The sequence below is a fragment of the Tamandua tetradactyla genome, chromosome X (assembly GCF_023851605.1).
Source record: "Tamandua tetradactyla isolate mTamTet1 chromosome X, mTamTet1.pri, whole genome shotgun sequence".
Classification (NCBI taxonomy): Eukaryota; Metazoa; Chordata; class Mammalia; order Pilosa; family Myrmecophagidae; genus Tamandua; species Tamandua tetradactyla.
Genome location: NC_135353.1, coordinates 128,374,554 through 128,446,642, shown reverse-complemented (window position 1 = coordinate 128,446,642; position 72,089 = coordinate 128,374,554). Strand labels below are relative to the sequence as shown.

At 37.1% G+C, this 72,089-nt stretch overlaps 1 pseudogene; it reads right to left on the bottom strand.

The window, feature by feature from the left end:
- Positions 1-45,756: 45,756 nt before the first annotated feature.
- Positions 45,757-46,797, bottom strand: LOC143672083 (macrophage scavenger receptor types I and II pseudogene; annotated as a pseudogene).
- Between the last annotated feature and the right edge of the window lie 25,292 nt (positions 46,798-72,089).

Sequence of the window (72,089 nt, the reverse complement as noted above, 5' to 3'; positions counted from 1 at the left end):
CGTTATTTTTTCCCAGTGAGAGACGTCCTTTTTATATCCTCTCCCTGAGAAGCAATGTATCTTTGCTAAGCCCAGCATACAGGAGGATTTCCTGCCATCCCCAGGGGCTTAAGGCTTTATTTAATTACAAGAGAATAATGGTCTAGGAACTGGGTGGTGTTCAATGACTGTGCTCTCAGGACTCTTGCTCTAAACCTAGGCTTTCTCACGAGTACCTGGAAGAAGACCACAATAAAGAGCTTGAAGGTTATTGTACACTTCCTTGTGCCTGGGGTTCTAAGGCATTCTGTGTTGTCACACTAGCCTGCAAGTTGTCTTTAAGAATTTGTTAAAATTTCTAGCTCTCTTCTTCTTACTTGCTTTTATGTAGTACAACTGTATCTCCTGTGCTCCACCAGAGCAAAATATTTTGCATGTACCTCTTTTCTTGTAGGGTTTTTTATTTTGCCCCTTGGTATTCAGTTTACATTATTTCCTTGAGACTTTCACTTGTATCAAGATCTCAAGGAAAGTTATGATTTTATATATTATCTGTTTTATTTTATTATGGTGGAAGAGATATTCACTTTAAGCTTTCTACATCCTTAGCAATGTGATGGGATTTTTAAAAGAGGATACAAAATTATAAGGTTAGTACTTTTCTATTCACTGTTTACCCTAAAATATTTTTCAGTACTCTTTCTGAATGGGGGTTATGCATTGCAGTTAATACATAGAATTAGAGTATTACTAATATATATATATATGTCTTGAGAATAGAATATATTGGTAGGAATTAGACAATTTTTCATCTTGAAGAAAGCATAACTCTGGGCATATGGTACTTAAGAATAGTAAAATTTGTAGGGAATTGGACAGTCACTAGTATACTGGTCATTAAATATGGATGAGATTTATAAAAGATGGAGAAAAGAGGAACATTTGTCATCCTGCTCATGCTCTCCTTTGTTCCCTAACCTCTGTGACCCTCTCAAGGATAAAAACAACTTGAAGGAAGCACATACATTCATTTCACTCTTGCCAGAAAATATTCTTATGGCCATAGAGGAGTGTAGGAAATCAGAATTCACTTCCAGAACTGAGGCTCCCTGTCAACAGAAAGTTGTGCTCCAAGCCCTTAGATGTGTGGGGTATAGAGATTTTGTATTTTCCAAATTGTGGGATACTTATTATTTTCTGGCATCAAATTTCCTCGCAGAACAGATGATTCTTTTTGTATATTGAAAGTTGTTTGTAAAGAAGCCCTGTCCTAGCACTTGAACTATCTTTCTGATGCGTCAACTGAGAAGCATAGTGATTGGGAATTGTAGGTGCCTCAGAAAAACATTCTTAAACTTAATTCATTCCTATAAGTATGAACCCACTTTAAGTGAACCTTTTGATGAAGTTTCTTCAGGTAAGGTGTGGCCCATCCCAATCAGGATGGATCTTAATCTTATTATCAGAATCCTTTATAAGCAGAGTGAAATTCAGGCATAGAGAGAGAAAGCCACAGGCAGCAAGAGCTGGAGGTCAATGGAACTTGGAAGAGAAGGGAGAGGCCAGGAGAAGCTGCCATGTGCATTGCTATATGACAAAGGAGCCCAGGACCAAGACTGGCTGCTAGCCAGCCTCAGAATGCCTGTCTTTAGGAAGAAAGCATTAACTTGATGATGCCTTGATTTGGACCTTTTCTAGACTTAAAACCACGAGCTAATAAATTTGCATTGATTAGGCCAGCCTATTGCATGGTATTTACTTGGGCAGTCTAAGAAACTAAAACAAGGAAGCCACAAAACAAGAATAGTTCCAAGGAGTTAGTAGACTATAAGAGAACAGTGAAAGGAAAGATTTTAATGATACAAGTTTTGGTAAACTAAACAATTTTTTCACTTTAAAAATACTAGAAAGAAGACAAAAACTGGAAAAATATAAGCAAACAAAAAGTATCATCTGAGAAGCAGAAAAACACTTCCAAAGCAATAAGAGATATTTGACCAAAATTAACAAGAATATTAAATTCAGAGTGGTGAGCTTGATTTGTGACCCAGGCATATACCCTACATAAAGTTGTGCATATGCGCATCAGAACACATGGACAGGAGAGTGAATAGATGTGCCATTTATAATTGCCCAAAACTGGAAACAACCCCATTATACATCAAGAAATAAATGAATAAATAAACTGTGGTATAGTTATATAAGGATATAAATTACAACGATTGAAATGATTTAACTACAGATAAACAACTAGTGTGCTGGTAAGTATTTAACAACTAGCTCTCTGAATGTAAAAAGCTCTGATTTGTTGCATTTGCCAATTTCCATAGTGAAAATATTCCAACCATGGCCAATTTTAAGCTATCAAAGTAACATCACTGAACATAGTTTTAGGAAGAGATGTGAAAAATCAACTTTTCTGGCTGGTATGCATCAGCTCCTGGACACTATTGCTTAAATACAACAATAAGGATGGATTTGAAAAATGTTAATATTGAGCATAAAAATACCATCCAGTATAATTCTACTAAGATAAAATTTCAAAAACAGGTAAAAAATAGGGGGCAAAATTATTAAAAGAAAGAGAATAGTATGTAAGAGGCAAACTTTAAAGGAAATGAATAAAATGAACACCGTAAGAAACAGGATATTGGTGTACCTGGGGAGTGGCTTATGCTTTGGAAGCAGCACAAAGGAAACTTCTGGGAAATTTCTATTTCTTGACCTGTGAAGGGTTTACATAGGGTTTGTTTCACAGCTAGTTGTCAAGCTGTATATTTAAGTTTTATGTAATTTTCTCTGTGTTGTATTGCACAATATTTTGAAATAATGAAAGAAGGAGCTTTTTTCTAAACACTACCAGGAGAGCTAAGAAGTCACTGTCATAATTTAAGTCACTTAACGGGCTTTCTCAACTAAATTTCCTTAAATTCCCAGGAGGTGCATGAAAGCTGCCAGAGTTCATGGCAAACATTCTATAAAACAAAAATAAAACAGAAAGCAAAAATCAAAACATCAAATTTATTTTCAAGATTGATAAGTTAACCTGGGGATATTTTAACTTTATATTTTCATCTCAACTAAGGGGAAAAACACCTTTTCTATCATCATTCAAAGCATGTTTTGCTATTCTATTTTATAATTAAATATAAAATTTCTAAACAAAGCAAAACAATTTGAATTATAAAAAATATTCTAAAAACAAACATTGAAATGCACCCCCTCAGGACACAACCTGTCACTTTCTACCCTATTATTTTATTTTATGCTTTTTAAGGAACTTATTACTATTTAAAATGATCTTATTTGTGTCTCTGTTTAGTATTTATATTATCCATTAGAATGTAAATGCCTTGAACATTGGGCCTTGGCTTGCTTATTCACCACTGCATACTTAGTGTTTGGAATAGTGTTGGTTCACAGTGGATCCTCAGTAAATCCTTGTGTCAAGAATGCAGGAAGGAATGAGAAATTCATCTTGGGGATTATTCCATATTACCACATGCATACCTAACTCTATTATTAATAGCTGTTATGTATTCTAGTGTGGGGGGTCATCAAGGTTATTTTCATACTTTTCCTTTTAGAATTGTTGCTGAAATGAAGTGCTTGGGACATTTCTGAGATTTTCTGTAGGGTAAACTGGGTGCTGGAATTGTTGAATCAAGGGTGAGTGTAATTAAAATATTGGTAAACATTGTTAAATTGCCTTACAAGAAGTGCTCTAATTTACACTACACCAACAATTGATAAGAGTGAATCTTTCCCAACACTTCAAAAGTTTAAGAAAAATCCATTGTTGGCAATGTAATAAATGAAATTATTCTTTTTTAATTTTGATTTTTCAATTAAATTTTTTAAAATTTTCCTTTATGAGAGATAAAACATCCTTTCATATATTCATTGATCATTAATATTCCCTTCAGTGTCAGAGACCTTTTTTATATTTTTTCCATTTTTCAATAGAACTGTTCATATTTTTCTCACTGTCAGAACTTCTAATGTGTTGATTAAGTTAGGTCTTCTATATATTATATATTCTAAAACTCCTCCCCACTTTTTATTTGGCTTTTGATTCTGTTTTTCTAAACTAAAATATTAATTTTGACGTAGTCAAATTTATCCATCTTTTACTTTGTCTTCTGTTTTATTTGTCATACTTAGAAAAATATCCCCCAAATCATATGTATTTCCTTTTAGTCCTTTTATTTTTTAAATTTTATTCATATAAAATGTGACTGGACATTAATTTTTTCTAAGGCCTTAGATAAGGATTCAACTTTATGCTTTTTGAAATGGATTGCCAAATATAACACCATGACTTATTACATAATATAACTTTTCCTCACAGAGTAGAAATTCCACCTTTCTCAGCTACTAATACTCATATTTATTTAGGTTAATTTCTAAGTTCTTCTGTTTTTTAAGTTGTTTTTCTACTTCTTTTAGAAGTTATAATTATGGTGTCTTTACATTATGTTTTAACATTTGGTACATCTTCCTGTTATTCCTTTTTATCCCTATTTTCTTTACTGATATCGCTTGCTTATATTTCAAGACTATGAAGAGTTTTATTTTATCACATTCTTCCAAATATAATGCTAGAATTGGAATTGGGATGTTATTTAATCTATAGATTAATTTTCTTTCCAGTCAAGAGCAATGTAGGTCTTTCCATCTAAACTTAGAGAAATGTTTCTTTAAGGGCTTCTTCAGAATGTCTAAATTTTCTTTGTACAGGTTGTGCCAGTTTGAAGATATACTGTACCCTAGAAAAGCCATGTTTTAATCTTGATTCAATCTTGTCAGGGCAACCATTTCTTTTCATCTTAATTCAATATTGTAGGGCAGAAAATCTGATTAAATTATCTCTATGGGGATAAGACATGCCCAATTGTGACTGTCACCTTTTTATAGATGGAGATGTGACTTAACCCATTCCAGGAGGGTTTTGATTAGTTTACTGGAATTCTTTAAAAGATGAAACCTTTTGGAGAGAGACAGAAATGACAGAAGCCTCAGAGCTGACAGAGAGCAGATATAGATGCTTGGAGAACAGTTGCTTCAGAGAGCAGAGACAGGGATGTTTGGAGATGCTTGGAGCCCAGCAGATGCTGTCATGAGATGTTAAGCAAGCCAGAACCTGGAGAAAGCCAAGGGAAGCCAAGAAATGAAAGCCAGCCCCAGAGAAGCCAAGTGAGGAACCTCCACAGGAACAGAGGCTGAAAGCAATGGAGCCCGGGAGCAAGGGACCAGCAGATGCCAGCCATGTGACTACCCAGCTGACAGGTGTTGCAGACCCATCAGCCTCCCTTGAATTATGGTGCCCCTCCATGGATGCCTTAGTTTGCGCACTTTATAGTCATATTTGTAAACTTGTAACTTATTAAATTTTGTTGTTAAAAGCCATTCCATTTCTGGTATACTGCATTCTGGCAGCTTGCAAACTATCACACTGGTCTTATCCAGTTTTGATTTGGCTTATTCTTGGCTACCAGAGCTATCACTTCATTGTTATATAAAGATCTTTCGTTTGATTATATATTTTATTTTTGTATTTAGCAATACCATTATTGTTTTCTAATTACTTTTCATAATTAATGCAGAAGTCTGAAGTAGAAGAAATGAACAACTGGATGCATTCAAATGTTTTCTAGAAACTAGATCCTATAGATAAATTGCAAAATATTAACAAGTCACTCTATTTAAAATAGTGAAGGGAGCACTACCATATTGAATCGTAAAGACTATTTCAGGTAAAATGTTTGCCCTTCAATTTGAGGATGGTGATTAAGTTATAACTTTAAAAACAGACAAACAAATACAGAGTTGGTAAGACACTCTAGAAATGATCTAACTGCACCTGCTACCTATTGAAGGGATCCTGTCAACTTTATGCCTAACAGTTTGAATTTCTTGCCACATCCATGAAATCCTAATTTATTCCAACTGGCGGAGAAATTTTCCCAACATTATCTCTATTCAAGCTAAAACAGTGTTTTTTTTAGTCTCAGGCAACTGCAAAAAGCTATATTTCCATATTAATTCTGAATCTTAAAGGCTCCAATAACCTCTAATTTTGTAGTGAATATTCATGAACATTTACACTGTGTTCAGTATAATGCAATGAGATTTTAAAATTCATTTTTACTCTCCTTTGGGAATCAGCTCCAGAAATTTAGGCACTATTCCACCAGAGTGGACACAATTTATGAGTAACAGTCCTAAATTACTTGGATGTTTGTCATGACAAAGTTGAAAAATGCAAATGAATGTGTTGCCAGTTCCATAAATCTGATACAGGAATATTTTATATTTACATTGATAAAAGCATCTTATACTATTTTATAAATAATTTGGCACAGAATGAGACTAGATATCTTCTCTAGGAGAAAACAAAGAAACAATAAACCCCTCAATTTACTACTTTTCTTATGTTATTGTTGGTAATTAGATATTGAAAGTGAATAGGTATTACTGCTAATCTTCAAAAAGACCAAAGCAAAATGATTATTCTTTGGGGAGAAATGTGTACCTTTAAATAAAATCTATGAACTCACTGAGATATTATTACCAGCCTAAAAGTATTTACTGCACAGTTATTATGCAACAAACTCTAAGGTATGACAAATCTTATACACATTCCAAAGGAATTATGAAGTGATATTTTTGAATTATTTTCTCTAGAAAAATGTTAGTCAAAACATACAAACTGATGTGCTGGCTTCTATGTCAAGAAAAAAAAACAAAATCCAAATTCAATATTGGCAAGGAATGATGTTCAAACTGTTTTTTAGGTCATGAATATATGATGAAGAAGTAACTGCTCTCATCTCTTCATACTTTCAAATAGTTTTCATTGGTAGTAAGGCATGAACCAAACTGATCCAAAATGTAAGAATTACTCATTCTTTATTGAACAGCAGAAATAGATCCAATCTTTTCTATGGGAATATTAAATGAAATAATCTGCATATTCACCTTCCTTCAGGATGTTTCTGTGAGTAACTACCAAACTGACTGAAACAGATTACAGACTCTGTGAACAATCTGGTGATACATGTGCCATTTTAATCTAAAACAAAACATTAGAACAACATATTTTAGCTATATCTTTGTGGCTGCTGAATACAAATAATAACATTTTGCTTTTTAACAGTTCTTTATGATTTGCCATTTATTTTCACTTGTATTAAGATGGAAGCATAGCAAGTAATGATGAGCATTGCTGGTGTAAATCAGATGAGGAAGGGACATATTCTGGTAGGACAAGGGTCTTACTTTGGTTCATGAACTTTAATTCTCTTCCCTGTCTCCCAGTTTCAAGAATGGGGCTCCTTCACTGATTTTATTCCAGCAATATGTTTAGGACACCAATACTCTTTTGAGCCAAGACCCTGTCTTAAAATTTGCAGTTCATCTTCTCTAGGTAGAGAGATCTCAAAACTTAACGTGGAAGACTCTGGATCCCAATTCAGAATGGATGGACCACTCTGTTGCTATCTGTCAACTTGATTTTCTGCCTGGATTTACAACGACTACCAAGACTGCTTGACATGTTGCACTTTCTGCTTTCTGGATCATGCATCCTCAGTACAGCCTTCCACCCAGGCTGCAATATCTTATACCCACCATTGCCAACTGTATGCTGAAAACAGAGATCACTACTGCCCTTGGATATTGTTCTGGTTTGAAATGCTTATGTCTCCTAGAAAAGACATATCTTAATCCTGATCCAATCTTGTGGGAGCAACTGTTTTTTTAATCCTTATTAATCACTATAAATTGCAAGCTTGAATAGATTATCTCCACAGAGATGTGACTCGCCCAATTGTGGGTATTATCCTTGGATTAGAGGGAGACGTAACTCCACCCATTACATGTGGATCTTCATTAGTTAACTGGAATCCTTTAAAGAATGAAGCATTTTGGAGAAAGCTTCAGAATGGTGAGAACCATAAGAGCACATGAAGCCAGAGACCTTTGGAGATGAAGAAAGAAAATGTCCCTGGGGTAGCTTCATGAAACAAGAAACCTGGAGAAAAAGCTTGCGGATGTTGCCATGTTTACCACTTGCCTTTTCAATTAAGAGAGAAACCCTGAACTTCATTGACCTTTCTAGAGTGAAGGTAACCTCTAATTGGTGCCTTAATTTGGAGATTTTTATGGGTTTGCTTTAATTGGGACATTTTCTTGCCCTTAGAAGTGTAAACTTGCAACTTATTAAATTCCCCTTTTTAAAAGCCATCCCATTTCTGGTATATTGCAGTCCAACAGCTAGTAAATTAGAACAGATACCGTATTTGCTAATATATCTGAACCTCTAATATCAATTCCTACCCCTACCTAGGGTAAACTTTGAGGAGTAATCAACAATGTTCTTAGAGAATACCAACAGCATACATGAATTTTCCTTTGTAAATGGCTACCATTTTGCTTCACCAGAGTTCTTATTTCTTCAGGCAAAAAAACCCAAAGCAATCTTTACCTATGAGGGATGGGAAATTGTGGATAAATTCACCACCCTCCCCCTCCTCTTGGTACATCAATTCTGAGGCATACTTCACACAGTTCCTCTTGGGGGTCCCCAGTGGAATAGAATCTCCAGTTTCCCACAACAGTAATTCCCTCAATAAAGCTCTCTTATTCATTTACTTCCATGGATTAATTCTTAAATAAACTACCTGCATCCAATTTCTTGTCACAGGATGTTTGAAGGAATCAAAACTAAGACACCCATAAAATTCTGTCAAACCAAAATTATCTTCTTTCCTTTCAGTTAAGATAACTTGTCTGAAGAGATATTTCTGAGGACAAAGTTTTGGGCAAAGCAGAAACAAACTGTCTTTCTGGGTAACTGGTAATACTCATATTTCAATATATCCTGTACCATCCAGATTCTTCATTACAAAAAATGGACTCATTTTATTTTAATGATTAGCATAAAATGCATTTATTGAGTATTAGGAAATTACATAACTGCCAAGAAGATTGAACAACCAGGCTCAGCCAATTCAAAGGATATTAATATCATGTCATAGAAATGTTCTACTTAGATTTTTACCTAGACATTTGTAACTAGACATATGTATCCATAACAGTGGATGGGCTCACTAGAGGAATTAACTGAGATGAAGTTTGTGGTGCAAGATATTCATTAGAGATCAAAACTTGTGAGGGTAAGAGAAAGGAAGAAGGATTGGGAAGAGGAAACATTATAATGTAGACCCAATAAAGCCTCTGTGTACTGGTTTGGAACTATTCTGTACTATGTATTATATATTATGTATTTTCTGAGGAAAAGCCATGTTTTAGTCCTGACGCAATCTTGTGGGGCCAGACCTATTGTTTAGGGTGGAAACCTTTGATTAGTTTGTTCCCCATGGAGATTGACCCACTCAATCGTGGATTTGACCTTTTGGTTAAATTACTTCCATGGGGATGTGGCATACCCAATTGTGAGTGGGCCTTTTCATTAAATGGAAATGTGCTTCCACCCATTCAAGGTAGGTCTTGATTAGTTTACTAGAGATCTTTAAAAGAGGAGATATTTTGGAGAAACCTCTGATGCAGATGGAGACAGATGTTTGGATATAGGGGTTAGCAAATATTGCCATATGCTTTCCTGTAAGATGCTAATCAAGCCAGAACTCAGAGTTTTGTCTTGGAAGAGTTAAGTGAAGGCCCACAGATGCTTAGAGAGGAAACCACTGGCAGGAGAAGCTGGAAACAACAGAACCAGAACAAGGACTAGTAGACACCAGCTATGTACCTTCTCTTGTGACAGACATCAGCCTTCCTTGACTCAAGGGATTATGATGCCTTAGGTTAGACATTTCTATGGCCTTAGAACTGTAAACTTGTAGCTTAGTAAACAGATTTTGGCACCAAAGAAATAAGCTACTACTGTTTATAAATACCAAACATATTGGAATGTTTTTTAATGAATAAGGGGAAGATTCTGAAGGAGTTGTAAGGAGCTTGATAGAGAAGGCCTAGAATACTTTGAAGTTACTGTTGGTAGAAATGTGGACTCTAAAGATACTTTTGATATGGGCTTTAGACAGAAATGATGAATGTATTATTGCATACTGGAAGGAAAATGACCCTTGTTTTAAAGTGGTAGAGAATTTAGCAAAATTGACTACCAGTGTTAGATGGAAGGCAGAATTTAAAAGTGGCAAGCAGGGGTATTTAGCTGAAGAGGTTTCCAAACTAAATGTGGAAAATGCAGGTTGTCTTCTCCTTACAACTTATAATAAAATGTGACAGAAAAGAGATAAGCTGAGAATTGAACTCTTGGGTACAAAGAAACAGGCAATTCCTCTCTTCTCCAGCATGAAAAACACCTTACTATTTTCTTCAGATTAAGCACACTGTTGAGATTAAGCACACAATGTCCAAAGAACCATAATAATTAGAAGAAAAGGCTTAAGTTTATCTGTTACTGAAAAAAAATCTTCCTCTCAACCTCCATGTGGAAAGAAAGAAAAAATTTCACAGTAACGCTGGAAACTTTTGTACATTTCAAAAATGCTTCCTTTTAGTACACTGCACGTATTAAGAAAGTGACCAATTTCAGAGACACTGACCCAATCATTAGTAAATTTGAAAGTCAGTATTGTACTTTCTGATAAGGAATGTCATGTCTTGGAAATTCAGTGTTCACAGATTTTAACTGAGGCATGAAACTTCCCAGAACTTCCCATAGCTGTGTGCTCCATCATCAACTGTGTGGTACAAAAGGCAGGAATTACACTGCACAATTCCTTACACGTTAGGAAAAATATACAATAGACACAGAAGAAGGGTTACTTAAAACATACACATATAAATGTATAAATACTGATATTCCAGTTTAAGAAGAAGAATTAGGTATTGCCAACTCCATTTCCAGGTTAAGAATTTAAGACATTAATTAGGGACATTATATGGTATCAAGGGAAAACAATAAGGTTGTCTTGGAAGGAGGAAATGTTTAAATGGCTCTTGCTCCTGATAACATCTCAGGATTGTCAGGGGTTCTCAGTTGATGGGCCTGTTCTTTTGTTCTCAAATTTCTGAAATATTGGTCTTGAGTCTCCTCAGCAGCATCTGCCTTCTACCACCTCTCTTCACATTTTGATCTTGCAAATATACAAGGAGTTTAAATGATGTTTTAGGATTCATTAAGTTCTGATTTTGCTGATTTTCTTCTCTTGTTTGTATATCTCTTCCCATGCTAGTGTTTTAATTTCTTTTTCTAACTTATCTCTCTTCACTGTTTTCCCTAGTCTGATTAACTTAATTCAATATCATAATATTTTCCTCCTCAAAATAATTACCTCTTCAGTTTTCATAATTTATTACATTATGTTGTAAATATCTTTAAAGTATTTCAAAATCACCACCTCTCTTGTAATTTATTTTGTTTGTTAAGATGTGTTGGACTCATAATAATTCTATGTGCTTTCCTTTAAAATTTGTAAGCATTTTATTGACATCTTGCTAGTATTGGAGTTTCTGTCAGCAAACAACAAAACACAAAATAGACAATGTAATGTATTCTATGAATTATTTATAGAATATACAACATGCATCCAGGAAAAGCTTATGTTATCCATAGTTCCAGTAAATGTCTAGGAAACAAAAGAGAATATGAAAGGGAGGGCTGGGTTAAGAACATCAGAGGCTGAGTTTTGGTTTTGACAGCTAGAGGTCAAAGTGAAGGAGGGCCAAACCACAATTTTAGGTCCCTTAGCCTACCTCTGAAGTAGATTCATCAATTGTGCTTCAAACATAATGAAACAGAAAACCCAAGGGATAAACACACACACACACATACATACAAACACACATGCATGCATAAATACACAAAAAGGGTATGCAGCTATGAATGTGATTCTTTTAAATTTTTAAATATTTTTATTAAGCTTTTTTTAAAAATATAACAACAAACAAAGCATTCTTAGCATATGATCATTCTGTTCTACATATATAATCAGTAATTCACAATATCGTCACCTAGTTTCATATTCATTATCATGGTCATTTCTTAGAACATTTGCATCAATTCAGAAACAGAAATAAAAAGACAACAGAAAAAAATTCATACATACCATACCCCTGACTCCTCCCTTTCATTGATCACTAACATTTCCAACTAAATTTATTTTAACATTTGTTCCCTCTACTATCTCTTTTGATTCCATATGTTCTAGTCATCTGTTGACAAGGTAGATGAAAGGGGCTTTGGACACAAGGTTTTCACAATCACCCAGTCACATTGTGAAAGCTATATCATTATACAATCATCTTCAAGAAACATGGCTACTGGAACATAGCTCTACATTTCCAGGCAATTCCCTCCAGCCTCTCCATTACATCCTGACTAACAAGGTGGCATCTATTTAATGCATAAGAATAACCACCAGGATAACCTCTCGACTCTGTTTGGAGTCTCTCAGCCATTGACACTTTATTTTGTTTCATTTCACTCTTCCCCTTTTTGATCAATAAGGGTTTCTTAATCCCTTGATGCTGAGTCTCAGCTCATTCTAGAATTTCTGTCCCACATTGCCAGGAAGATCCACACCCCTGGGAGTCATGCCCCACATAGACAGGGGGAAGGTGGTGAGTTTGCTTGTTGTGTTGGCTGGAGAGAGAGGCCACATCTGAGCAACAAAAGAGTTCTCTTGGGGGTGACTCTTAAGCCTAATTCTAAGTAGGCTTGAGCTAATATTTGTGGGGTTAAGTTTCATATGAACAAACCCCAAGGTTGGGGGCTCAGCCTATTGCTTTGTTTGTCCCCACTGCTTGTGAGAATAACAAGAATTCTCCACTTGGAGAAGTTGAATTTTCCCCCTTTCTCACCATTCTCCCAAGGGGACTTTGCAAATACTTTTTTACTCACTCTTCAAAACTCTCTGGAATTTATTGGGTTATCACTCGACAAACATGCAAAATCTTATACCCTACTCAAAGTTCCATGTACTTATGATGTTCAATTAAGATGTCCACATAAGTTATATTAGGAACACTAGCCAAAATATAAATTTTGTACCAAGTTAATGCTTTTTGCTTTTGTCTCATACATAAGTTAAAATTTTAAAATATTAATTACCATCTATTTTCAACACCCTGCAGTAATGATATTCCTTTGTTCTTCCTCATGCAAAAACATTTTTAAGTTTGTACATTTTGTCACTACCATTATACACTCTAGGCATTCCTAGATTATACCATCTCAGTCTTTATTGTCTTTTCTTTCTGATTTCATTTGTGCCCCTAGTCATCCTCCCTCTATCATTCTCACATTCAACTTTATTCAGTGTTCTAACATAATTGTATTGCAGTTAGGTACTATTGTGCTATCCATTTCCAAGTTTTTACAATCAGTCCCTTTGTACAATCTGTATCCCTTCAGCTCTAATTACCCAATATCTTACCCTATTTCTATCTCCTGATGCTCTCTTTTACCAATGAAATTCTACAAGTTTATTCACTAATATCAGTTCATATCAGTGAGACTATACAGTATTTGTTCTTTTATTTTCTGACTAATCTCACTCGGCATAATGTCCTTAAGGTCCATCCATGTTGTTACATAGTTCATAACTTTATTCTCTCTTACAGCTGCATAACATTCCATTTTATGTATATACCACAGCTTGTTTAGCCACTCATCTGTTGATGGACATTTGGGTTGTTTTCATCTCTTTGCAATTGTAAATAATGCTGCTATAACATTGGTATGCAAATGTTCATTTGTGTCCTTGTCCTCATGTCCTCTGAGTAGATATCTAGCAATGGTATAGCAGTTATATGGCAATTCTATACTTAGCTTCCTGAGGAACCACCAAACTGCCTTCCACAGATGTTGTACCATTTGGCATTCCCACCAACAGTGGATAAGTGTGCCTCTTTCTCCACATCCTCTCCAGCACTTGTCATTTTCTGTTTTATTGATAATGGCCATTCTGGTGGGTGTGAGATAATATCTCATTGTGATTTTGATTTGCATTTCCCTAATAGCCAGGGATCATCTTTTCATGTGCCTTTTGGTCATTTGTATTTCCTTTTCTGAGAAGTGTCTGCTCATGTCTTTTGCCTAATTTGTAATTGGGTTGTCTGTTTTTTTGTTGTTGTTGAGTTGAAAAATCATTTTATATGCTCTGGATACTAGACCTTTATCTGATATATTGTTTCCAAATATTGTCTCCCATTGTGCAAGCTGTCTTTTTACTTTCTTGATGAAGTTCTTTGATGCACAAAAGTGTTTAGTTTTCAGGAGTTCCCATTTATTTATTTCTTTCTTAAATGCTTGTGCTTTGGGTGTAAGGTCTAGGAAGCCACCTCCTATTATAAAATTTATAAGATATTTCCCTACATTTTCTTCTAACAGTTTAATGGTCTTAGATCTAATGTTTAGGTCTTCAATCCATTTTGATTTAATTTTTGTAGAGTGTGAGATATGGATCCTTTTTCATTCTTTTGCATATGGATATCCAGTTCTCTAGGCACCATTTATTAAAGAGACTGTTATGCCCCAAGTGAGTTGGCTTGACTGCCTTATCAAAGATCAATTGTCCATAGATAAGAGGGTCTATATCTGAACACTCTATTCTATTCCATTGGTCAGTATGTCTATCTCTATGCCAGCACCATGCTGTTTTGACCACTGTAGCTTCATAACATGCCTTAAAGTCAGGTAACATGAGACCTCCAACTTCATTTTTCTTGCTAAGGATACTTTTAGCTATTCGGGGCACCCTGCCCATCCAGATAAATTTGGTTATTTGTTTTTCTATTTCTGAACAGTAAGTTTTTGGGATTTTAATTAGTATTGCATTGAATCTGTAAATCAATTTAGGTAGAATTGACATCTTAACTTTTTTTAAAGAGAGTTTTGCTCTTCTTCCTAAGTAACAGTACAAGGATTACAGATACAATTGACTTCCCCCACCCCACACCATTTTCCTGTGATTTCTATATGTGGTTTATTATTTCTATATTTTCTTTGGCCTTACCAAACTTCTATTGACATTGAAGGGTGATCCATAGTCGTTCAGAGGGAACAAAGAAGGCACAGACCCAAAGAGTTGAGAACAGCCCGCAGGTCTTTTTCTCCAGTCTTATTAGGTCCTTGTCCCTAATTTATTATACTTTATTTCTCTTCAGTTTCTCTCAGGAAGTAACCTTTCCAGTTCCTCCCTTACACAGACTATTTGTGCTTCAGATTACTTTACCTATACATATCAACTTCTATTTTCCCCCAGTTGAATTTAATTTTATTTTCTGCCTTGACTTTAACTTTTCTAAGTTCAGCAAAATGATTTCTAAGTCCTAGCTGGTCAAAGCACCTTCCAATTTAGTATCTTCTGTGCACTTAATTATCTCTCTGTTTACCCTGCAAGATTTCTCCAATTTAATTAGCTACTGTTTGCTATTCCCTTTTTGTTAGCACTTTTTTTCTGTGCTTTACATTCACTTTAGTCTCTATAACATGATTTAATTAATTTTCACAGACTATTTCTTGATGCAGTATCCATAACTGTGATTAGCAGAGAGCTGAACTGGGATGGCACTTTTCAAAGTTACAGACTCACAACAAATTCTGCTTTACTTTGACAGTTTTGACCATCACTGATTGATAATAAGATTGCTTATGCAAAACCTTGACATTCTAGAATAATAAGTGGAAAATCTTTATGAAAGAAAGTAAGGACACACAGTGCAAATTAAACCACAATATCTAATTGGCATCATAATCTCAAAATGAATTTGATACAAAATACTGTTCCCACCTTAAACTAAAATGGAACTAAACATCCATAAATAACAATGATAATTATAATAGTAATAAAAATGGTAGGGCATATTAAGTGAATGTAAATCTCAACAGAGCCTGCTGGTTTTCAAGGGTATTTTAGTGTCCATTTAAAAAAAAAACTTTCATGGAAGCAAAGTTTCAGTGTAGAAAGACACACATGTCATAAGTATACTAGTCAATGAATTTTCCAAATTAAATCTACCAGTGTAATCAGCACCAAGAACAAGAAACATAACCTACCAGCACATGATATCTTCTGTCCATTCCCCTACCAAAGGGTAACAACTATGCTGATTGCTGACTTCTAATAATACAGATTAACTTTGCCTGTCTTTGGATTTCATATAAATGCAGTTATACAATATACCTTTTGCATTTGGTTTCTTTGAATCAGCATTATATTAGTGAGTGTTTTGGTTTGCTAAAGTTGATGAAATGCAATGTACCAGAAATGGACTGAATTTTAACTAAGGGGGATTTATTATCTTAGAAGTTACCAACCTAAAACCATAGACATGTCCAAATTAAGGCATCAACAAGATGACATCTTCCTGAAGAAAGGTTCCTGGCAATTTGGACATGTTTGTCACATGGCCAGGCACACAGTGACATCTGCTGGTTCTTCTCTCCCGGGTTTTGTTGTTTCAGCATTTAGTTTCAGTGGCTTCCTCTCTCAGTTTCTGTGCTGTGTCCTTGTGCTGGTTTGAAAGGATGTATGTCCCCTAGAAAAGCCATGTTTTAATCAAAATCCCATTTCATAAAGGCAGAATAATCCCTGTTCAATATTGTATGTTTGAAACTGTAATCAGATCATCTCTCTGGAGATGTGATTTAGTCAAGAGTGATTGTTAAGCTGGATTAGGTGATGACATGTCTCCGCCCATTTGGGTGGGTCTTCATAAGCTTCTGGAGTCCTATAAAAGAGGAAACATTTTGGAGAAGGGAGGAGGTTCAGAGAGAGCCAGAGAAGAATGATATAGCCATGAGATGCAGAGAGCCCACTAGCCACCAACCTTTGGATATGAAGAAGTAAAATGCCTCCTGGGGAGCTTCATGAAACTGTAAGCCAGGTGAGAAAGCTAGCAGATGACACTGTACTCACCATGTGCCCTTCCAGCTGAGAGAGAAGCCCTGAATGTGTTCACCATGTGCCTTCTCACTTGAAAGAGAGACCCTGAACTTCACCAGCCTTCTTGAACCAAGGTGTCTTTCCCTGGATGGATGCCTTTGATTGGACATTTCTATAGACTTGTTTTAATTGGGACATTTTCTTGGCCTTAGAACTGTAAACTAGCAACTTATTAAATTCTCCTTTTTAAAAGCCATTCTGTTTCTGGTATATTGCAGAATATACTGGCAGCTAGCAAACTAGAACAGTCCTTGTCTCTTGGCTTCTCTGGGGCTTTTTCTGTGAGCGCCTCTTAATTTTATCTCTTAGCCTTTGTATATGTTTTATCCTCTTATTAAGGACTCCAGTAAGAAGATTAAGACACATCTTGAATGAAATAGCTTACATCTCAATTGAAATAACCTAATCAAAGCATCCCACCTGCAATAGGTCTGCACTCACAGAAATGGATTAAAAGAACAAGGCCTTTTCTAGGTATATAACAGCTTCTAATTACCACAGTGAGATTAACCTATGTTGATGCATAAAGTTGTAAATTGTTCATTCCACTGCTGCATAAAATTAATCCAATTGTGTGAATATACCACCGTTCATTACACTATTGATGGGCATTTGGATAGTTCCCATTTTTCTGCCTATTCTGAATAGTGCTGCTATGAACATCCTGGGATAAGTCTTTTGACAAACATATGTGTGCTTCTCTGTTGGATAAAAAACTAAGAGTTTGACTGCTGTTTATAGGATGTACATATGTTTAGATTTGCTAGATATAGCTGGACAATGTTCCAAAGTGGTTGCATTAACTTATACTTGCACCATCATGTAGTATTTTGTTTATATATCTTTTTTAAAACCCTTGTCACCATACCAATGTTTTTGGCTTTTTGTTTTGTCTTGTTTGTTTTTAAGAAGGCATGACATTTAATTCTGTTCTTTAATCAGTTGTTCCAATGAAAGTCGTACATATCAGATGTATGCTAGTGTGTATATAATTATCTTCCTTCCACTGCTCAAGGGAATATGGGAGTCTGCTTTTTAGATCAAAACTCATGTGTGAGAAAGCTTCTTATACAATAGGTGCACAGAAATATTTGTCAAGTCAATGAAGTCAGAAGGAAAGAATCAGGCAGATTATTCATTTTTTCACTCAATTTTTAAAGTTTATTTTAATATACAGATTGAGTTAATAAGCAAACAGAAAAGAAGTGCAGTATACATTTGCATGTGTTTTTAATGGCCAATCATTTGGGGGAAGAAGGTTTTAATGCTGGCATAGACTTGCTAATGATGTTAGATTAAAACAGTCTTGAGTAATGATGACTAAAATAATGTTCTTATTATTATTGATAATAAAATAAGAGTGTTACAAATAGCTTTTCTTGTTTGTTTATTTATTTATTTTTGCGTGGGCAGGCACTGGGGAATCGAACCCAGGTCTCCAGCATGGCAGACAGCAACTTTGCCTGCTGAGCCACCGTGGCCCACCCACAAATAGTTTTTAAAGATGACCAGTGGGTAAATGTGAATATTAGCAAGACAGGGTCTAAACCATGTTCAAGATTTTATCTTTAGTGTTCAACACAATAGTAGAAACAATGTGATTATTTGTGAAATAAATAACTGAAAACAAAACAAAATAAACAGGCAGGAAACTCTCAGCAGTCTGTTGCGTCTAATTAGATCCTTTATTTAAACCACCAAAGCTGACTCTCATGGGAATGAATAGCCAGTTTAGAGAATAAACAAGAGATAAAGAGAAAATAGATGATTATATGATGAGAAGAAAATCTGTTCATGGGCTTTGCATCAAGTAATATTTTCCCTTTACCTCTTCCAGTCCTGCCATTCCCAAGTTGGTTTCCTAAACATGAACAATTAAACTAAATGGGGTATTTTTATTCCTAACCATTTGTTCTCTGAGGAATTATGAACTTTTACACATACAGGCACAGAATCTTATTTATAAATTTTAAAGAGGTGTTATTTCTTCTGCAAAGGGTTCCTAAGGTCTGGATTAAGTTAAGCTAAATTATGCCTTAAACATTCTATGCCCAGGGCATTTTGTAAAATTCTCATCTCAGAGTACGGATCCATTCTCTATTTTTTCTGATGATACCCAAAACCCAGTGGCCTCTAAAAAATAGACTATCCTTGGTGGTTATATAATGTTTAAACATATAAATAATGTTACAAAGTATATACTGACTAATGTTTAATGTTTTAAACTCAATCTCTCAGGTAGCTTAATAGCTGTACAATATTTATTTATTTATTTATTTATTTTTATTTATTTTTATTTTTTTCAATTTTTTTTATTAATCAAAAAAAAGAAAAGAAATTAACACAACATTTAGAAATCATTCCATTCTACAAATGCACTCAGTAATTCTTAGTATCATCACATAGATGTATGATCATCATTTCTTAGTACATTTGCATCGATTTAGGAAAAGAACTAGCAAAATAGCAGAAAAAGATATAGAATGTTAATATAGAGAAGAGAATTAAAATAATAATACTAATAATATATATATATATAAAGGAAAAAGAAAAAAAAAACAAAAGATACAAACACACAAACAAACAAAAAACCATATTTCAGGTGCAGCTTCATTCAGTGTTCCAACCTAGTTACATTACACTTAGGTATTATTGTGCTGTCCATTTTTGAGTTTTTGTATCTAGTCCTGTTGCACAGTCTGTATCCCTTCATCTCCAATTACCCATTATCTTACCCTGTTTCTAACTCCTGCTGGTCTCTGTTACCAATGATATATTCCAAGCTGATTCTCGAATGTCGGTTCACATCAGTGGGACCTTACAGTATTTGTCCTTTAGTTTTGGGCTAGACTCACTCAGCATAATGTTCTCTAGGCCCATCCATGTTATTACATGCTTCATAAGTTTAGTCTGTCTTAAAGCTGCATAATATTCCATCTCTTTGCAATTGTAGATAATGCTGCTATAAACACTGGTGTGCAAATGTCCGTCTGTGTCTTTGCCCTTAAGTCCTTTGAGTAGATACCTAGCAGTGGTATTGCTGGGTCGTAATCCATTCTGCCATTCTATGTCTTTTGATTGGGAAATTCAGTCCATTAACTTTTAGTATTATTACTGTTTGGATAATATTTTCCTCTACCATTTTGGCTTTTGTATTATATATATCATATCTGATTTTCCTTCTTTCTACACTTTACTCCATACCTCTCTCTTCTGTCTTTTCGTATCTGACTCTAGTGCTCCCTTTAGTATTTCTTGCAGAGCTGGTCTCTTGGTCACAAATTCTCTCAGTGACTTTTTGTCTATAAATGTTTTAATTTCTCCTTCATTTTTGAAGGACAATTTTGCTGGATATAGGAGTCTTGGTTGGCAGTTTTTCTCTTTTAGTAATTTAAATATATCATCCCACTGTCTTCTAGCTTCCATGGTTTCTGCTGAGAAATCTACACATAGTCTTATTGGGTTTCCCTTGTATGTGACAGATTGTTTTTCTCTTGCTGCTTTCAAGATCCTCTCTTTCTCTTTGACCTCTGACATTCTAACTAGTAAGTGTCTTGGAGAACGCCTATTTGGGTCTATTCTCTTTGGGGTGCGCTGCACTTCTTGGATCTGCAAATTTAGGTCTTTCATAAGAGTTGGGAAATTTTCAGTGATAATTTCTTCCATTAGTTTTTCTCCTCCTTTTCCCTTCTCTTCTCCTTCTGGGACACCCACAACACGTATATTTGTGCGCTTCATATTGTCATTCAGTTCCCTGATCCCCCGCTCAAGTTTTTCCATTCGTTTCCCTATAGTTTCTGTTTCTTTTTGGAATTCAGATGTTCCATCCTCCAGTTCACTAATTGTAGCTTCTGTCTCTTTAGATCTACCATTGTAGGTATCCATTGTTTTTTCCATTTTTTCTTCTTTGTCCTTCACTCCCATAAGTTCTGTGATTTGTTTTTTCAGATTTTCTATTTCTTCTTTTTGTTCAGCCCATGTCTTCTTCATGTCCTCCCTCAATTTATTGATTTGGTTTTTGAAGAGTTTTTCCATTTCTGTTCATATATTCAGCATTAGTTGTCTCAGCTCCTGTATCTCATTTGAACTATTGGTTTGTTCCTTTGACTGGGCCATATCTTCAATTTTCCGAGCGTCATCCATTATTTTCTGCTGGTGTCTGGGCATTTGATCAGATTTCCCTGGCTGTGGGACCCGGCTGGTTGAAAGCTTTTTCTGTGAAATCTCTGGGCTCTGTTTTTCTTTTCCTGCCCAGTAGGTGGCGCTCGTGGGGTGCTCGTCTGTCTGCACGGCAGTCGGCCCGGGAAACCGCGTGTGGAGGAGGGGGTCGCTGGCCGCCGCGGCTTGGGAGAGTGCCGGTCCTAATTGCCCAGCTGGCCCGAAACACCAAGCGTGACGGGAGGGCCCCGCTATCCAATGTTCCCAGTCAGACCGGGGGGCCACGTGTGTGGAGGGGACCCCAGTCACCAGCCGCCCCGGCCCGGAAAATGCGCGCCCCTCGGGTATCTCACCGCAGCAGATTCTCCCTGCCCGTTCAGCTGTTCCAGAATGGGGTACGCTGTCTTTTTGGTCTCTGTCGTGACTCCGGGAGCTGTTTCGTATTGTTTCTGTTTCTTTAGTTGCTTTTCTGGAGGAGGAACTAAGACCCACGCATCTTACTAAGCCGCCATCTTCTCCAGAAGTCACTGTACAATATTTAGATACACTGCACAAAATGTGATAGTATACAAGACAAAAAAATAAATTCCAAGATTTACTCACTCTCTGATTTATTTCTCATGCATCCAAAGCAGAAAAGGACATTTTTATATCTGAAGAATTCCAAAGTACTGCTTTAGAAACTATGCTGTATACTACTTGCTTGACTGTCAAGAAAATATAGGTGTTAGTTTTTGGTGGGATTTTTCCATCCTGAATTAAGAACACACCTAAACTTTTCTGGATGTCTAATATGCTGACAAGCCATGAACCAGCAAGAGGAGGAACTGCAATTTAATGAGGAGAGACCACATTTGAATTCAGCTCCAAAAATGTGATTGCTTTTCCCAAAGGGAAATAATTTTGTGAGACCAATTTCTAATTATGCAAGAACTCAAGAACTAGCCAGTAGAATGACCAGAGCACTTTAATTATTTTCATCCCCCTGATTCCTAATGTGGGGACATTTCTTTATTCATTTTCAGTTCCAGAAGGTATGAAGGAAAAGAGAAGGAAGGTGCAACTCTAATGATTAAACCGTTACTTAGGTAAAATTACTTATATCAGGTTAAGAAGGTGTTCTAGCTTGCTAGCTGCTGGAATGCAATATACCAGAAACGAAATGACTTTCAAAAGGGGAATTTAATAGGTTGCTAGTTTACACTTCTAAGGCCAAGGAAATGTCCCAATTAAAACAAGTCTACAGATACATCCAATCAAAGGTATCCAGGGATACCTCGGTTCAAATAGGCTGATGAAGTTCAGGGTCTCTCTCTCTCATTCAAGAAGGCACATGGTGAACACAGTCATGGTTTCTCTCTTGGCAAGAAAGGCACATGGTGAATGCAGCATCATCTGCTAGCTTTCTCTCCTGCCTTTCTGTTTCATGAAGCTCCCTGGGAGGCATTTTCCTTCTTCATCTCCAAGGGTCACTGGCTTGTGGGTTCTCGTGGCTATGTCATTATTCTCTGGCTCTCTCTGAATTGCTCTCATTCTCCCAAATGTTTCCTCTTTTATAGGAATCCAGAAACTTCTCAAGACCCACCCAACTTTTGTTCATATGAAACTTAACCCCACAAAGGATAGGTCAAGTCTACTTAAAATTAGGCCTAAGAGTCACCCCCAAGAGAGCTTCTTTTGTTGCCCAGATGTGGCCTCTCTCTCCAGCCAACACAACAAGAAAACTCGCCACCTTACCCCTGTCTATGTGGGACATGACTCCCAGGGGTGTGGACCTTCCTGGCAACATGGGGCAGAAATCCTGGAATGAGCTGAGACTCAGCATCAAGGGATTGAGAAAAACTTCTCGACCAGAAGGGGGAAGAGTGAAATGATACAAAGTGTCAATGGCTGAGAGTTCCAAACAGAGTTGAGAGGTTATCCTGGAGGTTATTCTTATGCATTAAATAGATATCACCTTGTTATTCAAGATATAATGGAGAGGCTGGAGGGAACTCCCTGAAGGAGTAGGGCTGTGTTCCAGTAGCCATGTTTCTTGATGATGATTGCATAATGATATAGCTTTCACATTGTGACTGTGTGATTGTGAAAACCTTGTGTCTGATGCTCCTTTTATCTACCTTGTCAACAGACAAGTAGAACATATGGAATAAAAATAAATAATAGGGAGAACAAATGTTAAAATAAATTTAGTTTGAAATGCTAGTGATCAATGAAAGGGAGGGGTAAGGAGCATGGTATGTATGAATTTTTTTTCTCTTTTCATTTTGTTTCTTTTTCTGAATATATGCAAATGTTCCAAGAAATGATCGTGATGATGAATATACAACTACATGATGATATTGTGAATTACTGATCATATATGTAGAATGGAATGATCAAAATAGGAATGTTTGTTTGTTATGTTTTTTTGGTATTTAAAAAAATAAAAACAAACAAACAAACAAAAAAAGACACACCCAACTGGATGGAGACATGTCATCATCTAATCCAGCTTAACAACCACTATTGATTAAATCACATATCCAGGGAGATGATCTGATTACAGTTTCAAACATACAGTACTGAATAGGGATTATTCTTCCTTTATGAAATGGGGTTTAGATTAAAACATGGCTTTTCTAGGAGACCTACATCATTTCAAACCAGCACAGAAGGGTAAGAAATGTGAGAGAGGAAAAAGACTGATGACATTAATAATATTTCATATTATCTGTGGATTTTAAATATTCTTAGCTGAACAAGGTAAAAAAGGTGTGAGAGAATAACTCAGATTTTGGAAATATTTCAAAGTTAAACCATTCTGTGAATGTGTTATTGGAGACTTAAGCAAGAGAACAAATTGATTGGTTTAGAGATTGGGGCTTTTTATTGACAGAAATGGATGCTTCTACCCACAGCCGTCTTGGGAAGATGATAATTAAGCTGTGCTGAGGAACAGTACTTTCATGGCTCAGTGGTGAGGATTAAGATATTAGGGTAAGCAGAGATTAGACTGTAAACCCGAGCTAGAATGAATAGAAATGGTAAGGAGTTAAAACTAGAAAGATAGAAGTGAATAAGAAACATGACAGAGGTTATTCAGAGCTTAGGGTTCCCAGGAATTAGGTTTCAGGATCTTTTTCCCAACTTCTTGCTTCTGAGTAAACACCATAGGGTTGGATCATGTGTTTTTACCCATTTTGCCAATGTCTAACATTTGAAGGGTAAAATTAATTGTGCTGGTTTGAAAGGATTATGTGCCCCAGAAAAGCCATGTTCTAACCCTGATCCAATCTTGTAGGAGCAGCTATCTCTTTTAGTCCTGATTCAATACTATAGGTTGAAATCTTTTGATTAAATTTTCTCCACAAAGATATAACACACCCAGTTGTGGATGTGACCCTTGATTAGATGGAGATGTGACTCCAACCATTTGTAGGTGGGTCTTGATTAGTTTACTGGAATCCTTTAAAAGAGAAAGCATTTTGGAGAGAGTCAGAAAGACAGAGCTGACAGAAACTTCAGAGGAGAGCTGACAGGCAGAGAACAGAGACACAGATGTTTGGAGATGCTTGGAGCCCAGCAGACATTGCTATGAGATGTTAAGCAAGCCAGAACCTAGAGAGAGCCAAAGGAAGCCAAGAGATGAAAGTCAGCCCCGGAGAAGCAAAGTGAGGAACCCCCACAGCAACACCAGCTGAAAGCATGGGGCCCAGTAGCAAGGGATTAGCAGATGCCAGCCACTTGGCTTCCAAGCCATCAAAGGTGTTCTAGATACAATAGCCTTTTTCATGTGAAGGTAACCACTTGTTGATGCCTTGCCTTGGACAACTTTATAGGCTTAGAACTGTAAACTTGTAACTTATTAAATTCCCCCTTTTAAATGACATTCCAGTTCTGGTATATTGCATTTTAGCAGCTTGCAAACTAATACATTAATCTATCTACACTTAAAGTGATTAATGACAATGAGGGTTTATTCTGTCATTCTGCTATTTGTTTTCTATGTAACATGTCTTTTTTACATCTCTATTCCTCCAATACTGCTGTCTTCTGTCTTTGACTTTTTTCTTGTGTACCATTTTGGTTCCCACTTCACTTTTTTTCTGAATATATTTCAGGTTATTTTCTTAGTTGCTACCATGAAGATTACAATTAACATTCTAAGTTTAAAACAATCTTGAATTGAGATCAACTTCGTTTCAATAGCATATATTAACTATTTTCCTATCAAGCTCATTCCTCCACCTTCTATGTTACTATTGTCACAAACTACATCTTTATACATTATGTGTCTTTATATAAATTTAGATTTATAGTTATTATTTTACAATTTGTCTTTTAAATAATATGTGAAATTAATGAAGATGTTGCAAGCCCCCCAAAATAATATTGGTTGTATATTTATCTCTGTAATTACCTTTACCAGAAATCTTTATTTCTTTACATGGCTTGGAATTACCATCTAGTATCCTTTCAATTCATCTTGAAGAACTCCCTTAAGCATTTCTTATAGGGTCAGTCAAACTCCTTTAGCTATTGTTTATCTGACAATGTAGTAATTACATCTTTCTTTTTGAAGGATAGCTCTGCCAGATATAGAATACATTTTTGACTTTATATTTTGAAAAGCTTTCAAACTATCAAGACAGTTACAAAAGTAATACAAACCCAATACAGAGAACTACAAAAAACCCTATCCCCCTAGATACCAAGATCCACCAATTTTGACATTTGTTACATTTGTTGTGTCATTTTTCTACTTATATATATATATATATATATCAACCCATATTCTGAAAATTTGAGTATAGTTTGTACACATCATGTTCCTGGAAAAATTAGTACTGCCATGTGCATTCCCTTAGAACAAGATATTCATTTATGTAAGGTGATTTTCATCAATTGTTTCTTCAAATATTTTTCTGCCCCATTCTCTCTACTTCTTCAGAGACCTCCATACTGCATATATTGTTATTATAAATGGTGTCCCATAAGCTCATTAGTATCTGTTCATTTTTCTTCATATTTTTTTATGCTCCTTAGACTAGGTAATTTTAATTTCCCTATCTTTAAGTTCACTGATTCTTTCTTCTGCCTGCAAAAATCTGCTGTTGAACAACCATACAGAATTAATGTATTTAAGCTATTGTACTTTTCAGCTTCAAAATTTCTACTTTATTCTTTGTTTTGCATGGGCAGGCACTGGGAATTGAACCTGGGTCTGCACAGTATGACAGGTGAGAACTCTGCCTATTGAGCCACCATGGCCCACCCTACTTCATTCTTTTTTATACTTTCTACTTCTTTCTTTAAATTCTTACTTGTTAATATATTGTTATCTTAATTCCCTTTGGTTCTTTGTCAATTGTCACCTCTAACTCTTTCAGCATTTTATAAGACACTAAATTTAAAATCTGCATCTAACATGCAATATCTGGGTTTCATTACAGATGGTTCTGTCAATTTGTATTTTGTCCTGTTAATGGTCTATATTTTCATATTTCTTTGTATGCTTTGCAATTTTTTGAGAACTAAATGTTTTCAATACTATAATGTAGTAATTCTGGAAATGAGATTCTCCTTGCTCCTCAAATATTGCTATTTTTGCCTGTTCAGGATTGCATTCATTCATTTATTTAGTGGCCTTTCCAAACTATTTTTGAAAAAAAGCTATATTCATTTTATGTGTTTTATAATTCATCTCTGTTACATTATATCTACAATGGCCATAGATTTAGCAAAGATTTCCTTAACTGCCTGAATCCAATGAGAAGAGGAAACAAAAGGATATTAAAAGAAAGTAAAGGAAAAGAAGGGAAGGAAGGGAAGGAGAGGGAAGGGGAAGGAAGGGGAGAGGAGGGGAGAGGAGGGGAGGGAAGAGAAGAGAAAGGTATTGTTTCTTTAAATTCTTTTAGCAGATGCCACCTAAGAAGCTATTTCAGACTGAAGAGATGGAAAAAATGGCCAACCTCTGTGTTCATCCTTCAACCAATTTTCCAAACATATAAAACAAACAGCCTGGATCTTTGGAGAACAAAGTCTTTATTTTCCACCATAGCACCAGTGAGTCACACCAGGAACATAAGCTGCTACCCACATCACCACCTGCATAAGTCTCATGGATGGGAATTAGTAACTGCTACATGAAACACTAAAATTCACCAAAATTTACCAGCCTCTTTCTCATTAAGTGTTACCCTGAATGTTGCAAATGTTCAAATAGACTCCAGAGTTCCACAATAGTTGATTCTAATGGTTCTTGCCAGCCCAATAGTTGTTTCAGTGGAGAGACTGATTTCTGGAGCTTCCTACTCCATTATGTTTTGTGATGTGCATCCTGCCCTTCATTCTTGAAGATAATTAGGTAGCATATCACAGCATCCAGTACACATGGGGGGACAAAAACATGGGATGAAGTAGTGATCAGCAAAATTTCCATTCTGTTTCCTTTTTGGGGATAAGGAGAGAATTATACACATTACACTTTGAAACTAAAAATGGATATATTTTTAAAACAGTACAATAAATGATCTATAATTCATAAACCACTAATCAGGAGTTAGTGCTAATTACATCTGAATCAGGATAAGAGTAATCTTGGCATTTCTCCTGAAAAAATAAATTTGATGAAATAATAAAAGGTATAAATTAGGTAGTTTAAGTATTTAAAGAGCTCTCCTAGGAGGATCATTAAAAAATGAAGAGTGAATCAGAAATCACATATATGTATTCATTAAGAATTCTCTAAGCATGTAAAAAGCTAATATAAAAATAAACCCAAAGATCAACATAAAAAATTAGACAAATATTAAGTAAATAAATTTCAGTTGAAAAAAAGACTACCTTTACCCTCTCTGAGGGTTACAGGAGTCCACCTACAAGGAGTAAAAATTTCCAAAAGGAGTACAGTTTTCATATTAACATATCACCTGAAGGTGCTACATTGGGCTAGAAAAATGAAATTCAGAATGCTCATAAAGATTAGGAATAAATAGGTATTTTAAACTAATTACTGTGTAATGTTTCTATTTGACAAAGAGAGGAAAAGTGGATCTTAAGACAAAATACACCTAAGTAGAAAGAAGAAGAATCACTCAATCATTTAAAATAAAATAAAAATATATTCAAAGAGCTTATATTCACTTTACCATGATTACTGTCTGTATTAGTTAGGGTTCTCTAGAGAAACAGAATCAACAGGGAACACACACAAATACAAAATTTATAAAAGCATCTCACGTGACCATGGGAACACAGAGTCCAAAATCCGCAGGGAAGGCTGTGAAACCGACAATACCAATGGAAGGTTCGGACGAACTCCACAGGAGACGCTCACCAGTCGAAGCAGGAATAGAGCATGTATCTTCTGAATCCTCCTTAAAAGGCTTCCAGTAATTAGATTAAGCATCACTGATTGCAGAAGACACTCCCGTTTGGTTAATTACAAATGGAATCAGCTGTATGATGCAGTTGACCTGATCATGATTTAATTCTATGAAATGTCCTCATTGCAACAGAGAGGCCAACATTTGCCCAACCAGACAAACAGGTTCTACCACTTAGCCAAGTTGACACATGAACCTAACTATGACAGTCCACCCATTGTCAACTTGGCTGCAATACATACCACCTTAAACCATACCAAATTTCTAAATAAATAACAATAAAACACACATTTTTTCTTTCACCTAACAATACTCAAACTGTCCTGCATATAAGTGGAAACACATTAAATCTCTCCAGAATAGGGTGCAAATCCTTGGGTAATCATTCTTAAACTTGATATCTTGCAACTTAAATAGTATAACATGAACAAAACTGCATTACACTCCTCATTTCTGTAACTGATCACATGGTCGAAGTGCATATTTACCTCTACCTTCTTCCACTACCCGTTCCATGTTCCCTTTAGCCTCAGCAAGCACTTCAGTTGGCTGTGGTTCTTTGCCTGGTAAGGTGACCCAACCTTCATTACTGAAGTCTCAGAGCCGTTTGTAGTCCTGCTTGGATTGGGTTATTGCAGTTTTCCATTGATTTTAATCACAGGGCATGGCAGTACTAAAAGACGTCCTAGGGGGTCTCCTATATTCCAAGAAAACTCTTCTTTACCTCCATTATGTAGTTGCAGTCCTACTTGCTCCTGATAGTCAGAGTCAATTACCCCCAACAATAATGTAATCCCCTTCTTGGCTTGTTGATCCAGTGGCATAAGTAGCCCAAAGTGACAAGATGGCAGTCTTAGATTCCAGTTCAGTGGAATCATTGTTGTTTCTTCTGGTAGAAGCACTGACCATTTTGGAACAAAAACCTGTAGGCCAGCAGACCTCAGGGCCACAGGGACAAGAAGCAAAAATTTTCCTAATGAATCCTAGGGGTAATAATGAGTGGTACCACTTCCATTTCCACCTCTTGGTTCCTGGACCCATGGATCCTGGCTATGGGAGAAACAGCACCATACAGGGGAAGCTGATTCAGAGCATATACAACTTCCTGGAGAACATTACTCCAGGCTTTCAAGGTAGTGCCACCTAGTTGGCAAAGTAATTGAGTTTTCAAAAGGCCATTCCACCGTTCTATCAATCTAGCTGCTTCTGGATGATGGGGAACATGGTAAGACCAGAGAATTCCATGAGCATGTGCCCATCCCCGCACTTCATTTGCTGCAAAATGTGTTCATTGATCAGAAGCAATGCTATGTGGAATACCATGACTATAGATAAGGCATCCTGTAAGACGATGGAAGGTAGATTTGGCAGAAGCATGCATGCAGGAAAAGCAAACCCATATCCAGAGTATGTGTCTATTCCAGTTAGAGAAAATTGCTCCCTCTTCCATGAAGGGAGTGGTCCAATGTAATCAACCTGCCACCATGTAGCTGACTGGTCACCTTGGGTAATGGTACCATATCAGGAGCTGAGTGTGGGTCTCTGCTGCTGGCAGATTGGGCACTCAGCAGTGGCTGTAGTCAAGTCAGCCTTGGTGAGTGGAAGCCCATGTTGCTGAGCCTATGCATAACCTCCATCCTTACCACCATGACCACTTTGTTCATGAGCCCACTGGGCAATGACAAGAGTTGCTGGGGAAAGAGGCTGACTGGTATCCACAGAATGGGTCATCTTATCCACTTGATTATTAAAATCTTCCTCTGCTGAAGCCACCCTCTGGTGTGCATTCACATGGAACACAAATATGTTCATGCTTTTAGCCCACTCAGAAAGGTCTACCCACATACTTCTTCCCCAGACCTCTTTGTCACCAATTTTCCAGTTATGGTCTTTCCAAGTCCCTGACCATCCAGCCAAACCATTAGCAACAGCCGACGAGTCAGTATACAAATAAACCTCTGGCCAGTTTTTCCTTCAAGCAAAAAGAACAACCAGGTGCACTGCTCAAAGTTCTGCCCACTGGGAGGATTTCCCCTTAACACTGTCTTTCAAGGACACCCCAGAAAGAGGTTGTAGTGCTGCAGCTATCCACTTTCGGGTGGTACCTGCATATTGTGCTGAACCATCTGTAACCCAGGCCCAAGTTTTCTTTTTCCCAGTCAATTTACTCTAAGTACCTCCCCAAGATGCCATAGCTTTGGTCTGGGAAAGAGAAGGTAATGTGGCATGAGTGGAGACCATGGGCATTTGGGCCACTTCTTCATGTAACATACATGTGACTTCAGGACCTGCTCTGGCCCTATCTTGTACATACCATTTCCATCTTACAATAGAGTGCTGCTACACACACCCAACTTTATGGCTTGGTAGGTCAGACAACACCCAGCTCATGATAGGCATCTCAGGTCTCATGATCACTTGGTGACCTATGGTTAAGCATTCAGTCTCGACTAAGACCCAGTAGCAGGCCAAAAGCTGTTTCTCAAAAGGAGAGTAGTTACCTGAGGCACTTGGTAAGGCTTTGCTCCAATATCCTAAGGGTCTGCACTGTGATTCTCCTATAGGGGCCTGCCAAAGGCTTCACACAGCATCTCTATTTGCCACTGACACTTCCAGCACCTTTGGATCTGCTGGATCATACGGCCCAAGTGACAGAGCAGTTGTACAGCAGCCAGGACCTGTCTCAGAGCCTCCTTTTTTTTCAGGTCCCCACTCAAAATTAGCAGCTTTTCTGGTCACTCGATAAGTGGGTCTGAGTAACACACCCAAATGGGGAATATGTTGTTGCCAAAATCCAAAAGACAAACTATGCATTGTGCCTCTTTTTTGGTCATAGGAGGGGCCAGATGCTGCAACTTATCCTTCACCTCTGAAGGGATATTTCAATATGCCCCACATCACTGGACACCTAGAAATTTCACTGAGGTGGAAGGCCCCTGTATTTTTGTTGAATTTATCTCCCATCCTCTGACATGCAAATGCCTTACCAGTAATTCTAGAGTAGTTGCTACTTCTTGCTCACTAGGTCCAATCAACATGATACCATCAATATAATGGACCACTGTGATGTCTTGTGGGAAGTAGAAAGGATCAAGGCCCCTGCGGACAAGATTATGACATAGGGCTGGAGAGTTGATATACCTCTGAGGTAAGACAGTGTAGGGGCCTGCCAAGATCAGGGGCCTGATCTTGCCAACTGAAAGCAAACTGTTTCTTGTGGTCCTTTCTCAAATAGCTATTGAGAAAAAAGCTTTTGCCAGATCAATAGCTGCATACCAGATACCAGGAGATGTATCGATTTGCTCAAGCAATGTTACCACATCTGGAACAACAGCCACTATTGGAGTTACCACCTGGTTGAGCTTGTGATATTCCACTGTCACCCTCTAAGACCCGTATGTTTTCTGCACAGGCCAAATAGGAGAGTTGAATGGGGATGTTGTGGGAATCACCACCCCTGCATCCTTCAATTTCTTAAGAGTGGCAGTAATCTCTGAAATCCCTCCAGGAATCTGGTATTGCTTCTAATTTACTATTTTGCTCATTAGGGGCAGTTTTAGTGGCTTCCACTTGGCCTTTTCCAACATAATAGCCCTCATTGCATGAGTGAGAGAGCCAATGTGGGGATACTGCCAGTTACTCAGTATGTCTATAACAATTATACATTCTGAAACTGGGGAAATAACTGCAGAATGGGTCCAGGGGTAAACTGGACACACTGTGTGATGCACCTGAGCTAAAACTCCACTGACACCTGACCTCCATACGCCCACATTCTGACTGGTAGACCAGAGTGGCGTTTTGGTTTCCCCTGGAATTAATGTCACTCTTACCCAGTGTCTAATAATCCCTGAAATATCTGATCATTTCTTTTCCCCCAATTCACAGTTACCCTGGTAAAAGGCCATCACTCTCCTTGGGGAAGGCTTGGAGGAAGATTAACAGTATAAATTTGTGGCAGTGTGACAGGGTTCTCCCCCTAAGGGACCTGGCCTCCCCTTCATTCAAGGGCCTGTGTCTGTAAACTGTCTCAGGTCTGGAAATTGATTAAGGCGCCATGATTCTGTGTTTTTGTAATTCAGGTTAGACTTCTGTTCCCTTGACCTAGAACTCTTTTCTTTATACAGCTCAAAGAAGAATTTAGCAGACTGCCCTTCTATTGTATTTCTAGGTACCCCATGATTTACTAGTCAATGCCACAAATCTCTGCAAATCATATAATTTTGATGACTGCTTTGAGTTTGCTGTCTATTATAATAGCCACGTCTACCCTGTCTTTGGGGATTAAGTGCTGCCACCTGCCTTCTGTCAACTCGAGACCCCACCATCCCCATTGTGTTTAAGGATTCCAGCTCAGTGACAGCATTCCCCACAGTAATATCTGACTTACAGAGAAGTGCAACCACGGAGCTCTTCAGGGATGATGGTGCTAGTCTCACAAATTTATTTCTCACTGTTCTGATAAAAGGTGCATCCTCCGGACATTCCTGGGGTGTAAGAGCAGGCTTTGCATGATAAATCCACTCTAACATTCCAATCTCTCTAAGCCTCTGGATCCCCTCATCTACATTATACTCTGGCATTTCAGGCATTTCCACCTTAGGCAATGTCGGCCACCTTTTGACCCATGTTTCAACCAACCATCCAAACAAACTTAGTACCATTTCTAACCCCTCGAACTGTAACATTGAATGCAGAATCTCTGCTTAGTGAGGCCATATCAAAAAATTCAGCCTGATCCAGCCTTATGTTCCTCCTACCATTATCCCACACCCTTAATATCCATTGCCACACATATTCTCCTGATTTCTGTCTATATAAATTGGAAAATTCACAGTTCTTTTGGAGTATAACATACCTCCTCCTGTGTGATACTTTGTACCTCATCTTTAGGGACCTGTTGGGACTTTAGTCTAGTTATAAGTCTGGAAGAAATGAGGGGTGGTGGGGGTGGGTCATGAAAAGAATTAGAAATACCTTCCAAACCATTTTATTCAGGGCCTTCATTTGCAATTTCATCTGGTGAAACAGGATTAATCACTCTAGGGCTAATCCCTTCAGGAGGAGGCTGGGTGACCAACTCCTCAAGGCAAGCTGGAGGTGGGGCTGTTATATGCTCAGGGCAAACTATTACAGGGTTATCTAGAGAAGACTCAGCATGATCTAGGGTTTCAACCTCACCTCCAACAACATTATCCATTCCTGTGTCACCATCCCATTTTTCAGGGCCCCACTCCTTTCCAATCAATGCCCTAACTTTAATGGCAGACACCATGTAACACTGAGATTTCAGTTTACGTTTAAAGTTGCTACTCTTACAACAAGATTCTGAGTCTGGTTTTCAGAGATCTCAAGTCTATGGCTACAGGAAATAAGATTTTCTTTCAGGATAGTCATAGAAACCTCTACATCTGTCAGATAGCGCTTAAGCTTCTCGTTTGAAGCCTTAAGCCCATCCCTTTCACTCCTTAATGTAGCCGGTGTATCTAACAACAATGAACCAACATCTCTATACCTCCTATTTCTACAAAACTCTGTAAAGGTGTCAAAAAACTTATACCCCAGAGCCTGACTTCATACAAGCGAAGCATTAGGAGAATTGAATGGTGATATTTTGACTATCTCTTTTGCCACTCACTCCATGGATTGGGAGTGTCATTCTGATTATGGGGATCAGAGTCCTTAGTGTCTTTGAGTCCAGTCAGAGTAGAAAATCATTCATAAAAACCCATTTTTAAGATTCTGTTCCTTAAGAACCACTCCTGGTACCAAGATGTATTAGTTAGGGTTCTCTAGAGAAACATAATCAACAGGAAACACTCGCAAATATAAAATTTATAAAAGTGCCTCATGTGACCACAGGAACGCAGAGTCCAAAATCCACAGGGCAGGCTGTGAAGCCGACAACTCCAATGGAAGGTCTGGATGAACTCCTCAGGAGAGGTTCACCAGCTGAAGCAGGAAGAGAGCCTGTCTCTTCTGAATCCTCCTTAATAGGCTTCCAGTGATTAGTTTAAGCATCACTCATTGCAGAAGACACTCCCCTTTGGTTGATTACAAATGGAATCAACTGTGGATGCGGCTGACATGATCATGATTTAATTCTATGAAATGTCTTCTTTGCAATAGACAGGCCAGCACTTGCCCAACCAGACAAACAGGTACCACCACTTGCCCAAGTTGACACATGAACCTGACCGTGACACTGCCTAAGACAAGTAAGATTATATTCTTGTACAAGTCTTCATCTTCCCATTAAGGTAAGCCCCAGGATGATGACAAAACTTTTCCTTAGGGTAAAAATTAGTAATTTTGTGCTTTTGGCAGTGTGTTGTCCTTATATAAGTTTTGAGCAGAATTAGAGAAATCACCATAGAATGATTAAATTTGGCCAGTAGGTTTCAACAATTATTTCCAGTATATTGAGCAAGCATTGTTTTTCATATAATCAAGGCACCATCTTATTTTTGTTTCCAACCACCTTTTAGAAAATGCATGAAGTTGAGATAATCCCCTCATGCTCTCATATGAAAATTTCAGCAAGCCCATGGCTTTTATGCTTTTTGGTTAATGGAGAGAACTATAGTTATTTTTAGGCATAAGCATGATTTTAAAATTAGCATGCCCTGTCCTAGATATTATGTAAAATTTTGAACTTGATCTAATGTTATATCTTTCTACTACATTAGTTTGGGTCTTCCTTTGGAAAGAGACACATGGTTGGATTCGTTTATCATTTTCTGCCTTGCATATCTCATTCCTGCCCCCATCATCAGCTTACTGGTCATTTAGTGACTGATTCAAGTCAATACCAGGGGATGGATAAGTAGTAAGAATATAAAAAGGTTCTTGAAATGAATAAACTGATGTCTTCCACTCTGGTTGTGGAAGGTGCTTAAAATTTAATCATTATTTTATGGGTTCTTCATATATTACCATTCCTTATTTTTCAGGTTATTGCTTATTCATCTGTTAGGAAATTGGCTTAACTTCCAATATCTTGTTTCCTCTTGTTGCTAAGGTCCTTCAAACACATGTCTAACTGTCATGGTCCTTAATCTCCAATTTAGGATAGTCCCTCATACTTTCCTTTGTCTTCCACAGTCTTGATATTTTTAGATAAGTTATTGTGTACCAAGTAACATGTTTTTTTTTATGTGCTGTATGGTGGGGTCACATTTCTCTTTTTCCATGTGAGTATCCCATTATTGCAGCACTATTTGCTGAATTTGTTTTGTTTTGTTTCTTTTTTGTTTTGCTTGTTTGTTTGTTTTTGGAAGTGCATGGCCAGGAATCAAATCCAGGTCTCCCACATGGTAGACAAGACTTCTACCACTGAACTGCACTTGCACCCCCACCAAGTAACTTTTAAACAAAATATTTTTCATTTTTACAGAATGTGTGGATTTGCAGAACAATCATGCATAAAATACAGGATTCCCATATGCCACCACCCTACTATTAATACATTGAATTGGGGTGGAACATTTGTTACAGCTCACAAAAGCACATTTTTATAAGTGTGCTATTTATTAAAGTCCATGGTTTAACTTATGGTTCACTGTTTGTTTAGTATACTTAACCATATACAAAATCTCACACTTCTCCTTTTAATCATATTAAGATATATATTTCAGTGCTGTCAATTGTGTTCACAATGATGTTTCACCATCACAATCCATTATCAAAACATCTCTATCATTCCAAATAGGAACCTAGTACATTTTGAGCCTTAACTTCCCATTCCTTATCCCCACCCCATTCCCGAATAACCTATATTCCAGATTCTGACTCTGTGAGTTGATCTATTCTAATTGTTTCAAACAGTGAGAATATAAATTTTTTGTCCTTTTGTGTCTGGCTTATTTCACCCAAAATGACGTCTTCAAGGTACATACATGTTATCACATGTACCAGGACTTCATTTCTTTCTATAGATGAATAATACCCCATTGCATGTGTATACCATTTTTTATTTATCCATTCATTGGCTGATGGACACATAGATTTCTTCCATCCTTTGTCAAGTGTGAATAATGCTGCTATGAACATCATTATGCAAATATTTGTTTGCATTCTGTCCTTCAAGTTTTTTGATGTATATACCTGTTCTAGTTTGCTAGCTGCCGGAATGTGATACACAAGAGATTAATTGACTTTTAATAAAAGGGAATTTATTTTGTTAACTTTCCACTGAGGTTCTTTCTTACGTGGGAAGGCACAGGATGGTCTCTGCTGGTCTTCTCTCCAGGCCTCTGGGTTCCAACAACTTTCCCTGGGGTAATTTCTTTCTGCATCTCTGAAGGCCTGGGCTGAGCTGCAAATGCTGAGATGAGGTATACTGAGCTGCTTGGGCTGTGCTACATTGAGCTCTCTCATTTAAGCACCAGCCAATTAACTCAAATGCCATTCATTGAGCAGGCACGCCTCCTAGCTGACTGCAGATGTAATCAGCAATAGATGAGGTTCATGTACCATTGGCCCATGTCCACAGCAACATAACTAGGCATGCTCACCTGGCCAAGTTGGCAACTGAATATAACTGCCATTATACCTATTAGTGAAATTGTCAGGTCATATGGAAGTACTCTGCTGAGATTTCTGAGGAACCGCCAAGCTCTGCCACAGTAGGTACACTATTTTACACTGCCAACAGCAATGAATGAGTACTCCTATTTCTTGGCACCCTATCCAACACTGGTTGCATTCCATTTTTTTATAACAGCAGCTGTTCTAATGTGTATGAAATGTATCTCATTGTAGTTTTGATTTGCATCCCCCTGATGGTTAATGATGTTGAGCATCTTTTCAATGGTTTTTGGTCATTTATATATCTTCTGTGGAGAGATGTCTACTCAAGTCTTAAGTTCATTTTTTAATTAGGTTGTTTGTCTTTTTGTTGTTAAGTTGAAGGACTTCTTTATTTATTCTGAAGATCAATCCTTTACTGGATATGTGGTTCCCAAATATTTTCTTCAATTGTGTAAGTTGTCATTTTCCTTCCAAGATAAAGTCTTTTTGGGAAAAAACCTTTGAGTTATAATGAGGTCCCATTTATTTGTTTTTCCATTTGTTGTGTGGTTTAGTGTGTAAAGTCTAAGAAACCATTGCCTGACTCAGCTTCCTCAAAAGGCTTCCCTACATTTTCTTCTAGGAGTTTTATAGTTGTAGCTCCTATATTAAGGTGTTTGGCCCATTTTCAGTTGATTACTGTATATGTTCTGAGGTAGGGGTTCTCCCTCCTTTTTATGCAAATTGAGTTCTAGTTTTCCCAACACCATCTTTTGAAGAGATTGTTCTTTCTCAGTTGAGTGTTCTTCTGTGAGTACCATGTTGTTTTTATTACTATGACTTTGTAATATTTTTAAGATCTGGAAGGATAAGTTCTCCAACTTCATTCTTCTATTTCAAGATGGCTTTAGCTATTCAGGGTCCTTTGCCATTCCATATAAATTCAATGACTAACTTTTCTATTTCTGCAAAGAAGAATGTTAGAATTTTTATAGGAATTGAGTTAAATCTATAAATTGATTTGCATAGGATTGACACTTTAATGATAGTCTTCCAAGTGATGAACACAGAATATCCTTCAATTTATTTAGGTGTTCTTTAATTTATTTTAGCAATGTATTTTAGTTTCCTGTGTACAGGTATTTTATATACTTAGTTAAAATTTTTCCTACATATTTAATTCGTTTTTGTTGCAATTATGAATAGAAACTTTTTACTTCTTTCCCAGACTGTTCATTATTAGTGTATAGAAACTCTACAGACTTTTGTGTGTTGATCTTATACCCTGAAAATTTGCTGAATTAATTTATTAGCTCTAGGATTTTTGTCATGGATTTTCATGGTTTTCTGTATATAGGACTACATAATCTACAAATAGGGAAAGTTTTACTTCTTCCTTTCCAATCTGGATGCATTTCATTTTGTTTCCTTGCTGCATTGCTCTGACAAGAACTTCCAGTACAATATTCAATAACAGTCATGGCAGTGGTCATCCTTGTCTAGTTCTTGATCTCAGAGGGAAAGCTTTCAGTTTTTTACCATTAAGTAAGATGTTAGCTGTGGATTTTTCATACATGTTCTTAATCATGTTGAGAATATTTTTTTCTATTCCTAGTGTTCTAAGTGCTTTTTATCGAGCAGTTGTGGGTAGGTCTAAGAATGCCTTCTTGACCAAAAAGATGAAAAGAAATGAAACAAAATAGAGTTTAATGGCTAAGAGATTTCAAGTAGAGTCAAGAAGACATTCTGGAGGTTACTCTTATACAAGCTTCAGCCAGATATTGACTATTGCCACTGTATACCTCAAATGATAGCATTCCTGAAGACCCTGAAGAATACCCTGAGCTATATCTATGACTCTATAAAAGTCTTTTTTAGTAAGTTTGCTCAGAAACTTAAGGCATACAGATTGTACTTATGCCGGATAAGTCCTAAAAAACAGAGGTCTCGCCAAGAGCATATACCAGTTTCTTTCCTCTGCCCCATAAGTTTGACACTCCTTCCTAGCATGAAGAAGTTCAAATGGTCATTTCCCAGATATCCTTGAAGATTGAGAGAGTGATCAGGTAAGAGGGAGGAAGTATCGCTGAGAAATTAGAATTTGGCAAATGATTGTGACCACTGACTCATTATATAGATTTCTTTTTAGTTTCTAAAAAGAAACATCTATATAATGTGTATGTAATACACAATGTGAATATAATGTGTATGTAAAAGGTGTATTGGAATAGCTAGGAGGAAATATCTGAAATTGTTGAGCTGTGGTCCAGTAGCCTTGATCTTTGATAATGATTGTATAACAGTATAGCTTTTGTCATGTAGCCATGTGACTATAGAGGCATTGTGACTAAAGTACCTTTTCCTTAGTGTATGGGTAGGTGAGTAATAAAATAAAGACCACAAATATATATAATGGTGGAGATATGTGGTTTGAGATGGTTTGGGGGTTCTTTTTTATTTCTTTGTTTGGAGTAATTAAAATGTTCTAAAAGTGATTGTGGTGTTAATGCACAACTATGTGATGATGCTGTGAGCCATTGTTTATATATTTTGGATGGGTTATATAGTGTGTGAATATATCTCAATAAAATTGCATTTAAAATAAGGATGCTCTATTTTCTCAAATGCTTATTCTGCATCAACTGAGCAGATAATGCATCATTTCTCTTCTTTCTGTTAATGTGGTACATTACATTAATTCATTTTCATATGAACCAGCCTTAAATATGATAGATAAATCTCACTTGATCATGATGTATAATTATTTTAATATGTGCTGGATTCAGTTTGCTAGTTTTTTAATTTTTATTTATTTTTAATTTTGACAAAATTTGCATAATATAAAAATAAATTTGACACTTTTAAATTGACAATTCTTTGACATAAAATACATTGATAATACTGTATAACCTTTTTTCAGTGTATTGGAATCCAAGGGCTTGTGCCTTCTTTTCTTTTTTTTATGCCATTTTATTGATATAGTCACATACTATATAATCATCCAAATTAATGGTTCACAATAGCATCAAAAAGTTGTGCATTCACAGGCAGGCTATGGTGGCTCAGCAGGCAGAGTGCTCGCCTGCCATGCCAGAGGACCTGGGTTTGATTCCTGGTGCCTGCCCATGTGAAAAAAAAAAGTTGTGTATTTATCAGCACAATCAATTTTGAACATTTTCATTAACCAAAAAATGAGAAAAAAATAAAAATATAAAAGAACATGCAAAACATCCCATATCCCTTCTTCCCCCCTATTATTTATTTATTTATTTTCTTACTCATTTGTCCATACACAGGAAAAAGGGAGTATCAGTCACAAGGTTTTCACAATCACATGGTTACAACATGAAAGCTATATAGTTATAAAATCATCTTGAAGAATAAAGACTAATGGATTAAAGTTTGGTAATTTCAGGTATTTCCTTCTAGCTACTCTAATACACTAAAATCTGGAAAAGGATATCTATATAATGCATAAGAATAACCTCCAGAATGAAGTCCTGACTGTTTGAAATCTCTCAGCCACTGAAACTCTATTTTGTTTCATTTCTCTTCCCCCTTTTGGTCAGGAAGTCTTTCCCAATCCCATGATGTCAGGGCCAAGCTCACCACTGGGTGTCATGTCCCACATAGAGGGAAGGGCAGTGAGCTTACCTGCAGAATTTGCTGAATGAGAGGCCACATCTGAGCAACAAAAGAGGTTCTCAGAGAGTGACTTTTAGGCATAATTATAAGTAAGCTTAGCTTCTCCTCTGAAGGAATAAGTTTCATAAGGGCTAGCCCCAAGATTGAGGGTTTGTACTATTAAGTTTGTAGTGCCCAATGCTTGCAAGAATATCAGGAATTCCCTAAGTGGGAAAGTTTAATATTTCTACTTTTTTTCCTAGTCCCTCAGTGGCACTTTGTGAATTTTTTTTCATTTTTTTCCCAGATTACTCTAAGATGTATCAGGGCATCACACCAACCTGTAAAAGTCAACAATATCTCATCCCTGTTAAGTTCATGCAATTATTGTATTCAAGTAAAAAAAAAACATACAAATTAAATTTGACAGTTTGCTGCAGAGAATATAAATTTTACACCAAATAAATGTCTCTTCCTTTGGTTTCACAAAAAATTGAAGTTTTAAAATGCAGTCAATATCATCCTTTACCCTTTAGTCTGATTTACCTTAGCCTTAACTAGATCAGATTCATTCGCGTTTCTAATTGAAGTCTGGACTCTTTTTCAGCTTTTTAAACAGTTGTTTTATGGGGTAATGTTGACTTTTATAGCTGCAGATCTCTAGCTCTGAGTTTCAGGTGTCATACAGATAACCAGAGTTCTAGGGGATGACCAATACATACAGAAAGAACTCAGCATATTAAAATTTAGAAATAAAAGTTACAACTCCAGAATAGATGTGACTGCTGAAAGAACTTACACACTACGAACCTTTACCATAGGCCTTCCCCTGATAACCTATGTTCTTGAGTTCAATTCTCAGAGTTTGCCCTTAGTTAGTCCATATTAGTGAGGCTTTATAACATTTGTCATTTAATTCCTGGCTTATTTCATTCAATATACTGTCCTTGCAGTTCATTCACCTAGTTGCATGCCTCACAGTTTCATTCCTTCTTGTAGCTACTCAATATTCTATTTTATGTATACACCACAGTTCACCCTTCCTTCCATTATTCAGTTGATGTACCCTTAGGCCACCTCCATCCACTGAAATTTGTGAATACTGCCTCCATAAACACCAGTGTGCAATTGTCCATTCGTGTTCCTCCAAGCATATACCTAATAATGGGGTTGCAGGATCATATGTAAACCATCTACTTAGCCTCTTGTGGAACCATCACACTGCCCTTCACAGGGACTGCACCATTCTCTTTCCGTACCAAGGGTGAATAGGCATATCTCTCTCTCCACATTTTCACCAGCATCAGTATCTTTTTGTTTATCTGTAAGACAGTTTTATTCAAATACCACACGATTCATCCTAAATAAACAATCCATTGTTCTTGGTATAATCACATAGTTATGTATTCTCCACCGCAATCTATATGAGAACATTTCCATTTCTTTCACGAAGAAAGAATAAGAGGAAATAACTGAAGCATAAAAAATGAAATAAAATAATACAAAAAGGAGAAATACCACCACCATCTGGAATCCCATACCCCTGCATTATATCCCCCTCTTATTGACATTTAGCTTTTGCTACATTTAATGGAAACATGTTACAATATATTTCTAACTATAGACTCTAGTTTTCATTGATTGCATTTTTCCAAATATGGTACTATTATCAACACCTTGCAATGTTGACCTTCATTTGTTCTCCTCATGTAAAAATATTCCTATATTTATACATTTAATCACCATCATTGTACACTTTAGGTTTCACTAAGTTATGGAATCTTAGTCTTTATATCTTCTTTATTTCCTTCTAGTGCCACACATGCCCCTAGACTTCCTCTTTCAACTATACTCACACTCAGCTTTGTACAATGTACTTAAAATATTGTGCTACAATCAGAAAGTATTATGCTATCCATTTCTGGATCTTCACAATCAATCCTGTTGAACATTCTGTACTTCTTGAGCATCAAAAGCCCATCTCTACCCTCTTTCTATCTCCTGGTAACCTGTGTTCTCACCTTTAACCCCCAAAGTTCACTCATTAACATTGGTTCATATTAGTGAGACCATACAATATCTGACCTTTTCTTCCTCGCTAATTTCAACATAGCATCATCAAGGTTCATCCACATTCTTGAGTGCATCATAACCTTATTCTGTACCCTTACCCTTCTGTAAGTTTTCCTTTCTACACTGTTCACCAAACCTCTCCTTTTTTTTCCCTATCTGCCTGTTATGTTCCCTTTAGTAGTTCTTATAAAGCATGTCTTTTGTCCACAAACTCTCTCAGTGTCTATGTGTCTGTAAATATTTTAAACACTCTCTCACTTTTGAAGAACAGTTTTCCTGGATATAGATTTCTTGGTTGTCAGTTTTTCTCTTTTAGAATCTTAGATATATCAGAGTATTGTATTTTTGCCTCCATGGTTTCTGCTGAGAAGTCTATGCTTAGTCTTATGAAGCTTCCCTTGTATGTGATGGATTACTTTTCTTCTGCTGCTTTCAGAATTCTCTTTGTCTTTGATATTTAACAATGTGATTATAAGTGTCTTTGATCTATTCTGTTTGGGGTATGCTGTGCTTCTTGGATCTGTAATTATATGTTTTTAATAAGAGATTGGAAATTCTCAGTGGTTTTCCCTCTTTATTCTTTCTGCCCCTTTTCCTTCACTTCTCCTTCTGGGACACCCATAACATATAGATTCATGCACTTTATGTTGCTATTCAATTCCCTGAGGTCTACTCATATTTTTCCATTCTTTTTCCCATCTGTTCTTTTGTGTGTAGGATTTGAGATGTCGAGTCTTCTAATTCACTATTCCTTTCTTCTGCCTCTTCAAATCTGCTGCTTCAATTATAGACAAAGTTCTCAATAATCAGATAGGCAAGATGACTTACACTAAGGATGTCAGCATCTTTCCATTTTATTAAATAGGCCCATGTGAACTTCTGACTGCAATAGTGATATGTAAATTCATTACTTCCATTCTTGTAATGAGGGAAAGATAGATAAACTGAAAACCAATGTTTTTTTTGACCCATCAGAGAACTGAGGTTTTAGAGAAACACCCCCCCACACACACACCAAAATCTGAACACACAGTTTCCGCTAGAGAGAAATAGTTGAGATCTATTTACATGTAGCAGAAGTACTAGAGCCATTAACTTGTAGGACTACTTCAATGATAATTTCTATGAATTGTTGGAGGCTGAGGATGAAATAACATGAGATTGAAAAGCACTTTTGGGAGCTTCAGTCTTGTGGGGACCCCCCACCTTTTTATCCTTTACCTCCAGTAATCCCACGAGGTTCTCATGATGAAGATGCATAAAGATTCCATCCTGGTTTTGGCATGTAGAGGGGAAGAGTAATCATTGTGAATTAAACCAGAATCTTCCCCATAAAAAAGGCCTACTCCCTAGGATAAAGAGCTTTACCACACCTTATCCCAACTGATGATTTCTCTCACTCCCAGCCTCTAGAATCCCTGTCTTGTGCAAGAAATAAAAATGTCAACAATAAGTAGGGATTAAGGCTTCAAGGAAATAGATTGGGAATGTTGAAGCCAAGAAATGAATAGAGACAAGTAAGAAGGGAGCTATACTATGTACATATATATATACTGATAGATACTATCTACATATACTGATAGATAGATTAATAGCTATATAGATAAATGATAGAGTGACATGATACATGTGTCAAAAAGTTAATAGTTGATAAATATATGTATCTCAATGGGGGGCACATTGAAGTTCTATGTATTGTTACTGTATTTATTTCTGCAACTTTCCTGTAAGCTTTAAATTATTTCAAAATTTTTAATGTTTACAGCACTTTTTAATTTTACAGTGTCTTTATACACAATATCGTATTTGACCCACACAAAAACCTTGTGAGGTAGGTTTTAAGGTGTCCATTTTACAGAGAGAATGTAAATCATGAGATACACATACAAATACATAAAATATACTTAAGAATGATACTAGAACCTTAATGATGTAACTCATAATGCTGGGGCTGGGTAAAAAAGGAAAGGATGAGACAATTGTGAAATTTTGGTATGTTAATCAAGAGAAAGACATGCAATAACATGGAATTCCTTGCTTTTCCTTTTCTTTTTTTTCATTCTGTCTTTGCTTTCCCTTACTGCTTTCCTACTTTCATCCCATTCTTCATATACTCAAAATATCTCCATTTCTACTGAAATATTCTTCTTGAGAATCTAAACTAGTTACATAAGGCATAAAATACAAAGAACTTTTTAGAATAAAAAAATTATAAGCATTTTTTTTCATAATCAAAATGATTTTGCTTAGAATGACTGGGTAATTTAAGGGAAAAAGTTTTGATTTTGCGCAAATCATTGAATAAACTTTCCAAATTCCACTTTTATCTCATTTTAACACTTGAAAAAAATACATTATAACTTGGAGAATTAGAAGACAAGAAGGTAAACCAAACAAATAAAAATCAATTAACTTGTTTTAACACTCTAATGAATTAAAAAATCTTGATCTCCTCTGAATACTTGTAAAACCCTGTCCTTCCCCCAATCTAGCACTATTCATGGACGCAATTTACTTGATTATGTTTCTCATGGAAACATTTCCATAAGGCCAGAGATGATATCTATATTATTAGCTGTTATGTGTGCAGTTCTAAGAAGTACACGATGAACTTATACTGATTGAATGATGAATCCCCTATGTAATCCCTATCCTTGGTTAAAAATAATGTTTTGCAATGTAAAGAATGTGCATGTAATCAGTGCCCATGAGATTTCTCTTAGAACTTAGTAGATTGGGGTTCCTGACCTAGCACCTGAGGATTGACTAAAGCAACCAACCACTCAGTACATGGGGAGGCATCCAGGGCAATGATGTAGGGCAATGATAGTGGTATAGTGCTGGAGTTGGGATAGATATGATCATGGGAGAAGAGGTCCCAATAGCACCAAAGACCAGGAGAAGAAGCCAGGGAGAAACCAGGAAAGACACAGAAACCAAGGTCAGTTGGTTGGAGGAGCCAAAATGGGATCTTGGAAGTCAGTTGTGCTGAAGACTGGTCCAGAGATGAAGGGCTTTTATTGAGATAATATTAGAGGGTATCCCCACCCAATCCAACTGATATTAAAAGCACCCTGTCCTAATATTAACGTGGAGTTGTATCAGTCTTGTGCTGTGTATCCAGTCTCTTTTTCTCCCTTCTGGTCTTTTTGTTCAGGATTACCTGGCTTCTCCATCTTTCCTGAGAATCCTGGACTTCCAGGAAAGCCAATTGCCCTCCAATCACCTTTAAGACCTGGAGAACTTATTGGACTTTGAATACCTTGTGGACCACCTTCTCCAGTTGCACTTATATCTCCTTTTTCACCTAAGGGACCAGGAGAAGCTTGAATTAAAGTGATATTTCTTAACGTCATAGAATGATCCCAGTCTTTAAGTGTGAGATCATTAGTGACATTATCCAACTGTTTTATTTCTTTTATTTCCTGTCCCAAATGCCCTTGCTTTTCTTTTATAGGCATATTTTTTGCTGATACATTATACACACACTACTCTAGTTTTCTGATCTCCTCTTTTGGTTTAAATGTATTTTCTTGGACTTTGGTATTCAGTGTTTCTACAATGAGCTGCAAATCAAGCAAAGTGACATTCAGTCTCAGTAAGGACTTAGAGATTTCATCTACTGAGTTTCAGTGTGCTTGGACTGAGGAAAGTAAGGTACTTAGCTGGAGAAAAATATCATTAAATACTTAATTAATTGTCACATTGAAATTTCAGAAATGCTCTGAATCTATGAGATTGGTTTCCATATCAGAAATATACTGTATTGTCTTTTCCATGATGCTCAGGTGTTCCACAGAAACTTCTCTAAATATTCTTTCATCTTTACTGCTATTTCCTTCTCCCATGAGTCCTGCAGGTATACCATTTTCATTCATTGAACAAGCTGTGGAATTCTTCATTTTCCACTTTAGGAATTGAGCTGCCTTGATTCAAATAACAGGTATGAGAATTACAAACACCAGGAGATAAAGGATAATCAGTCCCACTTTGAAGGACTTCAGTTTCTCTTGAATGACAGGGCCATCTTTAAGATTTTCAAGAAGCAAAGCTGTCACTGAGTGGGCATCAAATTTCACAGATTCTTAACAGTTATCAGCTTCCTCGTGTTGTTCAGGAAATCTGTCCATCTGCTCCATGCTTGGTTTTGAGGCTAGAAGTCCAAAATTGAGATGTCAGAAAAGAAATGCTTTCTCTTGAAGACTTTGGCATTCTGGGGCTGGCTGCCAATAAGCCTTGTCTTTTATGTCATAAGGCAATGCACAAGATTGCTTCTGCAGGTTTCTCTAAATTAATTTTTAATGAATGAGAAATTAAAACATTCTTAATAAATGAAAGTTGAGAGAATTAATTGCCAGTAAACCTGTCCTACAAGAAATGCTGTAGGGAGTCCTTTAGACTGAAATGAAAGGCCACTGCAGAGTAATTTGAAGCCATATGAAGAAATCAAGCTCTCCAGTAAAGGAAAGCAAATATTACTGTATTTTTTGTCTGTAACTCTTCTTTTTATTTCCTACATGATTTGAAATACAAATGCATAAAATATTATAATTTATGTTAATTTGAACAAAATACATAAAGACATAATTTTTTTATGACAACAGGATAAAAGAGGGGACAGAGATGTTAAATAGGAGATATTATGTATGTTATTAAGTTGGTATTCATTTAAAGTAGATTGTTATATATTAAGAATGTTAGCTGTAATCCTCATGGTTACTGTTAAAACATAGCCAAGAAATATGAACAAAATAAAATGAGAAGGTAATCAAAAAGTTACTGTTATTTATGTAATTCTCCCACCCAAGAGATATGTTCAAGTTCTAACCCTGAGTCCTGTGATTGTAATCCTATTTGGAAACATGATTTTTGAAAATATTATTAGTTACTATGGGGCCAAACTGAATTAGAGTGAGTCCTAATACAATATAATTACTGTCTTTATAAGGAGAGAAAATTTGGACCCAGTCAGTAGGAGAAAGACAGAGAAAAGATAATCATGTGAAGGAAGCAGAGATTGAGTTATGATATGGATGACAGCAAATCACTCCAAGACTCCTATAACTTCAGAGGAAGCATGGCAATGTTGACACCTTTATTTTATACATCTTGTCTCCATAACTGTGATACAATACATTTATATTGTTTTAAACCATCCAATTTGTGGTACTTCGTTTTTGGCAGCCCCAGCAAACTAAGACAGCCCTACTACAAAAAAATCAAATAAACCCAAAATAAGGCAGTAGTTACAGAAATGAGGAGCAAAAAAGTTATAAGACATATAACTTTTTAAATTTGCACAGAATATTCTTTGGGGTAGACTGTATGTTAGGTCACACATACAAAATCTCAATAAATTTAACATAAAAAATATTGTGCTGAAAAGACTATAAAGGTTGAGGATCAGAAGCTGTGAGATCTGTTTTGAAAGTATTGCAATAATGTCATTGGAAAATTCTCAAAATTTAATGAAAAATGCAAGATAAAATACTGATACAACATGGCACCAATTTTGTTGAGAATATATATAAATTTATACATAGAAAGAATAAAGGAAATTGAACCAAAAAAATGAAGGGATGGGGAAAGTATACAATGCTGAAATTAATTGAAAGAAAGTTGGAGTAGCTATATTATTTCTAGATAAAACAGAATTCATAACAAGGAAGTTCACCAGGTATAAAGAGGACATGATATAATGATGAAGGGTCAATTCCTCAAGAAGAAACAATGATACTTAATGAGTAGCCAACTAAAAGAGGAGTGCCAAAATATCTGAGGTCAAAGCTGATATAACTGAAAGGTAGAATAGGCACATCCACTATTTTATTTGCAGAATTCAACACTGTATTTGGAGAATTCAATATGTGACTGATAGTTCAAGCAAACAGAAAATCAATTACTTTGCAGATAACCTGTAGAGCACTACAAATCAACTTGATCTGATTGACATTTATAGAATACTCCACCCAACAACAGCAGAATACACATTCTTCTCAAGCTCACATGAACATTGTCATAATTATTAAACATTAATTTGTGTGCTGCCTTGGCATCCATCTTACTTTCACTAAGCAACTTGCCTCAATGCTGACCTTTGGCCTGGTTAATAAACAGTTTTCCATCCCTGGGGCATAAATCCCCCAGAGCCCAAACCTGCATCTGCAGCTACCACTCACACCATCCACACCCCTGCACACCTCAAGCAGAACTCACAGATGGTCCCAAATGATAAGCTAGCTATCCGTACCACCCTCAGATCCCCAGTCCCTTTCCATCTCTTCTCCTTTTCATTAACATTCACATTAAACAAACCTATCCTTGACTCCCATGGGAAATCTGCTAACCTCCACCCCATGACCACAAACCCAAATGTTCCTTTTATTCTGCCTGTGTGCTCACTACATGCTGGTTGAGCTGATTGCACTTCAACCTCTTATGTAACGTCTTTCTTTCTGAGACTTATAAGTAACAAACTAACTTTTCTCACATATTATAGTTTTAATTTCTTGTTGTGTTTCTCACCTCCACCTGGACCCAACTTTAAAATCCGACTTAAAAAATTGAAACAAATTTTTCTGGACCTTAAAACAAACCATATTCTGGGTCATAAAACACACCTTAACAACTTTAAGTAAATAGAAATCATACAAAATATGTTCAATCCAAAATAGAATTGAACTATATATTAATAACAGAAAGATAGCTGAAAAGTCTCCAAGTATTTCTAGATTAAACAAGATGGTTATAAATAACTCATGGGTCAAAGAAGTCTCAAGAGAAATTTAACAACATTTTGAAATAAAGAAAAATAAAAATGCAACTTATCAAAATTTGTGATACAGTAAATAAACCTTTCTTGAATTATCCTATGTTAGGTCCACCATATGTTTTCTATGGGCACTGGGCCTATATATATATACAATAATAGATTTCAGAGAAATAGATTTAAATGAATCTCTGATGTTGGATATTTAGTCCTCCTCATCCAAACCAGTAGCAGTGAGCACACCTAGTACCCAGATCTTGATTTCTAATAAAAGGAACCAGAGCTCCTTCAAGAAATGAATGGCTGTAGGACTGAAGCAGATAAGCTTGGAACATTTTATAGTGTCAGAAAATAAGAAAGTACTCAAAAAAAAAAAAAACCCACGTTGAGGTATCATGTCAAAGAGACACAGAAGCTAATTGAAAGAGCTCCCCATGGCCAAAGCTCGAACAACTTGAGCAAGAAAATATATAAAGTTGTATTGAATTGTAACTCAAAGTATAAAGCAAATATCCATAATTACATATTGATATAAATCAATGATTGAATAAAGAAGTGGAGGAGAAGAAATAAATCTGTGGAGAATTCCATGTAATTTGTGTGTTCTGCTCTCAAAGACATGCAGCATAACACACTCAATAAGTGTGTGCTTGCTTAGTTACTTACTTTCAAAAAGTATAGGGTGAAAAGAGGATAAAAGAGTAATGTTACAGTGGATAAATTTGACAACCACTACCTCAGCCAGCTGATTAAGTTTAAAAGCAGTGATAAATCCTGTTAATTGTATGTATTCCTTGATATGCTGTTATGAGAATGGTACTTTACCTTTGTGGCTTTCCTCTCAAAACCCACAGCCCCAGTCTAATCATGAGAAAAAACACCAGACAGTTGCTAATTTAGACACATACTACAAACATTTGACCAGTACTCCCCCAAACTGTCAAGATCATGAGAAACAAAGGAAATCTGAGAAACTGTCATAGCCAAGAGGATCCTAAGGAAACAGGATGACCAAACATAATGTGGTCCTTGATGAAATCTTGGAACAGATAAAGGCCATTATGTAAAAACTAAGGAAATCTGAATAAAAAATGAAATTTAGCTAATAATAATGAATGAATATTTGTTCTCTAATTGTAACAAATGTTCTAAACTAAGCTGTTAATGATTGGGGAACTAGTGTGGGCTATGAGGGAACTGTGTATTATCTTCTCTGCTTTTCAGTAAATCTAAACCTTTTATAATTCAAAGTTTACTTTTAACAAAGGCCTGTTTACAAAGTGGACATGTTGATAGAGAATGGAAGCTATGCACTTGTTGACAGGTTGATTACACTGGGCTATTTTCCTCACTGAAGGGGTAATACTTTGTCCTCACAAAGATAAGCACATATTCTGATTATAAATTTGGCTTCCTTGCCCACCATGTTACCAGTAACTACAACTTGGACCTAAAGAATGCTTTATGCATTGCCATGATACCCACACAACATTGTCATGACATGTATCTCTTGGTTAAAAGTAAAGGGAGTGCAGGGGTGCAAGGTAGTTCAGTGGTAGAGTTCTTATGTGCCATACAGGAGATCTGGGTTCAATTCCTGGCCCATGCACTTCCCAAAACAAACAAACAAACAAAAGAAATTAAAAAAATCAAACAAACAAAAAATTCAACAAAATAGTGCTGCAATAGCTGGACACTCACATGGAAAAAGAATGAAATGTGACCTCACCATACAGCATACAAATAAAAAAAGCAAAAGGAGTGCATTAATGTCTTCAAATGCTCAGAATTCACAGATCACAATAGGTGCTTTCCACCCAGGAACAGCTGGCTTTATTGAAGAGTATAGTGAGTTGCTGAAGGTTCAGTTACAGTGCCAGTTGAGAAAAATGTCCTGCAGCCATTATATATAGTGTCCCCTTTCCCATAATTACAATGCATGGGTCCAAAAGAAAGGGGAGTAGATAAGAGTAGAAACTCTCACTATTATACCTAATAACCCACTGGAAATATTTTTTGCTCTAGTTGCTGCATATGTAGGCTCAGAGGATTTAGATGTCCTTTTGTCCAAGATACATGCTTGCACAAGAGAACACAGTTATGGTTCCAGTAATACGAAAGCTAATACTGTTACCTGACCATTTGGGTTTCCATGCCATTGAACCAACAGGCATAGAAGAAGGCCACTGATTATCAAGGCTAAATTGGGCTACTGCTACACAATAGAGGCAAGGAGGATTATGTTGAAATCCAGGGAAATCCCTGGTCCACATCTTAGTTTGTTTATAGTCAATAATACTGATCCATGAGAAACCAAATTCATATGATAAACAACAGCCACCAAATCCTCAAATATTTAAGGGATTAAAGTTTGGGCCATGCTCCCATAAAGAATCTCATCCAGCTGACATGTTAACAAAGGAAAAGGGCACAAGTAATGTGTAGTGGAAGAAGATAGCTATGATAATCAACTTAGTCCTCATAACCAACCACAGAAGTAGAATTTAAAACAGCCACATTTTGTACAATTTAATTTTTCTTTTTCTCCCTTTTCCCACACAATAATCTATGAACTCTGGCATTCACTGATGTTTTGAATTTTAGGCAAAAGCGCAATTGAATTTTACCATTCTGCTTTGATACAGTAGTTAATGGGATTTCATGTACCCTTTGTTAGACAAATGAAAGCAAAGGTTTCACCCTAGTGAATGGATTTTGTGAATCAAAGGAGAAGTCCGTGTGAGATGAATTATGTTTGCCTGCTCCCCAAAGTCCATTTCCAACTCTCCTTTTACCTACTCTCACTCACTACACCTCTACCCACCCGTTACCAATAGGCTGACCTATCCATCCACACCAATGGGTTCCTATTGAGATCGGCCAGTGAGGAGTCCTGGCAGTAAATTGCAAGGAAGGGAGGAGTGGCTCTCTACCTTCAAGGTAGCCTTGGGTTAGCTATTTTCCTCAACAATAGGTCACTCACTGCTCCTCTTAAGGTAACCAACTTTCCACAACTCTATCTTCCCTTTCCTACCTGCTTCCAGGACTGGAGTCATGGCATCTTGGCTGTTATTACCCTTATGTTCTTGCATGTAAATAAACCCTTCTTGAATTATCCCATGTCAAGCATACCATCTGTTTCATATGGGTACCAGGCCTTATTCAATATATATATATATATACTGTAATAGATTTCAGAGAAATAGATTTAAACAAATTCCTACTGTGGGCTACCCAACACATACAATAATATTCTGTGCTACCATATACATTACACTTTGGCTAAATCCTAGTGGACATATGTCTTAATTCCCCTAGTATACATTTTTGATGTGAAATTGATCATGCAAAGAAGGTGACTATTTCTAAGTATTTCCATATTGCCCTCCAGTAAGGTTATAGCAATTTATATTGATTTAATCAGCAATATATGCAGTAGCGCATGTTACTTAACTTTAGTTAAACTGGTATAAACCAGTTAAACTGTGCACTAATGTTTTAGAATTTGCAAAATTGTGGATGAGAGATAATATCATTTTTGGTTTTGAATTCTTCAGATTATATATGAGGTTGAATTTGTCAAACGATTGTTGTCATTTAATATACCTTATATTTGTAAATTGCCTATTCTGTACTTTGCCCTTTTGTCTATTTGAGGTTTCACCTTTTCTTCTTATATTAACATATTTAACTCCTGTCAATATTTATTCTTGATGAAAAAAGCAAAACCAAGAAAACAAGGAGAACAATGAATTATTTTTCAAGGTAGGATTTCTGATGCACTGAATGAGAGACGTTTTCCACAGTTATTTTTAGGGCATATTGCATGTTTTTCTTGAAAAGCATACAATAATTATCATTAACATCACCAAGAACTGCATGAATAAGTTTTCAACAGGAAAGAAAATCTCTTCCAATGCATAACAAGGCTTACTACAGTGTTATTGAAAATTTTAGTCTTTTAAATGTAATGTTTTTTCACATGAAGTGCTACTGCTTCTAATTTCTTCCCCCCAGGCTATTTAACTCTTTAAAATATAGAAAATAAATCTAAGCAACCAATTAAAACATAGCTACTCCTTGATAGAGACAAATTTGCAATCATGTGTGATCGAAAATGGAAATAGGCAAAGTTACAAAGTAATAACCCATTTATATATTATTTTTATAAAGCTTCATACCCATAGGACCACCTTAAAAAAATGAAAGATGGCTTTACTACACAGCTACACAGGAGATTTGAAGTGGAGATAACTCATTCTTCTCATTTTAAAGCAATAGCAAATACAAACACATATTTGTTCATTCTCCATTAAGCCAGTATATTCTACTTGCTAGCATTACATACAATTAAAATCAATTTATAATGCTCCCAGCATTCAATGCCATAAAGGAATTTCAGTGTCTTTTAAATTTCTTTTAATTAAAAATTGCATTAGTGAAGTTATGGATCATTAATAAAATACAGGATTCACATTTACCACCCCATGACCAACACCTTACATTGGTGTAGAACATTGGTTACAATTGATAATAGCACATTATTATAACTGCAATATTAACTAAAGCCCCTGATTTAAGTTAGGATCCACTCTTTGTATATTGTTGTTCTATGGATTTTTAAAAAGTTTATTCTGCTACCATATATATATTCAAATATTTTCCCTTTTAATCATACACAGATACGTATTTCAGTGCTGTTAATGTATTTGCAATTATGTGCCACCATCACCAGCATCCATTAAAAATATTTGAATCCTTAACTTTCCATTCTCCTTTCATACCCTATCCTCTGGTAATCATTATTCCAGGTTCTGACTTTAGGAGTTTGATTATTCCAAATGTTTCAAAACAGTGAGATTATACAATATTTGTTCTTTGGTGTCTGGCTCATTTCCATTCAACATGATGTCTTCAAAGTACATTCATGGTGTTGCATGTATCAAGACTTCATTCCTTTTTGTTTGTTTGTTTTGAGTGCATAGTCCAAGAATTGAACTCAGGTCTCCCACATGGAAGGCATGCATTCTGCCACTGAACCACCCATGCACCCAGGACTTCATTCTTTTTTGCAGCTAAATAATATTACATTGAATGCACATACCGCCTTTTTTGTCCATCTCATTATGGATATTTGGGATGCTTCCATCATTTGACAATTGTGGATAATTCTGTTATGAATATTGATGTGCAAATATCTGAGTTCTGACTTTCAATTCTTTAGGGTATATACCTAGTAGTGAGATCTTCAGTCATATGGAAGTATTCTACTTAGCTTTGTGAGGAACCACTAAAGTGTGTTTCACAGTGCCTGCCCCAAATTACATTGCCACCAGCAATTATGGGTGTTTCTATTCCTCCGCATCCTCTCCAGCAGTTAATTTCCTTTTTAAATAGCAGCTGCTCTAGTGGGTGTGAAATGATAACTCATTGTGATTTTCTTTAACTGTTTTTTTTCTATAGTATAACATACATACAAAGCAAAGAAATAGAGAAGCAAGTTTTCAAAGCACTCTTCAAAAAGTGGTTACAGGATAGATTCCAGAGTCTGTCACAGGCTACCATGTGATCCTCTTATATTTTTCCTTCTAGCTGCTCAAGAATATAGGAAGCTGGAGGTCTTCAATACATTTTACCATAACAATTGATTTTTTCCATCTTTTTTGTGAACAATAACATATATAAAAAAGCTATAAATTTCCAAGCACAGAACCACAATTAGTTGTAGAACATATTTCAGACTTTGATATGGGTTGCAATTTAACAAGTTTAGATTTTTACGTCTAGTTGTTCTAAAATGGAGACTAAAAGAGATATCAATTTAATGATTCAGCGTTCATATTCATTTGTTAAGTCCTATCTTTTATATATAATTCCACCATGATCTTTGATCTTTCCATATCTCTCTTTGGGGTTCTTTTGGCTATGGTAATTCTAAATTTTTGCTATTGGAAGGATCTGTCACTAATATGGGGTAGGGAGATGGATCTATTTGATGTTCTAAATAGTTGGGCTAGGTTTCAGGACTTATCTGAATCAGGTACCCATCTGGAGGCTGTAGGCTTCTGGAAAGTTACTCTAGCACCTGGAACTCATGTGGAATCTTATATATTGCCCTAGGTGTTCTTTAGGATTGGCTAGATTGTTCCTGATTGGAGGTTGGCAAGTTATCACAGGTAGCAAGGTCTACCTAAAGCTTGCAAAAGAGTAACCTCCAGAGTAGTCTCTCCACTCTATTTGAACTCTCTCTGCCACTGATACTTTATTAATTACACTTCTAGTCCCCCTTTTGGTCAGGATGTAGATGTTGATCCCATGATGCCAGGTCTGGATTCATCCCTGGGAGTCCTCTTCCACATCAGTAGAAGGAGACTTTCACCCGTGGATGTCATGTCCCACATAGGAGGGAGGGCAATGATTTCACTTGCAGAGTTGGGCTTAGAGAGACTGAGGCTACATCTGAGCAACAACAGAGGTCCTCCAGAAGTAACTCTTAGGCATGCCTATAGATAGTCTATGCTTCTCTCCTACCTACATAAGCTTCACAAGAGTAAGCCTAATTATCAAGGGCATGGCCTGTTGAGTTGGGTATCCCTAAGGTTTGACACAGTATCAGGGGATTCTCTGGTGGTAAGGTTTAATAGTTTCAAAGTCTTTCTCCCATCCCTCAGAGGGCTTTGCCAATACTTTCTGATTATCAGCTTAATATACTCTAGGATGTTTCCAGGCATTACAATAATCTATACAGTGTTAAAGGCCCTCTTTCTTATTCTTTGGTTCCTGTGTTTCAATTCTTCAAATGAGCTATACAGATAGGATGAATTAGATTATGCATTACAGAAAATTTCAGTTCCAGATCAAATAAACCTTTTTTCCATTGGTCTCAAAGAGTATGTGTGTTTCTAAAATATAAGCACTGTCTTCCTTACCCCTACCTTCTGAATTACTTTAACTCCAAACAGTTCAGCTTCGTTCTTGTCTCTAAAAATCAGGTTATATATATATAACAGCCTCTCAAAATCCAGAAATAATAATCACCACTCAGGACTTAATATGTCTGCTCTAAAAGCTTACAATCTAGAACCCTGTTTTCTTATAAGCATTTTCTAAAGGTGACCAAACCATTGTTGTTTTTTTTTGTTCCTGGCTCCTTTTTATAGCCAAATGTCCCACGTGTTCATTCACATCGTGGCATCCTTCACAACATTGTTCCTTGTTGTAGCAGCACAACCTTCATTCATAAGTATATACCATCATTCACCAATCTACTTCTCCATCACTGCATCCTTCAGCCACCTGCTTTCATTGGGCATCATGTCGAGGGCCCAAAGTACACAGTCTATCAACATTCTCAATTTTATTAATTACATCATTCCCCAAAAGTCATAAAATCAATAAATAGCCTCACCAAATAAGAAATCTAAACCTCCTCTTAATGCTTGTACCTCACCCCATTATTAACCTCTGCTGTTGCTGCGGTAGTGCTGATGGCTTCCTTGTGAACATAGCTCATAGCATGCAACTGCAGTTTCCCCCTTACCCTGGACTTAAACACTCTTTGTAAAAGGGGTAAGGGGTATGGTATGTATATACATTTTTTTCTGTTTTCGTTTTATTTCTTTTTCCATTGTCTTTTTATTTCTTTTCTGAATTGATACAAATGTTCTAAGAAATGATCATGGTGATGAATATGCAACTATGTGATATTGTGAATTACTGATTATAATGTAGAACGGAATGATCATATGTTAAGAATGTTTGTGTTTTCTTAATCCATTCCTGTTGGTGTAGACCCATTGTGGACGGGACCTTTTGATTAGATTGTTTCAATTGAGATGTGATCCACCCAATTCAAGGTGGGTATTAATCCTTTGCTGAAGTCTGCTGTGAGAGGATAAAAGCTAAAAGCAATGATGCCTTTGAGCAAAGAACAAGTAGATACTGGCCATGTGCCTTCTCATATGACAAGGGAACTACAGATGCCAGCAGCCTTTCTTCAGTGAAGATGTCCTCTTGTTGATTCCTTCATTTGGACATTTTCATGACCTTGGAATTGTAACTTGTAACCAAATAAATCCTCATTGTTAAAACCAACCCATTTCTGATATATTGCATTTCAGCAGCTTGAGCAAACTGAAACATTGTGGCTTTGAAATAAATTCTTAACATCAAGAACAGTGAGTCCTCCAAATTCTTTCCTTATTTTTTCAAGATGGCTTTAGCTACTTGGGACCCCTTGCCCTCCCATTTAATTTGATTATTGGTTTTCCCATTTATCAAAGAAGGATATTGGAATTTTATTTGGGATTGCATTGAATCTATAAATTGCTCTTGGTAGTGTTGACTTCATAATGGTATTTAGTCTGCTGATCTATGAAAACACCTTCTATTTATTTAAGTCTTTGACTTATTTTAATAATGTTTGTTGTTTTCTCTGTACAGGTCCTTTACATCCTTGGTAAGATTTATTCCTAAATATTTGATTCTTTTAGTTTCTATTGTGAATATTATTTTTTTCTTGGTTTCTTTTTCTGATTGTTCATTGCTTGTGTTTAGAAACACTGCTGATATGTGGATGTTGACCTTGTTCTCCTCCACTTTGCCGAATTAACTTACTAGCATTAGGAGCTTTGTTGTGGTTTTACAGAGTTTTCTGCTTATAGGATCATATCATCTTCAAAAAGGGTAAGTTTTACTTTTTCTTTTCCAATTTGGATTCCATTTATTTCTTTTTTTTCTAGCTTGATTGCTCTGGCAAGAACTTCTAGTACAAGGTTGAATAACACTGGTGATAGTGGCCATCCTTGCCTTGTTCTTTTTTTTAAATAATTTTTTAATTAATTTTAAAATTTTAAAAAAATATATGATAAGAAAGAAGGAGGCATACCCAGAACTAAAATAGTGGGGGATAATAATAGTAATACAATAGTAATAATAAATAAAGAAATGGGGACTGATTTGAAGATGTTGATTTAATCATTATGGGAACGGGAATATGCCACTTTAAAAAGGCAGTGTAAAGAAACCACATGATCATATCAATTGATACAGTAAAAGTATTTGACAAAATACAGCATACTAAGAAATGATGAATATGCAACTATGTAATGATATTAAGAATTACTGATTATATATGTAGAATGAAACGATTTCTAAATGTTTTGTTTGTTGATTTTTTTTAATTAATAAAAAAGTTAAAAAAAAAAAAGAGTTCACAAACATGTTAGTGATCAGTGAAAGGGAGCCATTTCTTCTAATCCCTATTCAGTATTGTATGTTTGAAACTGTAATTAGATCATCTCCCTAGAGATGTGATTTGATCAAGAGTGGTTGTTAAGATGGATTAGGTGGAGTCGTGTCTCCACTCATTCGTGTGGGTCTTGATTAATTTACTGGGATCTTATAAAAGAGAAAACATTTTGGAGATACAGCGAGATTTGGAGAAAGCAGTGAATGCTGCAGCACCACACAGCAGAGAGTCTACCAGCCAGTGACCTTTGAAGATGGAGAGGGAAAATGCCTCCTTGGGAGCTTCATGAAACAGGAAGCCAGGAGAGAAAGCTAGCGGATGACATGATGTTCGCCATGTGCCCTTCCAGCTGACAGAGAAGCCCTGACTATATTTGCCATGTGCCTTCTCACTTGAGAGAGAAACTCTGAATTTCATCAACTTTCTTGAACCAAGGTATCTTTCTCTGGATGCCTTTGATTGGACATTGCTATAGACTTGTTTTAATTGGAACATTTTCTCAGCCTTAGAACTGTAACTTAGCAATTTATTAAATTCCCCTTTTTAAAACCGATTCCATTTTTGGTATATTGCATTCTGGCTGCTAGCAACTAGAACACTGTCCAATGTCCCTTTCTATGTCACAAATTGTGGTGAGGATCAAATGAGATAGTGCAGTATTGCTGAAGCTCACGTGATTCAGTCAACACAAACTGCTACCCTGTATTATTCTACACTTATTTTCAACTCCTTTTCCCTAGATCACTTCCTGTAGAAATATTGAAAAGTTGAGCACTTACTTTCCAAGTCTCTTTTCTATTAAGAGTAGCCATATGATACAAAATGATATAAACATTGAACATGTAGGGGGCACTTCCTTTGCTAACATGATAAAATGGAGATGAGTCTGCCATCTTGAGATCAGGATGCAAAAATGCAACAGTCTAGGGATAATAGACTAGAAAGATAAAAATCTGGATTCTTGAACTAGTGCTTATCACCAGACTGCCAAACCCCAAACTCCCTCCCATTAGATTTCTGGTTATGTGAAAATTGGCACCAATTTTTGTCATCTGCTGTGAAGTCTGCAAGCCATAATATTCTGACTGTTAAAGCTGCTCAGCTACCCCATCCTTAATCCCTGCCTGGTATAGGCCACAGTACCCTATGAGAAGAAACTAAAATTAGGTTCTCAGTGGGATTCATATAACATGTCTGATATCCTGAAGGATACCAAGAGGAATTCAGAATGGAAGAAAATACAGTGGAATCTCTTTGAGAAAATAAATGAAGGTTTCAGAAAAGTATGAGTGAAAGCAATTTCCCTGCAAGTTCTAGGTATGAGAGATAGCATGAGTTCTAGCTATAAAGCAATGTTGTACTTGGCCATCCCTTGGGACAGCACCCCGTACTTTCTAAGAGGTGGATGTCTATAATATAAGGGTGAAAACAGTGTTCCCAGAGACCCAACAGATCTTCTGAGAGAGGTCTTTGGAAGAGGGTATAAGAAAAGGAGGGAATAATTTTCATACTGGCTGGAGAGAAAGAAGAGAGCAAGAAGATTTTGATTCTTCGAAGGATTAACATGACTTTCTGTTTCAACTCTTATACATAAAGAGTTCCTGACATCATCACTCTGGTCCTTGCAACAAAACAAAATGTGAACAAATTGAAATTCAATGACTTTCATGGGATAATCAGAGAACTGATTTTTTGGCGAAAACTGCCACCTGAAATCTGGAGACACAGGTGAATTCAGACAGTCACAATCAACATATGTTTACCTTAAACAGAAACTGCTGGGACCATAAATTGGTAGGGATACATAAGTAGTACTTTTGATAAATGGTCAAAAGCTGAGTATGGAATCACATGAAATAAGAAATTCCTGAGGACCAGAGTTATACAGAAACCTCCATACTTTTGTGGGCCTTATTTCCAGGAACCTCACCAGTTCTCATGGTGAAGATCCAAGAAAGATTCCTTTGTGGTGACAGGAGCAGAGGAAATGTAATCATTGTGAAATATGTTCAGACTATTCTGCATAAGAAAGGCTTACTCCACAAGGGGAAAGACTACCAGAATCTTGTCACAGAACTTTGCAGGAAAGGTATTTTTTTGACTGTACTCCTTCTAACATTTCTGTCTCATTTAAGGTAGTGAGGAATTGTACAGGAAGAAACACTTATGAGGGTCATAGAACTGGAACACAGGCCCTCTTAAAGGCTTATGTGAAATTGGAAGATTATAGGATATCTCCCTTTCGCTCCAAGTTTACCATCACACCAATGGGGCTTAAGTATGATAATGATGGAGAACGGCTAAAAACAATCAAAAGATGAAGCCACTCTCTGAGGAGGAGTATTCAGGGAAACCCCAAATCAGACAGGTATACAAAAATGATGCTAGGGAAATTTGAACTCTGACACTTGTAACTACAGCACATAAAAAACAAAGTCCAATTCTTAGCCAGATTAACAAACATTATCAGTTCCTATTAGTGAATACATTTCAAGCTTTCAACAAAAAATAATAAGGCCTACAAAGTGGCAAAAATAAATACTTTGAAGAATCAAAGCAAGCATCAGAGCCAAACTTAGATATGACACAGGTGTTGGATTAATCACAATGGGTACTTTTAAAAACTACACTTAATATGTTAAGGACTCTAATGGAAATGTGGAAAACATGCAAGGACAAATGGGCAATGGAAGCAAAGAGATGGAAACGCTAAGAAAGAATCAAAAGGAAATGCTAGAAATAAAAAAAAAGCGAGAGAAATGAAAAATGCTTTTGATGGGTTTAACAGGATTTAGGAAATAATTAATGAATTTGAACACAAATCAACAGAAACTTCCCAAACTAAAATGCAAAGAGAAAAAAAATGAAAACAAAACAAAATAAAACAGAACAGAACATCCAAGAACTGTAGGACAAAATCAAAAGGTGTGCTAGTTTGCTAGCTGCTGGAATGCAACACAGCAGAGATAAATTGGCTTTCAATAAAAGGGGATTTATTTAGTTAATGTATAGTTCTTCAGAGGAAGGCAGCTAACTTTCAACTGAGGTTCTTTCTCCCATGGGAAGGCACAGGGTGATATCTGCTGGCCTCCTCACCAGGCCTCTGGGTTCCAACAACTTTCCCTAGGGTGACTCCTTTCTGCATCTCCAAAGGCCTGGGCTGAGCTGTGAGTGCTGAGATGAGGTATGCTGAGTTGCTTTGGCTATGCTACATTGAGCTCTCTCATTTAAGCACCAGCCAATTAAATCAAACATCATTCATTGCAGCAAGCATGCCCTCTAGCTGACTGCAGATGTAATCAGCAACAGATGAGGTTCACATGCTATTGGCTCATGTCTACAGCAATAGGCCCTGGTTGCAGAGGCTGAGGAATTGAGAGGCAGAAAGCTGGAGCATGCCATGGAGGCATGGAGGCATGGAGCCACTGAGCCTGTGGGAGTGCACGGATGGAAGCCCAGGACCAGGAAGTAATCCAGGCCAATTCTTTGGGCAAACTACCCTCACCAGTGTAGCCTCATGACTGGTGACTCACCCTACACACCATGCACCCAAACCCCCTCACCTGCTCCAACTCCCCACACTCCAGGTGCCATGACATAACCAGTCCCCAGTGCAAATACCTACCCCACACTCCCACACCAAATGCAGCCCAATCCACCTCTCCTGCACCCCACCTGATCACTACCTCCCCCTCTATGTTCCCTGCAGGCTGTTGCCAGTGCATAAAGGCTGTGGGCACTAACCTCCATAACAAGGCTACCCCTGCCCCCTGCCCATAGTGTCCCACAGCCTCACTCCACCCTGCCTGAGCCCTGAACATCAATTCATGGAACTCCCAGGCCCACACATGTGCACGGGCCACCAATCACTTCATTCAGCTCTGGAAACTGCACTTTACTGAAGTCCTAGAACTCCGCATGCACATGGACCTCAGCCGGACTTCCCAGCTCTAAGGAAGTGCTGAGCTGAGCAGGCAGGTTACATCTGTTCCCAGTTCACAAAGGCATAATGTTGACCTGCTGCCACAGCTCTACATACATTCACAGAGGGCCCCAAGCCTTAGACCAGCACACACCAGGGTTATGCCCCCAAGACTTATACACCCACACAGCGACATCCTCCCTGGCTGCTGGGTGCCCATGTTCACAAGCATTAGCATGACATTACCAACCCATGCCTATACTGGCCCTGAAGCAAATCACCACACTGACTGCCCTGCCCCATGCCCTGTTCCCTGCTATACAACCATACCACAAACACAAGACTTTAGACTACTGAGAGAGATCAACTCCCAAAGTAAATCAATCAAGATATTTACATACCATGAAGACAGTAGAAGATCACTAAGCATATCACAATGCAGACAGAGATAGCCCTACTTAATGACCAAAGTAAAATATCAGAGGAGACACAATGGAACAACTAATCAAAGATGTCCATACAACTCTACTTAATAAAATAAGTGGGATAGCAAATGACATAAAGGAGATTAAGAAGAGAGTAGAAGAATAGAAAGATTAATTTGAAAGGAAAATAGAAAAATAGTGGACATCACAGAGATTAAAGACTCAGCTGACCAAATAAAAAACATACTAGAGGCACAAAATACCAAAATTGAAGAGACAGAAGAAAAAATAAGTGGTATAGAGGACAGGATAATTGGCTTCGAAGACTCAAAGCATCAAATGGCAAAAAAAAAAAAAAAGATGGATAAATATTGAATGGCAACTCAGGGAAAAGATAGGCAAAACAAAGTGCAAGAATATAAGAATCATTGGTGTCCAGAAGGAGAAGAGAGGAGTAAAGTGCTAGAGAGAATAGTTGAGGATATAATGGGGGAAAACTTCCCAACCCTCATGAAGGCCATAAATATACAAGTCGAAGAAGCCCAATGAACTCTAGAGTTAATCAAAATACGTCTTCCCCAAGATACATACCAATCAGTCTGTCAAATGTTGAAGAGAAGCAGAAAATCCTGAAAGTGGCAAGAGGAGAAACAATCTACTACATACAAGGAAAACCAAGTAAGACTGAGTTCAGACTACTCCATTGGCACCCTGGAGGCAAGAAGTTACTGGTATGATATACTCAAGATCCTAAAAGAGAAAGATTTCCAGTCAAGAATTCTGTACCCAACCACATTGTCCTTCAAAACTGAGGGAGAGATTAAATTTTTTACAGACAAAGAATTCCCAAAATAATTTGTCAACAAGAGACTGGCCCTACAAGAAATACTAAAAGGAATTCTGCTGGCTGAAAAAAAAAAAGACAGAAGAGGGAGGTTGGGAGGAGGGCACAAAGTTGAAGAGTACCACTAAGGGTAATTTAAAGAATACAAGAGGGGAGGGAAAAGAATATATAGATCTGACTAATAAAATAAAACAGATAAGATGGTGGAATCAAGAAATGTTTTTTCAGTAATAACTTTGAATGCTAACAGAATAAACTGACCAATTAAGAAGTACAGATTGGCAGAATGGATTAAGAAACATAATCTAGCTATATGCTGCTTACAAAAGGCTCATCTTAAACACAGGATACAAATAGATTGAAAGTGAAAGGATGGAAAAAGATTTTCCATGCAAGTTGTAACCAAAAGAAAGTAGGAGCAGCTATACTAATATCAGACAAAATAAACTTTAAATGGAAAGACATCATCAGAGACAGACAAGGACACCATATACTAATTAAAGGGTCAATTCAGCAAGAAGATATAATCATCATAAGTGTTTATGTTGCCAATCAAAGAACTCCAATGCACATGAGACAGACATGGGGAAAAGTGAAGGGAGTGATAGATGTTTCAACAATAATAGTAGGAGACTTCAATACACTATTCTTCTCTATAAATAGAACAACCAGACAAAAGATCAACAAGGGAATAGAGAAGTTAAATAACTTGATAAATGAATTAGACCTAGCAGACATATTTAGGTCATTGCACCCCAAAGGACAATTTATGCATTCTTCTCTAGTGCTCAAGGGGGATTCTCCAGGATAGATCATATGCTGGGGTACAAAACAGGTCTTTATAAATTTAAAAGCTTTGAAATTATTCACAGCACTTTCTGTGATCACAATGAGATGAAGCTGGATCTCAATAACCACCAAAGAATGAGAACATTCAAATATATGGAGATTAAATAACACACTTTTAAACAACCAGTGGGTCAAAGAAGAAATTGCTAGAGAAATCTGTAGCTATCTCGAGATGAATGAAAATGAGAATGCAACTTATCAGAACTTATGGGATGTGGTAAAGGCAGTGCTGAGAGGAAAATTTATTGCCCTAAATGCCTATGTTAAAATAAAGGAAAGAACAAAAATCAAGGATTTACAGCACACCTGGAGGAACTTGAAAAGAATAGCAAACTAACCCCAAGCAAATAGAAGAGAAACAACAAAGATTAAAACAGAGATAAATGAGTGGGAAAACAATAGAAGGAATCAATAAAACCAAAAGATGGTTCTTTGAGAAAATCAATTAAATTGATGGGTCACTAGCAAGACTGACAAAGAAAGAAAGAGAGAATGTGCAAATAAACACAATTCGAAATAAGAAGGGGTGCATTATCACAGACCTTGAAGAAATAAAAGAAATCATAAGAAGATACTATGAACAACTATATACCAACATACTAGACAGCTTAGTTAAAATGGACAAATTCCTGGAGACAAAAGCAAGCTACAATGACTCAAGAAGAAATAGAAGACCTCAACAAATCAATCACAAGTAAAGAGATTCAATCAGTCATCAAAAATATTCCTACAAAGAAAAGCCCAGGACCAGATGGCTTCACAGTGTAATTTTATCAGACATTCCATAAAGAATTAACACCAATCCTGCTCAAACTTTTCAAAAAAATGAGGAAAAAGGAGCCCTACCTAACTCATTTTATGAAGTTAATATCGTTTCAATATGAAAACTGGGTAAAGATGCTATAAGAAAGAAAAACTACAGGCCAATTTCCCTAATGGACATAGATGAAAAAATTCTCAATAAAATACTCCAACAGCACGTTAAAAGAATTATGCACCATGATCAAGTGGGGTTTATACCAGGAATGCAAATTTGGTTCAACACAAGAAAATCAATTAATCTAATACAGCATATTAACAAATCAAAAGGGAAAAATCACATGATCACCTCGAATGATGCTGAAAAACATTCGACAAAATTCAGCATCCTGGATTGGGTTGAGGCAATTCTCCATTGATTTTGATCACAGGACATGGTAGTACTAAAAGACGCCCAAGGGGATCTCCTATATTCCAAGAAAACTCTTCTTTACCTCCATTATGCAGTTGCAGTCCCACTTCCACCTGATAGTCAGGGTCAATCACCCCAGACAATAATGTAATCCCCTTCTTGGCTTGTTGATCCAGTGGCACAAATAGCCCAAAGTGACTAGGTGGCAGTTTTAGATTGCAGCTCAATGGAATCATTGTTGTTTCTACTGGTGGAAGCACCCCCCACTTTGGAACTAAAACCTGTATACCAGCAGAGCTCAGGGTTGCAGGGATAAGAAGCAAAAATTTTCCTAGTGAATCGCTAGGGGTACTAGTGAGTGGTACCACTCCCATTTCCACCCCTTGGTTCCTGGACCCATGGATCCTGGCTATGGGAGAAAAGCACCAAGCAGCAGATGCTGATTCAGAGCATATACAGCTTCCAGGAGAACATTATCCCAGCCTTTCAAGGTATTGCCACCTAGTTGGCACCATAATTGAGTTTTCAAAAGGCTATTCCATTGTTCTATCAATCCAGCTGCTTCTGGATGATGGGGAACATGGTAAGACCAGAGAATTCCATGAGCATGTGCCCATCCCCACACTTCATTTGCTGCAAAGCGTGTTCCTTGATCAGAAGCAATGCTATGCGGAATACCATGACGATAGATATGACATTCTATAAGCCCAATGATGGTAGTTTTGGCAGAAGCATTGAGTGCATGGAAAGCAAACCCATATCCAGAGTATGTGTCAAATCCATGCCCCTTCCATGAAGGGAGTGGTCCAATGCAATCAACATGCCACCATATAGCTGGCTGGTCACCTCAGGGAATGGTGCCAAATCAGGGGCTGAGGGTGGGTCTCTGCTGCTGGCAGATTAGTCCATGTTGCTGAGCCCATGCCTAACCTCCATCCCTACCACCATGACCACTTTGTTCATGAGCCCATTGGGCAATGACAAGAGTTGCTGGGGAAAGAGGCTGACTGGTATCCACAGAGCAGGTCATCTTATTCACTTGATTATTAAAATCTTCCTCTGCTGAAGTCACCCTCTGGCGTGCATTCACATGGGACACAAATATGTTCATGTTTTTAGCCCACTCAGAAAGGTCTATGCACATACTTCTTCCCCAGACCTCTTTGTCACCAATTTTCCAATTATGGTCTTTCCAAGTCCCTGACCATCCAGCCAAACCATTAAAAACAGCCCATGAGTTAGTATACGAACACACCTCTGTCCAGTTTTCTTTCCAAGCAAAATGAACAACCAGGTGCACTGCTCGAAGTTCTGCCCACTTGGAGGATTTCCCCTCACCACTGTCCTTCAAGGACACCCAAGAAAGGGGTTGTAATGCTGCAGCTGTCCACTTTCTTGTGGTACCTGCATATCATGCTGAACCATCTGCAAACCAGGCCCGAGTTTTCTCTTCCCCAGTCAATTTACTCTAAGGAACTCTCCAATATGCCATAGCTCTGGTGTGGGAAAGAGAAGGTAATGTGGCAGGAGTGGAAACTATGGGCATTTGGGCAACTTCTTCATGTAACTTACTTGTGCCTTCAGGACCTGCTCTGGCCCTATCTCGTATATACCATTTCCATTTTACAATAGAGTGCTGCTGTGGTTTACAAATACCAGATATGTCAGAACATTTTTTTTGGATGGCTAAGGGGAAGATTTTGGAGGAATTGTGAAGAGAATGATAGAGAAGTCCTGGAGTGCTAGAAGAGACTGTTGGTGTAAATGGAACCACTGCCAATCTGGACAAAGGGGACACAGAGGGGCAAATTGGAGTTTGCAGATTGAGAACCATGGATGCTTGGGTCTGAAGCCAAGAAACCTCAGCCAGGAGAGTGGACCCACCCATATACATGGAGAGGGTGAGTTTTCCCTGAGGGCAGAGGATGAGTCTCCCATTTCATTGCAGTGGAAGAGTTGTGCAGCCTCAGGCCTTGGCAGGGGTGTAGCATGCTCTTTGCGGACTGGGGGGAGCCTAGCTGCCACCACATGGAGGGGTTGAACATGTGCCCCAGAAATGGCAAAGAGCCCAGGGGTGTCTCTGATGCCTGGAGAGAGTGGAGCCGAGAAAAAGGTGGTCTCCTCAATGTTCCCTGAGGTTGATTTGGAAAGAGGTGTGCCACTGCATAGGCCCTTGGAAAGGATGGGACTGCCACTTTCTAAAACCGAAGGATGAATGACTTTCAGACTTCAAAATCCCATGGTGCTTGCCCTGGAGGTTTTACATCAGTGTTTCTTCCAATTTCTCCCTATGGAAATGAAAACCTTTATCCTGTGAATATCCTCTTTAGCATATTGGCACCAGACAACTTGTTTTGAGATTCACAGGTCTACAGCAAGAAGAGAATTTTTTGCACCTTAATACTGTTTAAGAGGATATGTGTAGTTGTCAAGTTGACAAGAGGTGGGCATGTGGTAGTTAGATTCAGTTGTCAACTTGGCCAGGTGAAGTTGCCTAGTTCTGTTGGTGTGGACATCAGCCAATGGTACATGAACCTCATCTGTTGCTGATTACATCTGCAGTCAGCTAGGAGGCATGCCTGCTGCAATGAGTGATGTTTGATTTAATTGACTGGTGCTTAAATGAGAGAGCACAAGGTAACACAGCCCAAGCAGCTCAGCCTACCTCATCTCAGCACTTGCAGCTCAGCCCAGGCCTTTGGAGATGCAGAAAGAAATCACCCCAGGGAAAGTTGTTAGAACCCAGAAGCCTGGAGAGAAGGCCAACAGAGACCATCCTTTGCCTTCCCACATAAAAAAGAACCATAGTTGACAGTTAGCCACTTTTCCTCTGAAAAACTAACAAAATACATCCCCCTTTTATTGAAAGCCAATCCATCTCTGATGTGTCGCATTCCAGCAGCTAGTAAACTAGAACACTGGGTCACTGTTTTCTAATGACTGAGACCATATCATGGGACTAACTCAGAATTTCCAGAAATGTAGTGGGAAGTTGAGGGGTTCATATAATTGCTAATACATGATCAAGCAGAAGAATTAATTACTTAGAACAGAAGGAATTGATAAAAATGATTATGGATTTTATTTAAAATATTACAAATATATTTTTTAATTCAAGAAATCTCTTTCATGTTTCCCTTAAGCTATCTACGATGCATAAAACATTTAACTTTTCTTCTTTCTTGATCCCCTGGAGTTCAGCTAACACTTACTGAATATTCTTACTTTCATGGAAGTATGACTATTTGCATAAGTTCTATAAGAAAATATCCTCCTTGTTAAAAGGACATAACTGGAAACAGTGGTCATACAACCAAAGAGTTAATTGGCATATCATAATTAAAAGTGATGTTGGCTATCTGATGTTCTGGAGACGCTGGGCACTCTAGGTTACAGGACTTATCTCAGACGCTTAATCTTGAGGCTTGTACTTATAAAACTTATAAAGGAGCTAAGCTTAGTTGTGACTAATACCTGAGAGTAACTCCCTGAGAACCTCCTTATTGCTCAATGTGGCCACTCTCTAAGCCATTCTCCACAAAAAACTCACAACCTTCTCTCCTATGTGGAACATGACTCCCAGAGACAAGCCTCCCTAGCGTGGAGGGATTAATACCAAATTTTATCAATGATGCTTTTGGAGAGAGATATTGATCAAAAGAGGAAAATGTGAAAAGAAATAAAGCAAAGAGTCACTACAGCTATGAAATTTAAATAGAGTTTGAAGACCATTCAGGAAGTTATTCCTATGCATGTCTCAGCCAGATAACACTAAATGCCAAAGCATGCAAAACTATAAGCAACAATGTTATCAGAACTCTGAGGACATTTGAATGCCAAGAACCAACCACAAGAAAAATAAATCAATAAATGGTCTAACTTGAAGGACATTTGGAATGCCCCAAATATCCAGTAATCATAATTCCTTGCAAACAACTCATGCAGTCTTCTTTTTATTTAAAAAATTCTTGCTTAGAAGCCACCAAATGGGATACAAAGCATGGGATGTTACCTGAATCTGTGCTCCGCAAATTACATTTCCAAGACCCCAAATAAATGCATTTGCTGCTTTGTAAACAAAAAAGAAAGATAAGTAGCAGCTTGTGTAGTACCTTCAGATGTCAGAGAGATAGCAGGTAATTGATTTTGTAACACAGAAAATTAACTGATAATTTTTCCCACCTTTCCTTTAACAGAGAGAAACGTTAACCATGCTCTGATGCTATGTATCTATCCCAGAGAAGCATCATGGAATGGTAGAAACTAGCCTCTATTTTAAGTTGGAAACTCTAGATGAATTTTCTTACTCAGATGCTTGCTAGCTGTTGGACCTGGTGAAACCACTTCTCATCTTTAAAACAAAGATATTGGATCTGATGACCTTTAAGCCCTGTCTAGCTCATACATTCTATCACTCTTCATTCTCTAATCTAGAAGACAGCCCAGCTTCTCACAAGTACATAATGCTAAGGCCCCTCTGCGGAAAGTTGTATATTTGTGAACAGGATATTGGAGACCATCCAAGGTAGCCATTTGGGTCCAATACCTCTATGGGATGCAGGATGGGCTCCAACCTGCCAAAAGCAGTTTAGAGTAACCTCCCTGACCCCTTTATTCTTTGTATAGTGATCATTGTTGGTCCCTTCTGATCCGCTTCACCAGGGCTATCATGGTATGAGTGTTAGCTGCTAGTAGTTCATAGTTCATCCATCTCTGTGTGCTAGGACAACAGGAGTTGCCTCATGCAGAAAGGCCTAACAGGTTATACAGACATTGCTTCTGGAGAATAGGCCTACTAATAATGATTCACTAATATAAGGATGCAAAAGCCTAGCCCTCTTGCCTCAACTCTGCAGTATTCTTCACTTTCAAAGCTCCCAGTGCCATCAGACTTCACTTCAGCTGAACCCACATCTCTGCCTGGCTTCTTCTCCTGACTTTTGTCTGATTTCCTCATGTTTATAGATTTTGCCTGAGAATCTACCCTCACTAAACACTTGCCGTAGAATCTGTGTCTCAGTCTCTGCTTCTTGGGCACACCTGATCTCAGAGAATGTGGTAAAACTTGTTTAGCTTCCTACTAAAATCCAAGAGAAATAGTTGGTTACCTACCATGGAAATCCTCTAAAGCAAGGGGCCAACAAGCTTTGTAAAAAAACAAAAAATCATACTTTTTCTTTCTTTTTTGTTGGCCTTTTAAAAGCATAAACACCATTCTTAGTTCTTAACTCATATGAAACAAACAGCAGGCAGGCTTTGGCTCATGGGGTGCAGTTTGCTGACCTCTGTTCTAATGCATGAGAGTACTAAAGGTGGTAGGGCTGTTCCAGTGCAGAGTGTAGGTTTAGGAGGCCTCAGTCATACTTAGGTCTTCTCTTGGGAAAGTTAAAGCAGAAGTTCACTCCACAGAAATATAATAGGAATTAGTTAATGACCACTGAATGCTCCAAAAATATAATGTACTTTACAAAACTAAGTATTCCATGGTTTATCACTAAATAATCATCTCTTCTGTTTAATCTGTTGTCTTCTGCTTATGGTTATCATGAGAAAATCATTTAACAAAATGACTTATTTAGAAGATCTGAAGATTGCTCAAGGAGCAAAAGTGCTTCTAATGAACCTCTATAAATTACTGAGGAAAAAAGCACGATACAGGCAGACAAGAGACATATGGACAGAGAGAGAGAGAGAGAGATTGAGACAGAGACTGAGAGAAAGAGGTATTCACAAATGCAGAGAATAAGAGACACAGAGAAGGAAGAGAAAAGGATAGTAGCATAACCAAAAAGAAAAATGAAAAACATATAGACAGAAAGATAGGGAGAAAGACAGGGATGGAGAACAAACCAGAAAAACATGGACAGAGAAAGAGAAAGACAGAGAGAGAAGTAGAGATAGAGACTAAGAGACAATGATACAGAATCAGATAAAGAGAAAATTTCTAAACAAGCAATACTTTGGGCAGCTATCTAAAACCTGATTTCAACCTCAAAGCTTAATTAATGATTGAACATGTATCATTTTAGCTTCTGCATTCACAACCTAAACCCTGTGATAAGGTGCAAACAGGTGTGTTCAGTTTGACATGAAGAGGATAAATATTCTATACTTTAGAATTCTGGAACATATTTTCTAGGTTATCTACTGAAGAGGTTAATGAGCATGTTGTGATATACCCTATGATGTCAGAAAAAAGATTCT